The sequence below is a fragment of the Arachis stenosperma genome, chromosome 2 (assembly GCF_014773155.1).
Source record: "Arachis stenosperma cultivar V10309 chromosome 2, arast.V10309.gnm1.PFL2, whole genome shotgun sequence".
Taxonomy (NCBI): Eukaryota; Viridiplantae; Streptophyta; class Magnoliopsida; order Fabales; family Fabaceae; genus Arachis; species Arachis stenosperma.
The window spans coordinates 3,651,763-3,723,851 of NC_080378.1; the positions used below are offsets into that span (position 1 = coordinate 3,651,763).

Consider the following 72,089-nt stretch of genomic DNA (forward strand, 5'->3'; position numbering starts at 1 on the left):
AAGTATTTCTTTTTTTTTTTTCTCTTCACTGCTCCAGATTAAATTAAATGTTCTATATTCTATGTGGATTTGATTGTTATTCTTTTTAATTAGTAGATTTTAAGGAAATCATGGAAACTACATAAGTATGTATTAGTGTTGAAATGGAAGTTGCATTGTCATCGTTGAATATACGTGCAAGATAGAAATGCAACTAAGTACTTAGTATTACATACACACGTTAACAAGAACCAAAGACACGTAGGATTCTTATCCTTAACAATGTTGCATGTTGGTGTTTGTGTCAACAGTTTAGATTGCACAATTTTCCACTCTGCATGGATCATGATGTTATTTTGGAATTTGGATTCGAATTTAAACTCCATCATATATATAAGAATGAGAACTTTTTAGAGGTGTATACATTATAACTAATATTATTGTAGAATAATTACTCTTCTGATGTGATCATGTGAATTGATTATCACGGGAAAATTTATATATGTATAATAAAGAAAATAGTTATTTAGAAAAGAAAAAAATACTAAATAATAAATATATGTTTCGAGTTGTAGTTATTTGGGCCTTCTCTTGGGTCTTTTTGGGCCATACAATAAGGGAATGGTTTCCAAAAATAAAAAAACTACGTAGGAAAAAAGATAACATTTTATTTTGTTTTTCTTTTTTAAAATACTAGGCTTTGAAAAATAATTTAACTAGAAAATCAAATTAAGGGTAATGTTTTTTTTTTAAACTTATATAATAAATCACTTAAAGCACTGATATTAATTAAATCCATAAATTAGTACGAATTAATAACAAATTTAATATTTTCACATTGACGAATAACTTGGTATATATGAGAACAAAAATAAAAAAAAAACAAATTAATTATAGATGAAGTTAGCAGTATTAGATATAAAATTAATTATTTATCTTTATCTAACAATTTAAAATTTTACAAAATATTGATAATAATGGATAAAATTGCACGAAAACTTATTCTAAGTATTATTTTTTTAATAATCAATTGTTTATGAGTTAATTATTATTTTAAAAATATTATTTATAAACTAAAATTAATTACTATATATTTGTATATAATATATATATTTTAATTTATTTTTAATATATATATTATATTTTAATATATATCTTATATTAATAAATATTTTAATAATTAATTTGAGTGTGCATTATCTAATAGAATTGTTATTACTTATATGTCTCCAAATAGTATTAAAGAGAAGCCCTATAATAATAAGAAGCAGCTTATTAAGTTATGGAAAAGTATGAAAAGTCAATGGAATATTTATATGTATACAATGAAGATTTATGGAGTATTAGAAATATAATTATTAGTGTTATTTTTTTTTTAGTGTAAATTCTAAAATAGTATTCGAATGGTTATTCTAGATAGTATAAGAAATATTCATTTTATAATTCAATAATTTATTGTACACATTGTACAAATAGTCCATTGTCTCTCTACCGAGACCCGTAAGTTATTTATGAATGAATAATTAATCATTCACTAACTTATGCCATCATTACGTTATTTTCTGTTTCTCTCTTTTTCGTTTTCTATTTTTGTTATACCTTATGCAAAATGTGTAGCATTGCTGACTTTGATTAGTACCTAACGATTTTGTTATTATCTAATTAATGACTTGGTTATTAGATTATTCAGAATTTATATTATATTGGGCTATTGTAAATTCTATTAAAATATAGCTATTATATATATACATGTGACTTTAATTTATCTATTAATTCAAGTTTTTAGGATAAATATAATTTATTGACACATCAAAAATCAATAAATGATCACAACTGTACTAATAATCAGAATTTTATTATTTAGTAGGATTATCCTATACCGAATAAGGACTTATTTTGATCAATTTTTTTAAAAAAAAATTAAGTTATTTTTTTTAAAGATTTAATAAAAAATAAAAATAATTTTATATTTAAAACTCATACAAAAAAATTTATTTATTAATATTTAGATATAACTATATAAAAATATTATTTATTTATTTATTATGTGAAAAAAAATCTTTTTAAAAAAAATTAAAAAATATGTAAATTATAACTTTTATTTTTTTAGTATTTTTATTTTTATTATTAAAAATTTATTAAACACATTAAAAAATAAAAAAATTTATTAAAAAATCTTTTTTTTATCAACTTAATAGTATATAAATAAATACTAAATTAGAACACGTTTTTTTAATATAAATAAATGAGTCCATTAAATGAGACTTATTATATCAATCATTTGAATAAAGGTTATATAATATATTACCCAATGAAGCATAGCTGAAGTTCAACTCATACGCATGCAATAGCAATTTATGTGGAGATATAATTTATTAAAAGTCAAGGAATAGTAGTATATATATGTAATAGAAGAACAAATTAAAGATGTCCCAAACGGAAAGAAAAGCTCCCAAAATATACATGTCATGCTCCTAACAGATTGGAACAATCGGCTTCACATTTTGTTTGTCACTTAGCATCAAGTTGACTACTTTAACGATGATATTTTTACGTAAAGATGATATATATTATAAATGGTTAAATAATTTAATTAAATATATTTGAACAAATTCATTCTAACTATATTTGCAAACGGCATAAATAATTTATAAATCCATTTATCGATTGAAAACAAGCTCTTAGACAATAATTTATTAAATAATTCCGCTACGTTATCAACGGTATTTCTGTCAACTCTTATTTATAACTGTATTTAATAAAAGTATCTTTGTAGATATGTTTAATAAAAATATATTTTTTATAGCTGTATTTAATAGAAATGTTTTTATAGATATATTTTTTAGAGGTGTCTCTTTATATATGTATTTAAAATATAATAATTAATCATTGTTGACAATAAATTGACAGATAATATGTTAGTATCTTATACTTTTCTTTTATTAAATTCAGTACTACTCTACACTCTTTTGGTTTTTACAACACCAAATCTGACACATCTTTATTTATTAAACATAATACTAGTTCATTCTGTTATCTCTATTTTTTGTGTTATGTGAATGACATTATTATTAGCATGGCAAACCGTTAGTGAAATAGAAAATCAGTAAAAACTAAAAATCTGTTTCTACAGATCCTTGATGAGGTTCTTAAATTTTGCTCTCTTGAATTTCTTGATGTATAGTCTTAATAATTCTTCCGTATCAAATTGTTAAAAAAATTTATGTACTTTTTGTCTACAAAAATCAGAAATAGACATATGATTGGTTATTCTAAAATCCGTCTATACCAACAATTTTAGAATCAGAATCAGTAAGATAAGATAATTTTTTCGTAAATCTCTCCAAATTCAAATCACTAAAGTCCTAAATATCGGGTCACCAACAAAAGATCCTATCAAAATTAAACTAGTAACAAAAATACGAATAACGGCCTAAAAGTAGTTTAATATATATAGGTGACTCATACAGTCACAGGTACACAATTCATTCCGTTTTACTTTGAATACTCACATACTCTTACTTACTTGAGTGTTAGAATTTTTTTGCAGGTATCCAACACTGCCTCTATTATTGAAAGACGACGTTCCACACTCCTATTCTAGGGAAAACTAACTCGAGCGACAGCAAAACGAGCTATACATTGGAATATCCACATTTACACATAAATAACACATATTTTAATTAAATAAGAATTTTATTTTTTTATGATAAAAGAGTAGAGATTTATTTATTTTTTTCTAAATATATAAAAAATACAATTCATTTAAAAGTACAGAATGATATTGTTCTAGAAAACCCTAGATTCATATGAATGTGAATTATCACATAACTGTATACGTGTTAAGAGTCGGTTTGATTGACATAAGAGAATAGTTGAATTTGGATATACATGTAACCCAATGGAAACACAGAAAAATGTGTCCATGTGGGATGTGGGTCCCACCTATGTCCCCCTTCACTTTGTAGGAAGAATAATGAAGTAGTGAACCTTGTTGCAATCCACAATTCACATGCTACCTAATAAACATAGAAAGCCAAAGAAAGATTGATCATATATATTGTAACACACTACACTATAATTGGAATTCCTTGATCACCCCGGAAATTTCAATAGCACATGGCTCATGCAATCACTTAGTTTTTAATTACTACAAAAATGGAAATCTGTGTTTGTAGCCGAAGAACAAACAGTGTGTGTATACTCTAATAATAGTTATAGGTTTAGATATACTTGAAGTTCTTAAAAAGGAAGGCTTTATTATTAATTAGGTTTGATGATTTGATTTTGATGTATTAATAACTCCTCTTTTCTATTCTTTCTTTTTTTATTATTGTTTGGTTAGTCATTTAAAAATCTAGAGAGAAATATAAAGGATTTGGTTACGAAATTATTTATCTTAGAAATTTAAGTTGATAGAAAGAAATATATGAAAAATTTCTTTTTGTTTAGTTTGCATAAATTTTATTATTTTTTTATCTATTTTATGTTTTTTTTTTGAGAAAACAATAATAAAATTCCAAATATTTAGATTATAAAATTATTTATATCAAAATTTTAATAAATTAATAGAAAGAGACATATAAATAATTATATCTCTAATAGATATATATAATAATAATTAGAACAAAGATAATGAAATAAAAAGTGGTTTAATAAAAAATTTAAATTAAATTTTATATTTGAATGTCAATAATATAAGAAACATGTATATATATATATATATATATGATCATTTTATTATTATTATTATTATTATTATTATTATTATTATTATTATTATTATTATTATTATTATATATATATATATGATGAGATTTGATAGCTATTTGAAATAGTTCCTAATTAATATGTTACTACATATGCAATTACAATTCATATTAATTAAATTCTCATTTCTTTAATTTTACTTATAAAAGGTCTACAAAGTTTTTTTTAGTCTTTAGTATCTAATGCATCTAAATGTAATCAATTTGAATTAATCTAGTGATTAGTTTAAATTTTTAGATAATTCAATACAATATCTACCAAACATCAGGCCAGAGGAGACCAAAGATTCCCAATGAATAATGTCAATGATTTTCAATGAGTGATTATCTTATTCGTTTACTAAAATAAATATTAAAAATTTAAAATCCCATTTGTATATATAAAAATTTATTAATTAATAATAAATTTTTAAATAAAATTTATATGATAAATTATTTTTTAATTTGTCAGATGTAGTGATATTGCAAAAAAATATATGCATATTTAGACATTACTATATATGTGTGTGAAATTAATCATCGAGAATAATTATCTTCTCAATGTTTGAGCTTGAGTCAATCATTGTTGATAAAAAATTAAAAATAGATTAATGATACATTAACATACAGATCAAATTATGAGTCCCATAACCATAAGCTAGGAAAAAATAAAGTAGGGTTTTATTAGTGTAGAGATCGAGAATATACTATTGGATGGAATAATGAGTAGATATGCACATCGATCATCACGACATCATATACTATATTAATATCATATATATATACAACTAACTTGAGTTGGTCGAATGGTCAACTTACTCATCAGCTTAAATACGAATTAAAGAGTTCGAATTTTGTCTTGTATAGTAATATATTGACCGACAACAGACTTTTAAATAGAGTTTAGATTTGCGACGAATTAGTTTTTCACCTCTCAAATTAAAGAATACCGTAACAAAAAAATATCATATATATACATTTCACAAGCTAAGGATCAAAAGAATGACCTGGAATTTTCTATATAGATTGGTTAGTCATTATCATTATTATATATATAAGAATATACGAAGCTACTTGGCAAGCCATGAACCTAATATCATTGTTGTGTTCCTTGTCATGTTCCATGGAATTGAAGTATTCATGCCACGCACACACATGCACATGCATGATGTCACATAAAATTGGCAAATTTTTATCAATTCAAACAATCGTCAAACTCTATAACTAACCCAATAAGCATTGCATATAAATTTGGGTATCTTCTTTCATGATAAACTTTTACCAGATTCTGACATTTTCCTTTTTGGTTTAACAAATGTCCTCATCAAAATTAAAGGAAATAACCGCATGGGTTAATGGTCTTTCATAATATCAAACTCGAAAGATAACGAAATTTCATATCTGAGCATAAGTTGAAGTATCCAAACTGTTCAAGTGTAGATATCTATTATAATCAAGATATATATGAGTTGGCACAAATAATAAAAATAATTTATAATACATTTTATAAGGGCGCAAATTTAACTTGTTTTTCTTCTTCAATAAATAATTAGAATAAATAAAAAACTAGTTTTTAATTAAATAACATAGTCTAATTTTTTATTTTAAAACCATATATTATTTATTTTAATTTTTTAAAAAATTTAAATTTTATGATTTCAAATTAAAATTTAAAATTTAAAATTAATTTAAAAAGTTGAATAATAATATTAACTCTAATTAAACTCATATAAAAGTGCTAGTTGAAACTTTAGGGTTTAAAATTTAGAGTACATAAATAGTGCATTATAATATATTTATACTACAGTATATATTTACCGTGACTATGATATTTTAAAAAATATTGTTAAAATTAAATTAAAATTATATTTTTAAATTTATTATTTAATGGCACTTTTTAAAAAGAGTTACAAAAAAAATATTATCAAAATATAAAAAAATATAATTTATAATTTAACATTATTTTATATAACTATAGTAATTACCATAAGCATAGACATATTAAAATCATATATATGTATTTATTGTAAACATAAAATAATTAATAAGCGAGATCTGAATTTATAATATATAAAATCATGTCATACACTTCATCAATCAATAATTGTACATATAATTCATCAGTCACCCTACTACAAACCACAGTTAATTGTTTGTATACATAGGACAACCCAAATACTCCTCTCAACTAACAATATCTTATAGTTATTATACCCTCTAGAGCATTTTAAAGCTCAAAAATTAAATTTAAAAAAAACAAAAAAACAAAATCATATATATGATGATGATACCTAATTCTTAACCAAAAACACAAACCTTAACTTCAAACCAACAACATTATTTTTTTTTCCCTTGATTAAATAATAATAATAATTAGATAGACATGATGCTACTACTCTTCAATATTGGTTAAGTTGAAATTGATGAACCACATGCATGATGATGATGATGATGATGATTATGTTGCTTGAACAAGTGGTGATGAAGCTGGAATTGGTGAATGTGGAGACAAAATGTGAGGTGACATAACAGTTTCATGATGATCCAACAATCTTGATGAAGAGAAACTTAACCTAAGATTCTGTTGCCAACGTTTTTTCACTTCAACAACGTTGTTGTTTTTCTTTGCCCTATTATTATTCTTTGTTGTTTTCTCTTTCCCAATCACAAATGCTCTTATTCTTTTGAGTGCAACTTCAACCGTTTCATCATCCATGTTTGCAAAACAAACCCTAAACCAACCTGGTTCCAAGCAATTGAAAGATGATCCCGGAGAAACATTGAGCTTCACTTCATTGATGATCACGCGCCATAGCGCCATCTCGGCTTCAAAGCTTTGTTCTTTCAACAATGAACTTAGATTCATCCAATAGAATAATCCGGCATTGCTCGGAAACCTCTTGATGTTAACTTCTTCTAGTCCCTTTGAGAAGTACTCGTGCCGTTTCGCCAGTCTTCTAGAACTTTCCTTAAGAAAATTATCCACAAATTCGTCGTCTGAAAGCATTGCGGCCAGCATATGTTGAGTCTGGGAAGAGACTAATCCGAAACTCGACATTTTGCGGCCGCAATTTACGACATTGTCGTTGTACGAATAAACTATCCCAACCCTAAATCCGGGGAATCCCATGTCCTTGGATAGGCTATAAACAATGTGAATAAGTTCTTTTTTGCATGATGAGTCATCCATTTCTTCAATGATTTCGGCAACACTTACAAACCGTGGGGAATCAAAAACCGTGGCTGAATAGATTTCATCACACACCAAATGTATGTTGTTATCATTGGTGAAATTCACTAGGCTCTTCAATGTGTCACGGTCTAAAGATGTTCCCAAAGGGTTTGAAGGGTTTGTTATGATCAAACCCTTCACATTGATGTTATCATCTTTGGCCTTTTTGTATGATGATTCAAGAGCTTCTCTTGTAATCTTGAAATTGTTGGAGCTATCACAATGAACCGGAATCAACCGTAATCCGGTTCGCCAACACAAATCGCGCGGATATCTGTAATTAAATATCAAAATATTTTAATATCAGTAATGTTAGGGAGACAATAAAAAAATATTTTGTTAAATATATTAAAAAAATTAAACTTATCATTCTTTTATTTATTATTTAATCATGAACATTGCGTGATGGAACATTGGTGATAGGATATATATAGTATAAATTAATTTTTGCTACTTCTTATTCGTGTCATATATCATGATATCATGCCTAATTACTCAACTAATTTAGTCAAATCTGTAAACAAATTAGTCAACGTTTATGCGAAAATGGGCCCCACTGAAAGATTTGTAAGAGGAAGGAGAGGTAATTGAACTTTCTGCATATAGTTATAAAAATTAATAATTAAATTAAATTAAATTAAAATAGAATAATAATAATTTGGAAAACATTACCAAAAAAGTTGAACATACATGATTGTGTTTATTAATTACTATCACTATTAAATATGATAATAACTTCGCTATCAATGTGTGAAGAAACTTGTTATTAATAAAATAATTAAATAATATGATTTTTTTTTCCAAAATATACAGCTGTGTGTGTAAAATTATTTGGTTATGTGATGACGTTCCTGTTGAAAATATAAGGTGACCGTACAATGACGTTTTCATACGGTTTCAGTTTCTCAAAGTATGAAAGAAATAAAGACAGAATAATATATAACATGGTTACTATCCAATTAGTTTTGAGTAATGAAGTGTCTAATTAACTTGGATTAACACATGTTGACTAATAAAACATGCTCGTTGACTAATAACACTAGTAGTACCATAATGTTTATATAATATATTATATAAAATTATTAGAAAAATTTTTAAATATATTGATGGACCGATGTTCAGTAAATTTTAATTGTTAATTTTAATTATAAAAAAATATATAATATATATAATTAAAATCAACGATTAAAAATACTAAAATACTAACATATCAATATATTTAAAAAAAATTATATTATTATTATTATTATTACTACTATTAATTTGGTGGTAGGTAGGTCTAATATATTTCAGAATGAGATTGATTGACCTAACTTATTTAGTCATGTTTGAAGTTAATATTCTTAAATCCTAAATTTTAGGGTTGACACATCATAACCTAGTTATGAAAAAAGTAAGTTCATGTAGTAATTAATAACAACATTAGAACTCTTAATAAATTAAGCAACCGAAAAAGATTAATTAAGAAGAAGAATGGAAGTTTAAATAATGAACCAATTATTTTAGTGATTTCTAGTTTGACATGCATGATTTTGATTGATACGAACGGAAGCTTTATTATTATCCAATTTGGTGTTTGCGAGTTGCAATGACAAAAAGATATAATAAATAAATAAATAAATAAAGAAACACGTCGCATAGATTTTCATCACTGAAATTTCAAACGTGGCACCATAGAATAACATCATAATAATAATAATCATCATCTAAAATTCTAAATTAATAATCTTCTACAGTGTTCTAATGGAATCAAAACCATATACTACTCTTAGGAACTTTATTTTGGTAACGTATTCAAGATTACTTTTCGTACCGGTCTATATGCTGGATTTATTTTCGTAAACAAATTAAAACCATTTCTTTCTTTTAATTTTTAGCATGATTCTTAACCATAGAATTAGTTAACACGTTTAGTAGAAATAAAAATCTTGCTTTTATAAATTAAAGTGTTGAGAATATTATTATAGTAAGTTTATATATTGTTACAAAATGTTTTAAAAAATATAATCTTGGTTTTATAAATTGAGTTTAATTTTAAAACAATGATAGTTTAAAATATTTTTTAGATAATTTTTTACATAATTAATATATATGTAACAGTATATTACAATTAAACTCTTATAAATTATGTAAAAAATATTAAAATTAACAGATAAAATTATTCGACTCTAAAATTAAACCGTAAATTTTTACAAATTTATCGATTTAATTTCGGAGTCGAATTTTACTATTTAAATTTACCTAAACTATCCAGAATCAAAACCCAGTATATGGTTATTAAACTTTATATATAGGTGCTTTTTTCCTTTCCACTTTAAACATTTGATGTAGTAGTGACATAGTAACATTCATTGAATGATAAATGAAATGAAACATATAAAAAAATGTATGAAAAAGAAAGAGGGTACATACGCTGCATAATAAGGGGTAGGAACAAGAAAAGCATCTCCAGGATCAGCTAAGCAGAACATGATTAATTCATTTGCACCTGTTGCCCCTCCACTCATCAATATACGGTTTGGATCAAACTTGACCCTACCACCTCTCACTTTTGACATAAACTTTGCCACAGCCTGAACACATTAATATCATTTTCATAATTAATTAGTAAATCCATTTCATTATTATATATTATCAACATTATAATAATTAATAAAAATTTAATTACTCTCTCGATCGGTATCTATAATTTTACTAAATTTTTAATTAAATTTTTATGTATTTTTTTTGATTGAATCTTTATATCATATCAGATTTTGTAATTAAATCATTAATGTGACAAAAATATTAAAATTAATGGAATATTTCGTTAAACAAAACGAATATGCCTAACACTTGATTGAATATTCTATATAGTTTAACAGAATATTCCATTAATTCTAACGTTTTTATCACAGTAAAGACTTAGTACAAAATTTGATATAGTATAAGAATCTAATAAAAAATTCAGTAAAATTATAAAGACTGATGACAGAATAATAAAATTGTTATTTGTGAATTAATTATCAATTATTATCCTTTTTTTTTCCTTACACTTGTGAACTGTGGTAATCCATGATAGTCTTGAAAGTTGGCAATATCTCTGAATTGATGAAGTCCTTCAGGAGTGCAAATGGAAGCCTTGGGATTCTTCTTTAACCACTCTTCAATGAGATCAAAGCATAGCTAAACAAAAAAAAAAATGGAACATATAAAATAAATAATGTTTTAATTTTACAATATATATATGACCATAAAACGAAAAAAAAATAATTATCAAATATATAGCTGTAATAATTTCACATTATCCTGTGAAACAATGATTAATATAAATACATGCAATATAATTAAGCTAATTATATATAAAAATTATGTACCTGATTTTCAGCAAGACCCATTTGAATAACACCTTGAGGGTTTTTTGTAGGGTGATATGGATCTCTATCATAAGCTTTCCATCCATCAAAGTAAGGAGAGTTCTCTCCATGTTTCTCATTGGTTGCAATCTTTGATAGAAGCTCATAGCTCTTAGAACTCAAACCCACCATGTTGAGTGTTAAGTTATTGGAATTAAAATGAAAAATCTAAGGTTTATAATATAATAATATAAGGTATAATTAAGGTGATCACACACTAGTATTTTATGAGTAGCTAGATAGTATGTAGTAGCAAAAGGCTTTTATGTGTGTGTGGAAATTTGTTATTAGAGCTTAGAAAACATGCAAGAGTGTAAGGAAAATGGAAGAGAATGTGTGATATTTATAGGAAGAGAATAATGGATATGTGGGTTTATATTGAAAAAAAAATAGTTAGAAGCTTGAAGGAGGAAAAGTCTATATCGAACTTCCAAACTTATGAAGACTCAGAAGAAATAAAAAAGAAAGAATATTAATAAGCATGATGATGTGTACTTGTGTTGGTCAAATGCAAATTGCTTGCGTGTATTCGCATGAGTCTCATCACGTGTGGAAAGAGCGCTTATTAATTATCGAAAAAAATAAATTAAATTAATTATTAATATATTTATATATAAATATATATTATTTATTTTATTTTTAAGGTATATTTATATTTTAATTTATAAAGTAAGGATATTTTTTTTATCATTTCGAACACAACATTCATCGATAATCGTCTGATATGTATGTTTTTTATGTTTAACTATGTCTTAATAAAAAATAAAATATTTTTCTTTGGATATACTTGAACACACCTAAATAGTAAATACTATCACGAGTCAGCATGTCTAACTTTATTCTTAACATATATTCTTAAAATGAGTTTAAAAATATTATATATTATTAATTATTAAAATAAAAAATATTTTAAATACTTTATATAATTAAAAAAGACACTAAAAAATACTTTATATTTTATATATATACTGTGTATTTTGTAAAAATTTTAAATTTGCGTGTCCCGTAGCAGGTCGTATCCGATATCTGTGCCGGTGTTCGTACATAAAAAATTTTAATTTATATTTTATACTAGTGTCTAATTTTAGTGATTAATTTGAATGTACATCTAACATAATTAATTAATTATATATATCAATGAATATTAATAAATTAAAAAATTAAAATTAAAAAATATATAGGATCAATTTCCATTGATGAAATAATAATTCTTCTCTTGTCCAATATTTTTATTTTTATTTCTTATTATTTATCAACAATTAACTTATTTTTTGTGTTAGTAATGTTACTATAATAAAAGTAGCAATATATGTAGTATGCGTGTGTTAGGTATTTTAATTTGTGTATTCAACAAAACATGCATGAAAAATATATAGGAGGCATTATTGTTCTGCCAAAATTTCTTTAAAAAAATACATGTGCTTTTAAGAGATTAGGGAAAATGCTACCATAAAAGGACACTAAAAAAGAAAAGATAGATAAAGAAATTCATATATGATGATTGACTATTCATTATTCATTATTCAAGTAGTTGATGTAAGAGTTAACTATTATACCTAATTGGATAATTTATAGCTTTAGAAAACTTATATTGTTTTAAATCATCATTTATAACCTATTTTGTTAAATAAATACTATTAATCAGTCCTTTAAGCATTTTAAAAGTTTTAATAAATAATGCATTCGTGAAGGATTTTGCTGTTGATGATGGTAATGCCAAAAGAAATAATAGGCAAAATTATGAATAGTTTAATTTGCAGATGGTGAACTATATCTTTTGTAATTATGAACAATACTATTTAGTAGTTTTTGTTATATAATTTTCATAAGAGTAAGTATAAGAAATTAATTTTTAACATTAGTAAATTTTTTATTATAATTTTTTAATTTTTATTTTTTGAAAATTTTAGAATTTACTGTTAAAATTTAGACTTTAGATTTTAGATTTTAGAGTATATAATTTAAAACTAAAAATTAAAAATAAAAAATTACTATTATTAGTTGAAAAATTTAGTTCTCCAATTAAACTTGTGTATGTAGAAGTTGATCTAATGTACCACTTTAATTAATATCTTGCTCATTTTACTTTGAGTTAATTAGATACTGAAAAAAAAAATGATGATAGAATTATAATTTCATAATAACTAGCTGAATCTCTAAATTAATGAAGTATAAAATAATATAATATTTAAATATATCTCATATTTTATATTCATTTAATTTAATGAATAATGTTTGTTAGAATATAATTAGGATCAATTAGGATATCTGAATATTTATTATAGAAGATTTTGTCTTTATTATTATGATTCTCTTAGTACCTATAAATACATTTTTATATTATATCATTTTAGACAATTTGAGGAGATAACTTGAATAAACAACTTAAATACACTCAATAATACACAAATCTTTTTTCCAGTTTAGTCTCTTGTTTCTAACAATGTTGATTAGGTTAATATTTGTTAGCTAGGTTTTCTACAGTTTCTCTCAATCCTAATAAAATTCGAACTCTAGACATTTATTTAAGCGGAATAGTGAGTTAATTACTCAACCAACCTAAATTGATTTTTGATTAAGATAATATGATTAGGTATATTCTATGTGCGTGTTTATATTCTGTGTGCGTGTATAATAATTGAATGAAACTTAGTAATAGGTTTCCGTTATGAAGATTGAAGACAGGTACTGAATTAGAATTTAGAAGAGAAGAAAGAATTCTTGGCCGGTAGTTTGACTATACTATGAAACGAGTGCCTTCTCATTCTTTCATACGGTCATACCTAACCATATTTATTACTCTGTGAAACATGCATGTCACATATTTGTAAGCCAAAATTTGAACGACAAAATATACACTTTGTCCATAGCGTTTGAACCAATTTCTATTTTCTTTTAAATATTTAGTTACATTTAGTTTTATTTTTAATATTTTTTATTTATATAAAAAATTAATTACTTTTGTGTACGTTAATTTCATATAAAATATTAGAGATAAAATTAATAAAAATATTTAAAAATAGTATTGACACAAATTAAAATTATTAAGAAAGAAATTGAATAAATTACAAATGTTAAAAATGGAATAAAATAAAATAAAAATTAAGAATATTATTTTTAAAAAATTACAAACATTAAAAAAATGGTATAATTTACCCTAATTTTAATTTATAAAATTTTAGCATATACTAAGATTCAATTTTAAATTAATTAACTAAAGTTGGTTGAGTGAAAGATGAAAAAAAAAAGAAGACAATACATTCCACTTTAAATTTTTTAAATTTTAAAATTATGAATTTCTTTCCTCTTATAAAATTTTTGTTTCTTTGTATTTTTTTTGGTATGAGGCTATTCTTCATATATGATCACATTGATTATTCAATGCGATAATCTATTTTTCAGCATTAAATTCTTAAATAGAATTTATAATCACAATAAATTAATTTTTAACTTTCGAATAAAAATACAATAAAAAAAACTAAATACATTTACAATTTTAGAATAATATATTTAATTTTGGTACCTACTCAAATAAAAATATTAAAAATATTTTTTTATAAAAATTTTTGTGTTAAAAGTGTATTTTATTTATTTAGTCACATTTTAAAAAAATAACACATTTGTAACATATCAAAATTAAATTATACAATTTATAATTTAATAATAAAAAAATATTTTTACATAAAAATAATTATAAAATTTTTATTATAGTATTTCCCTTTAATTTTTATCCTTGAGAAGCAAGAGTAGTGGGGTTGGGTAAGAAGGTAGAAACCGTTGTGGGGCGGCAACAAAAACTTGTCAACGTGGCAGGGTTTGGCTCCGACTTTTTGATTTACACATTTTTCTCAATGTTACAACTTACAATAATTATATACAATATAGTGTTATAGGATGCTTCGAAGAACCTTGTTCAAAAAAAAGTTAATAGCCTATGTTGCCATGTATAGTAAAATGACCATGAATCATGCATGAATAATATGGTTCCAATTTTCCTGGGGAATCGTATCTGTTTTCCCATTTTTATGGATTATATTATATGCGTGTATCACATTGAAATTGACATACAATGTTATAAATTTAATTTTAATGTACCGTTAGTATAAAGTAGTTTTTTTATATATGTATTTAATTATGTAATAATTAATAAAAATAACTACTTTTTTTTATATTAATGGCATAAATCATCATAAAAAAACGAATATAATTATACGATTATGTAAATACTTTACGTTATTAGTGTATCAAAATTAAATTCATAATGTTATAAGTCATATATGCATGTGTAGATGGTAATTAAGTCTTAGTAAAATTCAACTACCAAAAATGGAAAATAGAAGAATTCAACCCAAATGAGAATGGGACCTTGAATCAAACTTTTGGGCCTTCTTAATTAGTAATAATAGGAGTATTTTTCACGCAGTTAATGAGTTCAGTTTGAAATTATAAACCACCATGAGAAGCATGAGTTTCTTGCCAAACTTAAACCCTTCATAATTTAATTATTTTCTTATTATTTTATTAGTTTGTATACCCAATTTTTGTTTGCTATATATATATATATATATATATATATATATATATATATCCAAGTAATTACGATCCGTTTTACTTTGCTTTACTATCTATTTTGAAAAGTGAGAATTATATTTTACCAGTTTTAATATATGTTAATTATTTTTCATATATTAACTAGTCCATTTTCATGCATTAATTGTCATTTTCATGCATTAACTAGTCCATTAAATTTTTTAATTTTCCTTTTATTTATTTTTTTAGTTCTTTGTATTTGCTTTCTCAAATTTTATTTATAATTCAGTTTCGTCTTTTAAATTTCAATTCATCAAAATTAATTTAATTTCTGTGAGTAAATTTGGTTTCTTACTCTTAGTAGATCAAAATATAGTTTTTAAATTTGGCTTTATAACCTAATTTGGTCCTCCAAATTTGACGATGTAAACGATGATCAAATATACTATAGTAGATTTGTGTTAAAACGTCAAATTTTAAAGAGACCAAATAAACTAGATTAATTGAAGATTAAAGAATTAAGTGATAACTTAGTTCCTAAAAAATTGTGTATTAAATAAACTCGCCTCTAAAAAATGAAAAACATTAAAAAAATCTTTGACGTTTATTTTTATTGGATTCGTCAGCTTCTTATATCAAATTTAAATCCTAAACTTTAAATTTTAATTTGCTAAATTCTAAATCATAAATCTTAAATTCTATATTTTAAATTGGTTTTACTTTGTTTGATTATATTTCAAATATTTTTATTTTACTTTTAGATGTTTTAATTTTTTTTAGCTTTAAATATTTTCAATTCTAAGTGATGAATATTGATTACAATGTTAGTTAAGAGATGTTAGCTCCACATACTTTCTTTAATAATAATAATAATAATAATAATAATAATAATAATAATAAATATTGTTTTGGTCTTTCATGTTGAGGGTCGAAATCGAATTCGTCTTTGATGTATATTTTGATTTAAAATCATCCTTAATGTTATATTTGATTTTATAATCGTCCTTTTAAATATTTTTTTTCTAAATGACAAAAATATCCCTTTTTTTACCATTTTATTCTTCTTGTTCTTCTTTCTCCAGGAGAACAAATTATGTTTTTGTTCTTCTTCTTCCAGAAGAAGAAATTCTTCCATTAACAAACTCAAAATTTTAAATCTTAATACAGTTAACAAAATTCAATTACAAGAATTAAAAATACCCCTTTTTTTCACCATTTTATTCTTCTTGTTCTTCTTCCTCTAAGAGAACAAATTATGTTCTTGTTCTTCTTCTTCTAGAAGATAGAAGAAATTATTCCATTAACAAACTCAAAACTTCAAATCTTAATACAGTTAACAAAATTCAATTACAAGAATAAAAAATCTATCATTTTAATTACCAAGAACAATCAAATACAAGAAAAAAGAACAAAAATTAGAGAGAAACACAAAATTCAAAAACAAAAATACAACAGTAATCCAGAAATAAGAATAAAAACAAAACCAACAATAAAAATTAGGAAATTAGGGATTATGATGATGAACAACATCAAATTCTCCAAATCTAACAACAACAACATATTCAATTTCTTTTTAAAACAGAAAGAATGAAACTTTATCTTATAAAAAGCATGGAGGTCGCCGTTGTTGCTCTTGAAGATCCCCATCGGGGTGGAGGTCGTCATTGCCGCTGCTGTTCTTGGAGATCACTGCACCGTCGAGGTGAAGGTCGTTGTTGGCCGCTGCTGTGCTTGGAGGTCGCCGCGCCGTCGGAGTGGAGCGCCGTGCCGTAGGAGTGGAGGTCGCCGTCGAGGTAAAGTGTGTGTGGCGGTTGTGTGTGATGGAGAAGAAAAAGAAGAAGGAGGTGGTGTGTGATGGTTGTGTGCGAACAAGAAAAAGAAGAGTGATTGTTGTATGTGAAGAAGAAGAAGGAGAAGGAGTTGCGCTGTGTGTTTTGTGTTGTAACGGTGGAGTGAAGAAGATAGGGTTTGAAGTAGAGAGGTGATAAAATACAAGGGTAAAATGGTCAAAAAAGACGATTTTAATACCAAATATAACATTAAGGACGATTTTAAATTAAAATATACACCAGGGACGGATTCGATTCCAACCCTTAACGTGAGGGACCAAAACAATACTTATCCCTAATAATAATAATAATAATAATAATAATAATCTCACTACCCTAAATCCAATCTTTTTTTTTTCTTTTAACTTCATCTTAATTTTTTCTTAAACTTATTATTGTTATGATATCAAAGGTGGCAAAATTGTGTACTAACACTTAGTACATAGAAAATAAGATTTATATTTTGAATAAATGTTGATCTCTGATCTTAACATTTTCTTATTACAATATCCTTAAAAATTGTTGATATTTTTTATTTTGATGGATATATTCTATAAGGTGGCTAAGAATTAGGGTTGCTCAAATTAAAACACATTCACATTGATTTGCCACTAGCTATGGAGTGAAGGCATTGTCTAATTCATACTAGTGACTGCGCTGCCATACATGTTTTACTTTAACATTATTCTACGTACCAACCCTAACCAAAAAAAACTCTAAAGAGTTTTAATTTTAATTTTCCTCTCTCTTGAATTGACCAACTTTTGTTCCTTTTTTCTAAAGAAAAATTGATTGATTCCCTTCAAATTTCAAATGTGTTTCTTCATAGCAAACAAATAAATAAAGGGTAATATATATATATATATATATATATATATATATATATATATATATATATTTGTCTTTGAAATTTGATATAAATTTCAATGATAACTCTAAGTTTTATTTTATTTTAATTTTGTCTTAAAAGTTTTTTATTTATATCAAATATATTTTTTACGGCTAATTTTTTAAAAAATATAGAACTAATTTAGTAATAATTTCAAAAAAACAATTTTTAACATAATAAAATTAGACGTAATTGTTATGTATTATTACTGGATTGATGCTAAATTTTTTAAAAAATTAACTGTCACTTCTATTATGAGCATATTTGATGCAAATCCAAAATTTTAAGATAAAATTAAAACAAAATAAAATTTAAGGATATTTTTAAAATTTTTAACAAATTTTAAGGATAAAAAATATATTTTACTCATAAATAAATAAATAATAACACTCACGTTCATGATTCATTAATCATCTTTAGTACCCTAAACCATTTATGAAGAAAAATGTGATATTTTTTAATACTTCAATTGAATATATCCATGTGCATGTAGGAAACTATAGAATTTATATATTTAAATTTTATTAACAAGGTTTTTCTGATCTCTATTATCATATGATTAAGGGGAAAATGTTTTGTAAAATTAAAATAACATGTACTATTTAGTAGTGGACATTTTTTTCCAAAAAAAAAAAGAAAATGCGGAAAAATAATTTTTAGGTCCTTGATCGAATACACGAGTCAATAATGAATAATGATGCTCTTAGGTTTGGGATTTTCTGCATTTAAGTCATATCCTTCTATTTTTGCTCGTGTAAGTGTAGGTTTTTCTAAATAAAAGTCAACAAGTTTGAAAAAAAGCGTTCTATAAGAACAATTAAGGCAAAGAGTTTATATTATTCGAAGGACAATAATAATTTTTTAACATGCTTAATTGTTGTTTAACATGTTTAATTGTTGTTCCCTTTAATCTAAACACATACTCAATTACTTTGAAATAAACTAATAAGCGACGATAATTATGGTAATAGGTACTCTATCTGCAGACAAAAGTCCAACGTTATGTTTTAATCTTCACGACCACATTAGTTTTTTTTTTTTTTTTCTTTTGTGATTCACGACCATATTAGTGTTAACTTGTTATACATCATCCATGTTCTTATGTAATAGCTTCGATAATAAAGATTAAACTCTAAATATTTTTAGGGTAAACTATTTTTTTTATTTCTAACATTTGTAATTTTTTAAAAATATTTTTATTGTTTAATTTTATTTAATTTTGTTTTTAGTATTTTTTATATTAAAATTATTTTCGGATATTAACTCCATCTAAAATGTAAGTGACAAAATTAAAATGTTTAGTAATAGTTTTGACATTAATAAAAAATATTAAGAATAAAATTGAATGAATCGAAAACGTTAGATACAAACTTGATAAATTAAACATTAAAAAAAAGTTTTTAATTACAAATATTAAAAACAAAAAATATATTTTACCCATATTTTTATTTATAAAGATTTTAATATTATATCATGACTTAATCCAAAAATCTAAACTGATAAAAAAATATGTGAATGATTATACAACTTACATTACTAAAATAGTTATCTAAACACATAAAAAAAATTATGCAGGAGACAATAAAGAATCTAGATAATGTGAACAATAGGCTGTAAATTTAGTCCAAATACTTATAAAAATTAAAAAATACCCCACAAATTATCTATCAAAAACTTCACTTAGTTATTTCAAAAAAATAACAATTTCAAACCCTAATTTATCAAAACATTTCACTCTAATACTCTCTTCTTTCCTAATCGGCTGCCACCCTACCTTCATTAATAATCATTTCATTTTATCGTCGCTGCTTGACTTGCCATACGCTGCCATCGGCGACGCTCACCCATAGTGAAAATAACCATCCACTTATAGATAAAAATAATCATCCGCATACCTAATAAATTCAATATCCAATATATTTTAATTATATATAACTAAATCCAATCCATCAAAATAATCATCGACATAACAATTAGAATAACTATCCGCATACCTATTAAAATGACCATCCTAAACTAGCCATTAAATTAATATTAAATGGTTGAGAGGTATTGAATGCACATAATCTCTTCATGTGAACCAAGTGACCCGCATTCTTTATGCCTTCAAATGTTGTCTTATTTTCCGGTAGTAACTCCACAAGAGGATTGCGTAACACCGCAACAACGTAGTCAGGAGAGTGGCGTAAAAATAGCGGCAGTACCATTGGGCTGAGCACCGGAGAGTAAGGTGCGTCGGGCTGACCGGCGGAGGTGGAGGTGGTGTCAGCAGGAGGTTACGGCGGCGTCAGTATGGCCAGCGAAGAGTGCAGCGGCGCGAGGTGAGAACCAGAGAAGATGATGGCGAGTTTTGGACTTGTATTAGAAGTTATGGTGAGATTAGGAATAATGGTACGTAGTGTGAATTAGTTTAAATGCTAATTTTAATTTTTTAAATTTTAAAACTTAAAATAAAATAATTAATTAATGATCTAACTTTTAATTTTAATTTTATCTTTTTTTAATCCATTATTCACATTGTTCGCAATTAGTATTATTTTCCATACTTTATCCATAAAAAAATACCGACATGATGAATTTATTTGAACAAAAAATTATAAAGAAAATGTGCCCTAACATTTAGATTGAAAAATAAAACATTTATTTTACATTGTAATTGAATATAGTAATTTTGCAATTAATTATTCCTTATATATATTATTCAATAACTGGAAAATCTTTTTTTTTTAAATTATAAAATGAAGAAACTCAAAAATAGGCGGCATAATATTCGCATAATTAACTTGCATTCATATGTATCATTGGATATGTAATATTGGAACAAACCCTAATCATGCAATAATCTGAAAGAAAAACTCACGCGTTCATGAATAATAATGTGTTTAATTAAATGAAAGTTTTTTTTATGATATCAAAGATTAATTTATCGTAGATTAAAATTTTATTTAAAAACTTATTGTTTAATAAATTACTATATGTATAAGACAAAATTTTAACTCTCAATATTTACTTAAACGAATTAGTGAAGTAGCTACTAGACCAACCCAATTTAATTTTATATGAATCACTTTATTGGAGACTCTTGAAATGCATGATACGAAGGAAATGCCAGCCTTGGAAGCCACCTTACACTTTTGTGTAAAAAGAATGATGACAACACTTAAGTCAGCATTTTGCAATGATAGAGTAAGGCAAATGGGAATAATAATAAAGTGCAATTTGATTGGGACATATAACAAATGAAGATAAGTATTGAGTGAGTTTTGTCCTAAAGTCATATATGCAAAGATCTGTTTTCTCAAGAATTATGAAATCGAGTATCCAAATTTTATTAAGAGACAATATTATTGTATAAGATTTCACAAATTAAAGGGTGCTACATATAGTAGGCCCCATGAACAAGATAAGTGTTGGCCATGAAAATTAAAAAAAAATTATTAAAACAAAAGCTTAACACAAATAATGTCTATTAATTATAAATATTTTTAGGGTAAAGTATACTTTTTGTTTTTAAAATTTGATAAAAATTTTAAAATATTCTTAAATTTTATTTTGTTTCAATTTTATCCCAAAAATTTTCGATTTGCATCAAATATACTCTCAACGGCTAAATTTTCAAAAAAATTTAAGACTAATCTAACAATAATGTATGAAAATTATGCTTGATTTGCTTGTATTGAGGGTTATTCTTATGAAATTATTGTTGAATTGGTCTTAAATTTTTTGAAAAATTAGCCGTCAGAAATATATTTGATACAAATAAAAAAATTTTAGGACAAAATTGAACAAAATAAAATTTAGGAATATTTTTAAAATTGTTATCAAATTTCAAAAAAAAAAATATACTTTATCCATATTTTTATTATAAAAATTCTAATAAAATAAATTTAATTCAACTCTAAAAACTAATTGACAAAGAAAAAGTGATTATAATAATATGGATAAACAAAGTTAAATATTTTGTTTTAAAATTTATTTTATTAAGCCCTATTTTTGTCTTTATTTTTTATTTGCAACACGAATCTATTAGGTCGAAAATTCAATGACTAATCCTTTAAATATTGTAAAAGCATAAAGTCTCATCCATCTGTATCATCAGTTAATGTTAGTCTATTTTATCTTTGTAATTAAACAAATTTGTATAATTATTATTTCTATATTTACACTTATTTCTAAAGCACTATACAAATATGGACTAATAGTACATTACTATTTTAAGGTTCCTATTTTCAAAACCCTAAAATCTAAATCATGACCCTTTATTTAATTTATAAAAATTGGATATGAAAGATGCATGTAAGTACAAGTTGCATCATCACTTAAATTCGCTAAGCGCCATCACAAATTATTATACTTCTTTCAAATCAATTGGGGTCCATAGTTAATGATTTATAACTTTATAGAGAATATATGGGTCTATATGTTGCTTTACCAATATACATGTTCAGATGAATCCATATATTTCATCTGTTCACCTTTTTGAAGTCTTAGAGGTTGAAATTATTATAAAATAATTGACCATATCATCCTTAAAAAGAATAATAAAATACTAATTAAATAAAAGGGGGGAAAGGGGGTATGCACACAACATGTCAAATATTTTATGAACAAAAATGTCTATGTAATGTGCCAATTAATTAGTATATACATAAGTTAATTAAAACCAAGCAAAATTAGCTTCTAAGTTCTTATGTTAATAAGATATTGAGTTAAAAGCAAAGCCGAAATTTGCTCTTAAGTTTACTAAATATATGAAGTAAAAAAATGAAGCCAAAACTTATTGCACTTATTAAAAGCAATAAGTGGAATATATATAATATGAATCACTTTTTTGACCAATATACTATATAGTATTAATATATAAAACCAATTAAACCATATCATTCAAACTTCAAAGTGTGGGAACAAAAGAGGCCAATTAAAATGGTACCCAAACTCAAGTTGATTTAATTTCATAGCAAATAGACTTGGTGCTACTTTAATTTCTTAGTTTGATTGTCAATGGGGGATGTCCTTAGCTTATTAGGTGGATTTTTACTCATCTATTGCTATTGCTAAGGCTTGATGAATCTATAAAATTTATAGGGTGTGATCTGTAATTTCCATAAATAACCATACACTTTAACAGAATGTACAAGACCAAAAAAAGAAAACCTTGAAATCAGATACCTTAATACTAAATTATGATGACAAATCTTTTTAGTTTCCACATGCAGCTTTGAAAAAAGATGGGCTGTGAAGAGATTCATTCACAATATAGGGCTACATCTTGGTCTTGAATCTAACTTTACCTTTTGGATATTTTGGGTGCAGTTGCTAACAAGTTTTTAAGACTAGAAAATTTGCAAATGCCTATTAAATTTTAGTTTAATTATTCTGTTGGTCCTATAGTTTTGCGAAATTTTCAAGTAAATCTCTATATTTTTTTTCTTTTTAATTGAGTTCTTACACCAATTTTTTTTAATTGGGTCCCTACACTTTTTTTTCTTTTATTTAGGTTCCTATACCAATTCTTCTTTTTTAGTTGGGTCCCTATAAAATTAAGCCAATTATTACTAAAAAAGACTTAATTGAAAAAAAAATTTAGTGTAAGGACTCAATTAAAAAGAAAAAAAGTATAAGAACCTAATTGAAAACTTTATGAAACTATAGGAATAACAGAGTAATTAAATCTTAAATTTTTTTAGAGGATAATCTAAAATTATGAGTTTATATATATATATATATATATATATATATATATATATATATATATTATTCGTACACTAAAATTAGCCACTAATATATTTATATATAAATATATATGTAGTTTAATTTATTTTCAATATATATTTATATTATAACATATATTTTATACTGATAACTGATTTTAATAGTTGATTTTAATTTACACATAACGTAATCATATATATATATATATATATATATATATTGTATTCTCGTTGATTGTTTATTAGTGCAATTACCTAGTAAAAAACTAAACATATTTGTTGATAATAAATTTGTAAGACCAAAAGATTTGCAAATAGCTACTACATTAATTTCATGATCATAGCCATGATGCCATACAATCATAGAATAGACCAAATAATATTTAATGGTCAAACAATTTCGTTTTTAGTGGAAAGATACATATAATTTAATGAAAAATAAATAAAAGGTTATAACCAAGTTGTTGATTAGGCATATATAGTTATATACCCTAACTATATGGCACCTTGGTAAACGCCTTATGCAGTGTACACAACACATGCATTTCTTATCACTCTTGAGTAGTCCTCTAACCGTGTGTGTGAAAACACAACCCACTTTGCTATGACCTTTTTATTGTTTGAGTATTAAAATGGGTTTGAGTCTTTGAGATATAATGGTCAAAGAGACCAGGGTCAACGCTAACGGGGGTCGTGAAAGAGTTTCGGGTCAGCCCAATGAGGATTAGACTTTGCTTAGACGCCGTCTGGCTGCCTTCCATCATCACACGTGGGCAGCGAATGTAGCATCAAGCTTTTAAGATTTCCATTTACTTATGTATCCATCCATAATGAATCTTTTCAATTGAACTTGTAAAGTATAATTTTACACCAAATAAGACTTGAGAAGAACAATATATATATATGAGAGACTGTTGGCCAACAATTTTAGTATTTTTTATTGAATAGTATTATATATCTAAATCTTTTTGTTAACTAAATTTAATTTAGTCTAATATAACAAAAATTAACAATTGACAAATATTATTTCAAATTTTATTGTTTAGTTTAGTCGGATTTAACTCATAAAAAATTTGGATATATAACATTATTTTTTTATTATTATTTAATCATTATAAATATTAAATTATTTTTAATAAATAAATTTTACTAATTTATATATATATATATTTTAAAAAATATAAATACAAACTATATTAATGTGTATAAACTCTAATAAACATAAATATAAATTATATATTTTTTATGTGTAAAATTCCTGTAAATATTAATAAAAAATTATAATATCTACTGGTCATATAATGTTATATATATATATAAAAAAAATCATGTTTTGAGATCATATTTTAGAACATTAATTGAGGGAAAAAAAATCTATTTGCCATATCATATGTTACACTCTGTTTTATCACTTTTAGTTTTTATGTTTTTTTATTTTTACATCTACATTTCTTTCAATAAAGCACCTTAACTTTGATTTTTAGTCTTAAGTTGTATTAGTTTTCATAAACACTACTACTTGAGAAATTCGGAGTACAAACATCACTTTTTTTCATAATTTTCTTCGAATGCAATGAAATTATAATAGTTTTGGAAAATTTTATTTATACCTTGTTAGACATTTTTAAACATTGAGCTTCATTATAATATATTTTCTTTTCTCTTTTATCATTTTCTTAGCTTCTTTAAGTAAAAATGTTGAGAATTTCAACTAAAAGCAAAATGTTATAAAAAAAAACAAACATTTGAAAATTTTGTTAGATATCAAATTTTGGAATTCATATATCAGGGTACTATTATTTTTGTTGCTTTAAAATCCTTTTGGTGAGTTGAATACATTAAAAAGTTTTGCTTAAAAAGGAAATCATATACAATCTAAAAATAGAACATAATTTCTCTTATTCCAGACTACAAAACTATCAAATCCAGTATCTTACTATCTTATGAGAAGTGTCAAAGGGTCCATACTCCCTCTGAAGGAAAAAAGGAGACAATAAAAAGCAAATAAATAAAAATTGTGTAGAACCCCACAAAGAGGATCTATAAAGCAATATTGTTTTAAAAAAAAAAAAGTTGCAATCATCTTCAATAAGAACAAACATATTTTTGTAGAAACAATTAACAAATACATTCATCTATGACAAAGGATTGCTAACAAATACATTCACAAAAAGATTTAATCAAATTAATCTAATACACATCTAAATCTTTTTCCTAACAAACACATTCATCTATAACAAATAGCATCCAATTGGTAGCAGATGTTGAACCCTTAAAAGTTTTAAAATTTTGTAAAGATTGCAAGGCAAAAGCACACATGAAACAATATATTATTGGAGCTTTTTCCTTTTACAATATTGCTAATCACTAGTTCTTTTTGGACACCAGTAATCACTATTCACTAGCAATTGGAAAAGATTTTGTCCAAAATCAACATCCTTTTCCATGGTATATATTTTTTGTAACAACTGATGCAATCCTTTTCCTTTTATAACATGGACATAAAAAACATACAAGGCCCACAAACCTGGAAAAAAATTTTGATTAGTGATTAACCCTGCCAAAGAAGTGATCTATCTGCAGACATCCCTGGGGTCGCAAACTACTTCTCTTAGGTCCAACCTTTAACCTTTTTGATTCCTTGTCATTTTCCTTGTCATCCTGCAAAAAACAATCAGGTTACTTTAGCAATTGTCAGCATGCCATTTATTTACTGTTGTATATATTCAAACAAGGTACTTGAAAGTAGAATTACTGGATATTGTTATTATAACCAATTCATTAAGAAACCAGCAATCATGAGGCACTAAAAGAGAACAGAAAAGTATGTTTGGATATATATAAATCTTCAATTCCAACACAATAACAAAAGATTAAATATTGGTTATTAAAACTTAGAAAAAGAATCAAGAAAGTGGACATGTGGACATGATTGACAACAAGAAGTAAATAACTAACCATGAAGGTTTGGCCTGCTGTCCTTAGAACTTTAGTTCTGCCACCTCTACCATCAGCCCCAACAGCTATCAATCCTCCATCTACTGATTGCGATTCGCCATTTTTTCTACGCTTGCACCATTTACCCAAGTACCTATGTGATCCATCAGGACCAAGCAATCCGCCAGAAAAACAAATGTCCCCTGCAGTTTAAGAGAGAAGGAAATTCCAACTCTCAAGTCGTATTCGAATATTTTGCACAATCTATGTATGAAGATAATATCAATATAAAGAAAAACACACTAAAATCACAACTAGCAGCATACCTGGATTTGCAATTATTGGTGGTGACTCCTTTATAATATTAACCTTGGGTTGAACTTGTTTATCGAGTAATGTTATATCATCATCCAAATCAATGACATCATTTTTCGTCATTTCAACATCAATGTCAATTCTTGAAGAATCAGCCAAGTTACATGTTCCTTGAGCTGCTGTTTCTTCCTTCTTTTCGGATGCTGCATCTGACTTGGCTACAGTAGGCTTGCTAAGAGCAGCACCATCCCTGTATCGATCATTGCAGTCACGTCTTGACCCTCCAGACAAAGGTTCAGTAAATTCTGAAGCATCAGCATCAAGAGATATAAAATCCCTCTCTTTTCGAAGAGCAGGGGTAGATTTATTTTCATTACTAACATTTACAGCTTTACTTTCGGTAGGAATGCAGTTGACTATCCTTGAAAATTGTAGAGATTTACTGTTGCTCACACTCAAGTCCATTTCAGATTTGGGTGAAGTTTGTTTAGTTTGCTCATTTAATGGAGTATTGCTGGTCGTGGGTACATCATTCTTAGAACTGAGGTTGTTTTCAAGATTATTTGAACACTTATTCATCTTTGAAGCTTTCAAAGACTTCAGATAATGGTTCTCTCTTACTTCTGCAGCTGTCTCTAGTTCTTGTACCCTAGCCTGATAAGTAACTCAGAAAATTAATAATTAATTGACCTGCAAACAAAGCTATTAATAAGATGATCAACTAGCACCCAAATCATGTGCTTACCTTCAATTTAAGAATCTTCTCCTTAGCCTTCTCAAGCTTTTTACTGTACCGAGCCTCACCCTTTTCTAGATGATTGCACTTGGCCACTAATTCATTGCGTTTAGCTATTAGATCTTTGTAATCCCTAACAAAATAGATGCAATGAGAACTTACAGTCATTCTATGCAAATAGAACTAGGCAAAACGTTAAGAACCTAACACTAACTTCATGGCTTCACGCCTACAAGCTAAGCACCAACAAATGTTGTATTTGCAAAGAACAAAACCTGTATTTAATACTTTTCAAAACCATACTGTCCATACAGATATTGTTAGAAAGTTTCACTACTTTACATCCATTTTCAATCTTGCTTTTTGTGAAAATCAAAATACCAATATTTGAAGAACAAACCTGTTACGCCGAACCATAGATCTGCTCAATGTGTCTATCGTATCTTTATGATTAAACCCGTTACCCAAAGTTGCATACTTCAAAACTTCCTCTTCATTAAGGTCAAGATCAGAGACTCTGCAATGCAATGTAGGCCACCATATTCTCAATCAGTGAGTATGCAGATATATAATACAGTATACACAACGGGAACGTAGTTCCACTTACAATTTAAATGCCGCAATTTCTTTAGCCAAAGTGATATTTCTTTTTTGTAATGAATAGCACTCAAAAGTTGACTTCTCAAGCTCCTAAGTCGACATGAAATTCATAGGATTTCAATGAGGCTATAGAAAGTGGATAGTTAGTTTACTAAGATAAAATCAAGAGTGCATATAGTGGTTTACCTCTGACTTCATACGAAGCTCGGTTTGCATGGATGCTTTTTGACTCAAGGCCTCATTTTTTAATGCTATTTCAATCTTTGCTTTCTCCTTGCAAGCACCAAGCTGAAAGTAAAGTCATGTATAATGATCACTAATCTCTCATTTGTGCAGCTATGAATTCAACTAATATTTAACAATCTTCTTGCTGCTCAGTTCAAGTTCAAACTCATAAACTGACAAATGTTCAATGGATTTCCCATCCCAAACATAGCAGCAACCAAACAAGCAATTAACCAATCACCAGTGCAAAGTTTCAGTACAATTCTGAACAACAATCAAAAAGAAATCTCAAGATCAAGCATCTTCACCACACAAATTAAAAAACCCAAAACATTCAAATGGCATGAAATTAGCACTTCAACTGTTACTCACATTAGTTTAGTCTCGCATAGTATAAAATAAACATCTATCCAATAACATAATTGATGCTTAAATACTCATCAATAATACAAAAGTGGCTAAAATAGCATGCAACTACTTTAGAAGAACTAGCTTAATGTCCCAAAAAGATGGGAAGAAAATTGAAAATTTGAATTAGGGCTCAAATAAAATAAAATACCTCCTTGGTGAGCTGCTCAATTTCTTTCCCTTTCTTCTCCAACTCTGAACTAAGCCCCGAAAGCCTGACCTCCAACCTGTTCACTTCCTTTCTCAAAACTCCGGAATCTTCTTCGGAATCAAATGGCTTCCGATGCATAACAGATTCGACCACATCTCCCACCGATTGGAAGTAAAGCCTGCAAGCATCGCCGACCCTGCAACTCTGCTTGCAAACGGGGCAAGTGTGCTTCTTCGCTTTCGAACAGTACTCGAACCATTGCTGCAAGCTGCAGAATTTCCAAACACCAACACGCACAAGAAATTATCGAGTTAAAAAGAACGCAACTTTAGTTAGGTTTTTCTTCAATTGAATAGCGAAAACTGAAAAGGGGGTTTGTAGCGGGAATTTTCACATTTTCTTTTTCTTTTGTTTTTAATTTTGTTTACCAAAGCTCGTGGAAGACGTGGCCGCAAACGGAGATAGATTGAAGATCTTCGGAAACTGGTTTGAGATCTTCGTAGCAAATAGAGCAAATTGTGCCGGCGAATTCACCTTCTTCGTCCACCATCACGTTGCGGTGCGTGGTGGTGGTTAGCTTCAACTGTTCTTCACTCTCTCTGAGTTGTTGTGAACATGTTAGGTTATTATTTTCTCGCCAGGGGCAGATTTTTTTTCCCGAGAAAATAATTAGGGGGGAATGAGGAGTGTGGGAGAGAAAAGAATGGCGCAGAATTAGATTTTCTGAGGCGGGAAGGAGAAAATTACAAAAAAAAACAAGTGGAAAATGGGATCGTGCGTGTCACGTGATGCTTGAATTACCCTTAGAAATTAATAGTTTTTTGTGGAGTTAAACCCAAAGTAGTCCTCGAGATTTACATGCACCGATTTAGTTCCTGACTTTTTAATTGCACTAAGTACGCCTTCTAAATTGCAAAAAATGCATCAATGTGGTCCTTCTCGAATTTTCCGTTCATATTGCTTGCCGGCGAGAGTGACGTGGCGAATAATTGCCACGATAGAGGATGGGAAACGTCGTCGAATTGGCGATCATTCCTCTCCCTCTCCTTCTCGTGCTTCTCCTTCTTCAACTTCTCTCAATTCCTCCAAAGTCTTCCTCCCATTCTCCTTCTTGTTCTCATTCTTCACTTCCCCATCATTATCATCCCCACCGCCTTTCTCCTCGGCGCCATTACAAATCTCAAGATACCAAGGCATCTTTACACTCTTCCCTGCTACCCCATACCTTAACCTATGCTTCTCATCCTCGGGACCCACCACCACCCCCGAAGACTTCCCTTCTTCTTTCTTTATCCTCTTCTCCTTCTTCCACCCTTCCCTTTCCTCTAACAACTCCTTCATCTTCTCGGCTTCTCAGTACACGATTGAAAATCTTAATCCCTTCGAACAAGTTAATATGTCTGTTGTCGCCCGAATTTTTCAATTTCAGTTTTTCTTCTTCTTCCTCCCCTTTTCTTCCTTTGCCTTGGCCTTAACGAGAGGAGCCAAACCCTTGGCAGTGCGGAGGCGCTTGAGGCGGAGCACGGCGTCGCGCTTTTTGACTTTGTCGCGCTTCATCTGCTCATTTCTGGCGGCCTGCTCCTCGTCGCGGCAGACCTTTTCTCTGTTCTCGTTGTTATAGACGTTCCATCGCTTCTGCGGGAGAATGTTGAGGCCGCCATGGCCTCCTATTTTCGGTGGCTTAACGATTTAACTTGTTGAGATTGGATATTATTAGCTGTGAAATTTGTAATAACGATGAATTATGAGCTTGATGATAGGCCTTTTTTTATTTTCCCAACAAGAGATATAATATTGATAACAAATTTGCAATAATTTGTTGCGGATTTAGTTTGGAACACGTTGTGTGTCCGCGGGTGTAATTGAGAATTCTGAAAATCCTATGCCAAATCAATATGATCTTTCTTCTTTGTCTTCAATTTGTGTCGCCTCTCCATGTGGCTTCCTGCAACCAAGGAGATGGAAGGTGAAAAAAATTCAATGTCGGAAAAACAAGAACAAAAAAATTAAGAAATTAATTAGGCAAATTAACAAACGAATACAACGTAACAAAAACACAGCAAAGAAATGACTTACCTACTAGAATTTCGGCGAGAAGCAAAGCAACACATAAAGACTGCAAGAAACACCGTAATAGGCAAGAACTACGAGTATCACGGCGATGAGGGTAAGAAGTTGCTCGGCCAACACGGACAGAAGGGGACGGCAACTTTAGAGTTGGGGATGATGTCTTGGGTCTCCAGCGTGCCATCATTCGTCACGTCACTCCCGCCGGCAAGAAATATGAATGGAAAATTCAATAGGGACCACGTTGATGCATTTTTTGAAATCTGGAGGACGTAATTAGTGCAATTGGGAAGTGAGGAAGTCAAGGACTAAATCGGTATATTTTGTGAATCTCAGGGACTATTTTGGGATTTAACTCGTTTTTTGTGTCTAATTGATAGGTTTAATAATAATGGTAGGAATACACTACAAATTATAATTTTAACTAGGGCTCCACATAGATCGGATAATATCTGCACATTCGCGGTAGTTATTCGCATCCGATCTAAATTTTGCGGATATTATCCGATCCGCACTATAGTAAGATCGGATCACGGATTTGCCATTGATATCCGCGGATTCGATCTGCAAATTCACATCTTCACACATCTCATATAAATAGCATAGTTTAAAAAGGTAAATCCTAATATGATATGAATTTTATTGTGTTATTTTTTGAATTTGATGATATCTTGTTTTTAATTTTTTATGTTGTACTTCAACTTAGAATAATTAAACTTAAATCTTGTGTTATTATTTTGTTTTTATTATTCAATAGAACTTTTATTGATAATATTTTAGGAGTAAATAAGTTTAAATAGGTAAAAAAATAAAATTTTTAGATTTTTTTTGTAAAAACAGCCAAACAAAACCTTAAAACAGTTTTTTTTCGATTATGCGAATATACTCGATATCCCATCCGACCTGAAAAAATGTGGATATCGTATCCGATTCGATCCGATAAATACAGTGCGAATCGAATAAAATTTTAGGCTATATCCAGTCCGTGTGTATAGCCTAATTTTAACCAAACAAGATTTAACAAAAATATCCTGTTTATATTACAAATTAGTTATTATATATGGTATATGTTTTTATATATTAATTTAGATATTTTTAACTAAATAGTTAGCCACTAGAATAATTAATTTTTTATAATATAATAATTAAACTTAAAATAAACGAATAATTAAATTTATTTATGTATAATTATTTTTCATAAAATACCAAATACATATTTTCGTTTATATATATATATATATATATATATATATATATATATATATATATATATATATATATATAATTGCATATTTAAAGACTAATAATTCTAATTATGACAAATATATAAATTAATTCAATAATACATATTAGATATTATATTAGTTCAACAAAACTATTTAAAATTAATAATTTATTGGATAGTTTTGTCAAACTAATAATTCAATTGATATGTATCAAATTAACTTATATGGTTACAATTGCTAATAACAAATCTTTTTAAAATAAAAAATAATATTTACTCGAATGAGTGGTGTTATTTGAGAAGTTAGAGTTTTAGGTGTCTATATATTTAAAAAATCAGAAATTTTGTAGAGTCAGTATTTGTTATTGTTTAATCAACAAAAGTATTAAATTATTATTAATAAAAAAATATTAATTTATGTGTATAAAATTTTAAAAAATATCATTTTAAATTGTATTGGTTTATGTTTGTAAAATTATAATAAATATAAATATAAATTATATATTTTTTTTATACAAAATTTTTATAAATACAAATTATTATTAATGAAATATTAATAAAAAATTATTAAATTTAGAGAACGAAATTATAACTAAGATGATAACTAAATATCATTGAATTAATTGTCAAATTGTTTGCCTAATGAATTTTGTATGACTCAAACAAAACCTTCACATCATATGATGAATAGCAATGAAAGCAAGAAATTACGAGAAAAAAAAAAAGAAAAAGAAAGTGAGTTTATATTGATGACAAGCCTAGTCGGTGGTTCATAATCAAAACTCATTCTCCTGAACTCGGATTTTATTTCATTTAAATTCATTGCATTCGAACACTATACTCCACCGAAATTAAATCTTTTTTTTCTCTTTTCTTTCACATCACATCACTCCCTGAAACAAGAAGAAAGAAAAGAAAAGTTCTAAAATTAAGACAAAAAGAAGAACAAAAAATTAGTTTATATTCTCAAATAAGAAAAGAAAGAAAAATGAATACAATATAAAAAAAGATCTTACTAAAAAAGAGAATCATAAAAGAAAATTTTTTATTTGTGCTTCATTAAGGAAAGTTAAAAAAATTCTTTGTATCACAAGTACAGTTATATAAAAATGAAAAAAAAAAGAAGTTAATGGTGCTCTACTTTGTTCCTTATTGTGTATGTGGACGGTATTATTGTCTTTGAAACTTCAAAGGGGGCTATTGCCAAATTGTTGCAGCACCTTCACTCTAAATTCTCACTTCGGAATATGGGAGAGTTAGGGTATTTTTTGGGCATTAAAATTGTCCGAACATCTTGGAAAGGCTTATTACTATCCCAGATCAAGTACATTTATGATTCGCTTAAGAAAACTCAAATGAGAGATTTTATTGGGTCTAAAATTGACTTTTGTATCAATAAGTTTGTCAATTTATGCAAACTTCTTTTAACAAGCATTGGAAGGTAGTAAAGCACATCCTCCAATATTTACAAGGAATGCGTTTTCTGGGTCTTCATCTGCGCAAACATATTGAATTGATTCTTATAGCGTACACTGACGACTCTAATTTAGTTTCAGATATTGAGAATCAAAAATTTACTACTGGTTATTGTGTTATGTTTGGGCCAAATCCTATGTTTTGGTGCTTGAAGAAACAAATTACCGTCTCTCGTTTTAGCACAGAAGTTGAGTATCGAGACATTGCAAGTATAATAGCTGAGCTATTATAGATTCGAAATTTTTTTGGTGAAATTCATATTTTGGTGCCTACACCAAAAGTTTATTGTGACAATGCAAGTGTTGTGATAATGTTCGCAAATTTTATACTACATTCTCGATCAAAGTATTTTGAGATTGATCTCCATTTAATGCGAGATCATGTAACCAAAGGATGAGTTCGAATTCATCATATATCTAAGAATGCTCAAATTGCCGATGTCATAACCAAAGCAATTAGCTCCTCTAAACTTGCAATTTTTCAATCCAAACTCAAAATTGAGTAACTTCAATTACTGAATTTGAAGGAAAATAAAAGGATAATAGAACAAAACACACGTTATAGAATAACAGAAGTTAATTAGAGTGGTTAGTAGCTGCTATAAGTTAGTTAGTTTTTACCAATTACTTGAATAGCAAATCACTAGTCTCACCATATATATATACTCTGTTGTAAAAAGTTAGCATATTAATCACAATCTTCATTTTCTCATTCACTCATCTAAACTACAGCTCTCAATCTCTCTCTCTCACACTCTCACTCACACAACTCTCTGAGATACCGATATCATTCTCATGTATAAAATATTTTTAACAAAATATAAGAACGACTATATAAAAATACATAGTAGTTAGCTTATCATCGCTACAATAATAACTTTGTGAAAGTGAAATACTATTTACGAAGCAAATACATTCTAATATTTATATTGCATGTTGCTTGATTGTTTATCACTATCTCATCACTTCAGTCTCTTTCAATGCCTTACACACACACACCTCATTAAAAGTCTGAGTGTAGAGCTAGCTAGCTTTCATGACATGAATTAATATATATCAACATCTTGTGACCACCATGTAATATACAAACATTTTTTTGAAGCATTTCCGCCAACCACATACTATAAGATCTAATAATGTATTTTGCTTGCCCCATGCGGCCATGCCCACTACATATGTTAGCGCCCCCACTCATGTTTGTCCACATAAATGTGAGAAAGCGATTTTTTTTTGTTATTTTTTTTGTTATGGAAGTAAAAGTGGTAATATATTTTAACATTGTAATTTTTAGTGTTTTTCAAAACTGTGGAAGTACACAAATCTCTGGGTCCGATTTCTGTATTTAAAATTTTTAAATTTTTTTTAACACAAATCCCTGGGACCGATTTGTATACCTCTCAGAAATCTCTGGGTCCAATTTATGTACCTCTCAAAAATTGGACTGTCTGATTTTTGTACCTCTAGAAATCGGACGGTCCAATTTGTGTACCTCTAACAAATCGGATGGTCCGATTTTTGTTTCTCTAGTTAAACGATCCTAAATTTAAGTATAACAACCCAACAATCCACATTTAAGAAAAACACCACTACCACTTTAATATTAAAAATAAAAAATTCATTTTTTTCAAGTACTAATTCATATTCTATTTAAGAATTTATCGTTAATAAATAAATTGTTGTATACACAAAATAATTTTAAATTTATTCTGATATTTGTTTAAACAAATTATATAAATATGAGAAGATTAACTTATATATAATTGTATATAACTATGTTATATGTACATTAAAATCAATTAAAAAATTAGTGATATTATTAATATAAAATTTATATTAAAATATAAAATATATATTTAAAATTAAATAATATATATTTATATATAAATATATAATAATTTATTTTAATAATTAATTTTAGTTTATAAATAATATTTTTGAATTGCATATATTCCCCATATATAGCTATTAGGCAGTGGAATAAGTGGCATCTTCCTCTCTTTACAGATGTTTCTTAATCTCTTCAACCTTATTATAATATTGCTCAACATTTTTTTTGTTTATTATATTTTATCTAATTTATTTAGTCAAAATTATCGGTATTTTATCGTCGGCGGGTAATTATTTACGTTGGGTAGGACCAATTTGGTAGTATTATATGTATAAAAAAAAAAAGAACAAAGTTGCATATTTAGGAATTTGACCTAATTTCTTTTATTTTAGGATTTTGTTTTCTTTGGTTGCATATTTAGGAATTTTATTTTCATTGGTTAGAGAAGCTCAAACTTGAAGTGAAATTTTCATAAGGGAACAGAGAATATAATGTCATTTAGTTAAAATATATACATTCGTATAATAAATTGATTCATCACTAAAAATAGATTTTTTTTGGTGTTTCTTTGTGTATATAACTCGAATATATATAAATAGATATTTAATTTATAAAGAATAAATATTTAACGAACTAATTAATTAAATATTTGTTACCTACAAAGAATATCTTTTGAAATTTCATCCAAAAAAAATTATCTTTTGAGTTTGATATCAAGACATAAGGAATGTTTGCTAATGAGTATGATAATATATACTTTAATTATGATAAAGTAATTTTCATTGCTTTAGTTGAAAAATGCTGACCGTAATTCTCAATTGTTTGTCATTATTTGTTGAAATTGTTGAAAAATTCGCAATCAGTTAATTTTTAAAGGTTCTACTTCAATGCTATCTGCCATTCGTTCTAACAAGTTCTATCAAGTTGCTTCATGAAATCTAAAAAACTTAGTTTAAATCGCCATCTCCATAAAGCAAATTCTTAGTTCCATTTAATTTGATTATATTTTTTTTAAGATTTTTCTTTGTTTTTTAACCATACACCGTTGGATCAATACACTACCTTCAGTGTATTGTTTTAGAAAATTTTTACTTTTTATTATACTGTTATGTTTTTAGACATTTTTATATTTTATTTTTTAATAATTAATAAAATATAACCTATTATTTTTAGAAAAAATAATTTTCATTATATTGTTATATGGAGAGAAAAAGTAGACCATGATGAGAATTTTGGTAAGATTTTACTGTCAAATGAGAAGGCATCACTCTTGATTTCATATTCAAATCCATGGTTATTATTGCTATAACTTAATTAACTAGCAATAACTATATTTGTTGTTGTGCTTAATTAGCAATACAAAGATGGGGAATAATGGAGAGGAATAGGGGATAATTATTATAAAGGCATTTGAATGTAATTTTTTGTTTTTAAAAAAAGTTAAGCTTTAGTTTTTAAATTATTTAGAAAAATTAATTAAGTAATAAACATCTGTTAGGTAATTGCTCTTGACATTTTTGGAAATTTAAACTAAAGAATAAATATTTTTATGTTATATATTATTATATAACAAGTAGTTAATTATATGCATGTCATTTAAGTGATTTAACACGTGAAATAAAATATTTTTTTATGATATATTTTAATTCGACAAATTAAAAATTAATTTATTATATATTTAAATTTTATTTTAAAATTCGTTAAACTAATAAATTATTATACACACAAAATTTAAATTTTTAAAACTTACTTAAACACATACATGATTAAACTGACAATTTTATCCATTCAAGTTGATTTAAAATAAATTAACTTACATTAATATATATTACAAATAGCAAGCAATAATGAACATTGATATTAAACCAACATTTAACATGCATGCCAATAACTCCAAACACAATTTTGTTGCTATATGTTAATATATGGCCGACGAGTTTTTTCCTTTTTTCTTTTATATTCAATAACTTTTTTTGAGAATATGTTTAAATAGATTTTAAATTTTTTTTGTATTATTGGATATTTTCGTTTTCAAACAAATTTATTACTTTAAGATTTATAAATTTTAAAAAAATAAAATATATAAATGATTGCATCACACTTTTAAAATTTTATTTATCTAAATAAAAACAATAAATTTAACTAAAATAGTGATTTATACATCTTATTTTTATAAAACTACAAAATCTCAATATAATAATTATTTTTAAAAAACAAAAATGTCCTATTCAAAATTTTAAAAAATTTATTTAGATATAAAACTTGTTTGGGTGAATTTTTAAGAAAAGATCTTTTTTCAAGTTATTTTTTTTTAAAAGATCTTATAGAGAAGTAAAAGTAATTTTATGTTTAGATATCTTATGTAAAAAAGTCTTTTTATTTATCAATTATGTTTGGACATAACAATATAAAAGTACTTTTTTGTTTATTTATTACATAAAAATATATTTTTTTGAAGGAAAAAATATCTTTTAAAAAAAGATGTAAATTACAATTTTTTAAAAAAGATTTTTTTTTTATTTTATTAGTACTTTTATTTTTACTACTAAAAATTTGCTAAATACGTTAAAAAATAAAAAAAAATAATGACACCCAAATATGTACGTATACTTAATTTTTTTTCCTTTCGGTGATTATAAATCTTTAGCGGTTACAAATATCATAAATGTGATAGAAAAAGATGTTATATGGTGTAGTGTACATTGTGACACTACTTGACAAGTATGCAATTTATGTAAGATGGGTCATATTTGAACATTTATTGTTCTACATACATGTCACAAGATACTAATTTCCTTTTTTTTTTCCAAAAAATAAAATAAAATAAATAATTAAGCAAGACAGCTTTCTTTTCATACGTAACAAACACTTCAAATGTTTTCTTCTATAATTTGTTGTGTCATCTCTCATTTTTTCTTTTTCTTTTTTTGCAAAAAGTATTTGGATAAAGTTCATATGATTTTGCAAATGCAGGCACACATGCACTTAATTGCTGGATCCTAAAGTTCTTAAGCGATCAAGTCCAACTTAATGCAAAATTGCAAAGTTAACGAACAAAAGTGTTATATATGGTTGCGTTTGTTTATGAGAATAGGATAGGACAAGATATTGAGAATAGAAAAGACAAAATATTGATGGATAGAGATATAAATTTTGTGTTTTTATATTTTATTTGGTGATAAACTAGAACAAATTATAAAAATTTAATTTATTTTCTTTTTTTTATTCAAAAAATTTGAGATAAAAAATATAATAATAAAAAATATAATTATAAAAAATTAACAAAAATAATGAAAAAAATAAAAAATAAGTTGTATCTTTTGTTAGTGTTTCTATGTTCTTTTTTATCAGGATAAACACAAAATATATTAATTTAGTGTTTTTAGACATACTATTTTTATCCATATCTCTTCTGTCAAACATAATTTTATGTCTCTATATTCATATCTCAGTGTCCTGTTATTATAAACAAAACGCAGTCTATATGTATGTGGGTTAATTTATTTATATATATCCAAATCAAATGAGAGAAGGAATATTGTTAGTCAATTCTATCTATATTCTTATTGTTTTATGAAAGAGTGAGAGTTTTAATTTCTAAATAAATAAATAAATAAATAGTTTGCACTACTACTCTTATTGATTTCTATATTAAAGAAAAGTTTGAGAACCAATAATATAATATTAAGTCAAATAGATAATGTATGTGAGTTGCGAAAGACGAAGAGAAAATCAAGGAAGATTTAAAATGTTAACGTATTTCTTTGTTCATGATTTTAAAGTGATAAACATAAAGCGTTGAGGCTTATCATTTTATCCTTTTTAAAATAATTTATTAGGCTTATCATTTTATCCTTTTTAAAATAATTTATTATATATATATATATATATATAACAAAACCAATTATTCTATGGTGTCTATTTATTTTAGTATTTAAATTGTCTAATTTATTTTTAAAGTAAAAAATTAAATGTTTAAAATTTATTAAATATTATTAATTTATATTTTTTGATAAATTAGACACCATATTATTAAAGACATCATACCATATAATTATAATAATTTATTAAGGATAAAACAAAATAATATAATTATATCAAAATCTGATAAACTTTTTATTAAGAAACTTGAAAAGAGTGGCTTCAGAAAATTTAGAAGGCTGAAAGAAAACTTCCAAACTCTTATTATCTAAGCAAATCTTTTAAAATCTTTTTCTCCCATCCAAAATCCTTTTTAAACCAAACTTCATAACTAAACACTCTAAAAGTCATACAATTTATGGAAAATATTTGATAAAAAAAAATTAATCAAAAACAATTACAACTTATCTTACTTAATATTTATTAGTTATATAACAATTAATAAATATTAATTAAATAAAATAAAGTTTAGCTATTTTTTTTGTCTTTTTTAATATTACCGTAATTTATTTATTTATAGATCACTTTGATCATTTGAGGTGTATTCATACAATAATAATTGCACCAATAATATAATCATCACCAAAAAAATTATATAAATGGATTCAATTAACTAATCAAATAATCAACATTATTTAAGACCCCATTTATTATGAAAGAATAATAATGAAGATATGATGTATATATTATAAGAATATAGATGCCGTTTGAAAAGTAAGAACAAAAAAGGATGGATGGATGATGAAGAAGGAAATAATGGATGATAGATGGATTCAGTGAACTTGATGTCATGATCTTAATATTCTCTTGTTATGTCTATCGCTATTAAAATATTTTATGATTTATGATTTATTATAATTATTATATTACTATTAATTAATATAAGTCTCATATATATAATTATAGAGAGAGGTGCTTACGTGTATCCTTGTGATTCTTTAGAGCAAATTCTAGAGGACCATCACTACCCTTTGACAAATTCACAATGTCAACCCCCTCATCAAAAAAGAACCAAACATGAGAGAGAGAGAGAGAGAGAGAGAGAGAGAGAGAGAGAGAGAGATGAGCCCACATAGATGCCAAATTGATCATAAAAGTAAAGACCCTTTTATTTTATTTTGAAAGTGATATATATAATATTGTAAAAGAATTTTACATATATATTTGGATAAATAATTAAATTGGTATTTTTTTTTATCAAAAATAGGAGACTCGAATTCGCAACCTCTTAATTGAGTATGGAAAGATTATGCCATTTGAGTTAATACTCATTGGCAGATGTGATCTTGTTTTGGTTCTTAAAATTTAAAGTGTTTTATTTAAATACAAAAAAAATTCATTTAGCTTCAATATAGTCTCACTGTGAAGTTAAAGTTAAATAATTAACAAAATGTACTAAATGCTAGTGGTATAAGAATAAGATCGATAATTTGGAGAACAAATATAAGTTTCGATCCATATGCATAAAATCATCCGTGGATGTATCAATATATTTATTTATAATTGTTCTTACAATTTAAATGAAATATTTTCGCATTGAACTAAGGAGAATGATAAATAAATGTATTGATGCATCTACAGTTAATTTTGTACCTTTGGAGCTTGTACTTGTTCTCCAGATTATCGACATTGTTCTTGTACTGCTGTTAATACTAAATTGAAGCTAAATGAAACTTTTTTGATTTAAATAGGACACTTTAAACCTTAAAGACGAAAACAAGATTACATCAAAATGTAGGAGATCAATTTAGTACTTTACCCTATATATTTAATAGTATATTATTACATTATAAAAAAATTATTTTTTTTAAATATATTATGTAAGTAATTATCTAAATTTGATTAGATAATTATATAATTTTTTTAAACTATTAATAAATTACAATAAAAAATATATAATTTAAGTTTTTCATTACTTTGTTATGTATTTATTAAAAAATTATAAACTTACTCTTAATGTTAACCTTATTAATCTAGGGGGATTGGTTAGCAAAATACCATTTATATATAGTTCAACTGATGATGATCTAATAACTTTTTCCCCCTCTTGTAGTAGCTTTTTTAACACCAATCACTCCATACTTTATACTCGAATTGAAATTATATTGATTAAGACTTAAGAGGAAACATATCTTTCACTTTAATTAACTATATTCTAGTTATTATAATTTACTATATAAGCTTAATAATTGTACAAACAAGGAAGTTAATATAGATGATAGAAACATTATGATTCTGACATCCCCAATTTGATTCTCTAAATAGGAAAACAAACATAAATACACTGAAAAAGTTTTCCCCCTCTTATTTCTTGTTTCAAATAATAGAGAGAGAATACTTTTGATGATTTAAAGAAACTAGGTTTAAATTTGGATGATTTCATAATGTTTAGACTATTAAATATTTTTAGTAATAAAATATATATTTTATTTTTTAATAATTAGTAAATAGTAATTATTTATTTATTTATTAATTGATTTTTGTATATTATTTAATTTTAAAATTTATCTTATATTTTATATAAATTATTATTTTATTATTCATCATATGTATCTTATTTTTTATAATTTTATTATTAACAATTTAATATTCTATTAATATTTATTTTGAATTTTTTAAATTTTATTTTAAATTTAAAATTTTAATCTTTTTTTAATATTAAGATTAATAATTTCATAATTTGTTATTAATCTCTTTTTTTAATTCTCCAATTTTATAATATAATTGTTTATTAACAATCTTGATCATCATTTATCAATTGCTATGTATATGTTTTTGATAATAGGAGAATTGCAATTTACAGAAAAACCATCTATTTTCTATTCAAGTAATTGATTGATTAGTGAATGGAAATAATTTTCCTTTCACAATAATCGATTGTTTTATGAGCAAAAGTTTAGAATTTTTTTAGTCAATCGATTTTATTACCTATCCAATTAATTGGTTAAAGAAAACAATTAGTTAAATATTTTTAGAAACTATTATATTTTGAAACAAATAATAACCAATTGATTCAAAAATATTTCTAATCGATTGTATTCACAATAAATACGCTTTTTCGATTGTTTGCGCCACCGAGTAAATCAAACATATAATTTATTATATAAATCTTTCTCAAATAATTCACGTTGTTTTTCCTTCTTCTTCTAGTAATAGTTCAATCCAAAAGAATAATAAAGCTTGAATTTTAATTTTATAATATAACACTTGAGATTGAAAAATTAAATTAGTTGAAGTTGTTTTTACATTGAACTCATTATCGTATTCATAGAACATATCAAATTAGAATTAAAGTTACCGTAGATGAATATTCTATTTCTTTATATTTTTAAATTATTAATAATATAATTATAAAGATAAAAGAAAATAATATATAGATGATGAATAATAAATAATAATTTATAAAATAGAAAATAAATTTTAAACTTAAATAATATATAAAAGGCTAATTAATTAATAAATAAAATAAAAAATAATTATTTAACAATTATTTACAAATTTTAAAAATATATTTTGTTATTAGGAATATTTAATAGTCCAAAACTTCAGGAATCTTCTAAGTCTTTGTCAAGAAGCTATACGCCTAGCTGTATATATGATGACATAAAACATAAAACATCTACTAGTGTTTTTTAAAAATATAAGTTTTTTTGTTTTGAATTTGATAAATTAATAAAAAATTATATATTTATATTTATAGCTTTTAAAATATTGGATGATTTTGAAAATATTTAAAATAAAAATTTTTAAATAGAGTTTATACTTCTCAAAACTAAAAAATCTAATATAATGTTATATATTAAATAATTTTAAAATTTTACTCTGATATTTATATCTATTATAATATTTTTAAAAACTGTTTTTAATTTAACATATATATTATTACAATTTAAAAAAAAAAAAAGTTATCAAATAAAGTCTTAGTATTGTAGGTTTAAAAAGCATAAAATAGAATACACATTAGGATACACATAAAAATATTAGGTGTACAATAAAATTATTCATCAAAATTAGTTATATTAGGTGTATATACATTAAAATCATCTACTAAAATTAGTTATCAAAATAAAATACACATTAAAATATAAAATACATATTAAAAATAAATTATATTACGCACATAATGAACTAATTTTGATATTTAATTTTAATTTATAAATAGTATTTTTATTTATTAATTAACAAGGTTTGACTAGTTTAAATAATTTAGTATATTTTTTAGATACAATGAACCATTTATTAGGTTTAAATTAAATGAATGATTTTTTTTTTGGTAAATGATTAATTAGAGATTACTTTCCAAATTGATTTTGGATATGATTGGATTTTGAACATCAATTTTATTTAAATAAAAATAAAACTATTATATATTTTATAGAATAAATATTAAATAGTTAAATTTGTCTGCGAAAGATTATTTATTTTTTAAATTGGTTTCCAAAAATTTTTTTAATTAAATTTGCATTCGCTCTTCAAAAATTTTAAGTTATTCACGTTGGTTTTTCGTCACTTTCTTTATTGATAGCGTCAAAATTTGTTGATAATACATGTTAAGTAATACTACAACACATATCTAAGAGTATTAATTGATTGTTAATATAATAAATTTATTAAATTAAATCAAATTAATTCCAAATTGAGGGCTTCTAAAGTCCCTCTTCAATTAGGTTTTAATTTAATCTAATGTCATAAACTTATTATATTAACTATCAATAAAGACTATCAAGTATGTGTTTGTGGTGTCACGTGTCATATCAATAAATTCTAACGCCATCAACAATGGAAGCGCAGAAAGACTAAGATGACTTACTTAAAATCTTTAATTTAAAAGATGAATTTGATTAAAAAAATTTCGATAATCAATTTAAAAAACGAATTATCTTTTAAAAATTAATTTGACCATTTACTCATATTTTATAGTAACTTATAATAAATAATTAAATATAAGCACTAGATATTTTGATTTTTCATCCAAATGTTTTATTATCATACTATGTGTACACACAAAATTAATTATTAAATTAGTTATCTACATAAAATATATATATTAAAATAAAAAATATACATTAAAAAATATAAAAAATATATATTTATATATAAATATATAATGTCTAATTTTTTATATATACACAACATTTTTCAATGTTATTATGCAGAAAATTTTATTAAGAAATCCAATATGAAACCTTATAAAATCAGATTAGTCAAATTTCTATTAACAGATTTTATGAAAAAAATATGTTTAATTTGTGTTATTATTTTTTATTTTATTTTTAAGATATTCTTTCAAAATTTTGAAAAAATTGAAAGAGAAGAAAAATAATAAATTTTATTATTTATTTTATATTTCATATTTTTCACAAAAGCATCAAAAATAAAAATATTGAAAAGTAAAAAAATACTAAAATACTAACAAAATTTATTATTTTTGACATACAGTAAATTAATGATATTTAAAAATATAAACAAAAAATATATTATTAAATTATTAAACTAAAAAAAAGACTAATAATTAAAAATATTAATAAAAAATAATAAATTATATTGACTATAAATTTTTTTCCCTAAAAATACAAACTAATATATTTCTCTAACTTGAGTGTGTGAAAATTGAAAAACTGTCCACTTTCTCTCTCTATATATACTTGTCTTTTTCTCTCCTCCTTTTCAATAGCATCTTATCACTCTCTCTCTCTCTCTCTCTCTCTCTCTCTCTCTCTCTCAAACCTTACAAAAAGTCAGCGCCTTCTTTTGTCCCTTTTCTCACACCAACACATCTTTTGCAGACTCTGTCTCTTACCCTTCTCTTCAACATGGACGACGATTGGGATCTCCACGCCGTTGTTAGAGGCTGCGCCACCATTTCCTCCACCTCTTCCACCACCACTACCACCACCTCCACCACCACCACTTCCTACCAACCTCCACCTTCTTCTTCATGTGGGTTCTTTAACGAACAACAAAGCAATGTTTTTTCGGTTTCCAACAACAACCCTTTTGAATTAAGAAGCTCCATTCAGGAACTTCAGCATAATCATAATCTTTGCAAGCCTTTCTTCTTCAAATCACAGCCTTTTCAGTCTTTTCAATCCTCTTCTTCTTCATCATCACCACCCAATTCAGCTCTGACACAACATAAACAGCACCAACAGAATTGTAATAACGGTAAGAACCCTCACCATGCAGGTTCAGCTACCACCCCACGATCTAAAAGAAGGTAAATTGAGTTCCCTTTCCTTCAACAAATGAAATGGAATCAGATTCCACTAGAAAATTCTTGAATTTAGACTTAAAAAACTTATCTTTTAGCATGTTTGGTAATTGCTTTCTTTTTGTTATCTGAATTTTTCCCCCTAAAAATACTTTAGAACATGCCTTTGATATGTTTGATGAAATGCGCAGGAAGAATCAGCTTAAGAACGTTTGTCAAGTTTCAGCTGAGAATCTCTCCTCAGACGTATGGGCATGGAGGAAATATGGACAGAAACCCATCAAAGGTTCACCATATCCAAGGTTAGCTTTCAATTTTGAATGCTTTATTGATCAAATAAAATCAGCACAAACCAAAAAAAAGACAAAGCTTTGAGCTAAAGGGTTAACAAAGATTTGTTTTGTTTTTTTCATGTGTGATTAACAGAGGATATTATAGATGTAGCAGCTCAAAAGGATGTTTGGCTAGAAAACAAGTTGAAAGGGACAGATCAGATCCAACAAAGTTCATAGTTACATTCACTGGTGTACACAACCACCCTGCTCCAACTCATAGAAACTCACTTGCTGGCTCTTCACGCCAAAAGCTACAAACACCTGAAATAGCCACTACAGGGGACACTGAAATGGTCCTCACAATGAAGCCGGTTTCGATTTCGGCTTCTCCTTCCACTTCAGGAGTGGAAGAAGAGGCTGAAACTGAGGCCACACCGGCACAGAAGTCGGAGAGCGAAGAGGACAACATGGAGGATTATTTGATGAATGATGATGATGGTGGGCTTGAGGAAACTGAGTTTGGTTCACCAGATATGGAGATAACTGATGATTTCTTTGAAGGGTTGGATGAACTGACAACAGCCGCTGATGGAGATTCATGCTTTTCAACAAGTGTTCCTAATCCTTCCCTTCCTCCTTTTGTGGCCAATAGTGCTGCCACTGCTGCTGGTGGTAGCTGACTAATTGGTTTCATCATTTCATTAGATTACTAAGATCAGATATGTTTCAGTCTCAAAGAATCTTCACAGGATATATAGTTTATGAAAGAAGCTTTTAGAAAAAAACAAAAGAAGCTCCAATCCACATCTTTTATGAGATATATTACAAGATTTCTATATAGAGGATAGAAAAACTTGTTTATTTTTACTTTTTTAAAGTAGAGGAAATGATGCATTTGGGAGGAATATTAACTAACATTGCCTTGTTAATGGGAAGGAAAGTGCTTCCCATATAGTATGTATATAGAAATAAGGTAGATTTTTGGTATTTTTATGTTTTATTAATCTTAATTATGAAAAATCAATTGTTTCAACAGCTTTTTGGTTATATCACTTATTATGTCCATGCTTTTATTTCTTTTAGTAGTTCATCCTATCAAACTTGAATTATCGAACTTAAATTGGTCGAATAATTAGTTTTTTAGTTCATTTTTAAATAAATATAAAAAATTTAAATTTTTTTGTATATATAATAATTTATTAATTAATAATAAATCTTTTAAATAGAATTTAAATTCATAACAGATTAATTTTTAACGTATCGAACTAAAAAATTTTGAAAAAAAAAGTTTGGTTGTGTGATAAATTACATTTTGCATAGCACTTGGCGTTGACTTTGGTTGGCAATGATTAAGATTGTGTGACTATGATATGATATAAGGGTTCATAATTGGGGGTAGTTATTCCAATAGTCATATGCTCAACCACAAATATATATAGCTTAGATTCCCTTTTGACATGAAGGGTTTTGTAGAGGAATTAGGTTCTAGTCAAGCACATCCAATTGTGATTTTATCAAATGATGAATAGACTTTGGCATATCATAATAATTTCTGTAAATAATTAGTCATCATTATGAATTATGGATTAAAAAAGTTTTAATTCTCATTATGTGATAATTAATTTTATATAATAATTTATATGCATCATATACGCAAGATTTTAACATGTGGTAGATGCAATCATAGCCACAAGTTCTTGCCATGTGAACATTAGCAGTGTGATTTTCTTTCTGGCCCTTATATTTTAAATTTAAGCTTATTTTATTATTAATGGAATTTGTTACAACCTTAATTTAGACCTAATATATAATTTAACTTACAATCAAATAACATAAACTAATATTATACTGCAGTTGTAATTGACGATTGCAAACCGCAATTTAAGACCTTCTTAGTAAATAAAATAATACTACATATAATAGTTAGGTTGAGTTGATTTAATAGTTAGTTCACTAATTTATTAAAATAAATATTAGCGATTCAAATTTTGTATTATGTATATAATAATTTATTAGTCAATAATAAATTTCTAAATAAAATTCTAATCAACAATAAATTAGTCATTGTTTTATCAGATTAGCAGATACCGTTAAAAAAATCCTACTACATATAGTGAAATACAAAGGAATAATCCACAAATAGGGAAAATGTTGACTGAAACTTTGTTTCATTCATGATGCAAGAAGCAAAGTACTTCAAGTCAACTCCATGACATGGCCAAGAAGAGCCACGTTAGAGTGTAACATGTCAAACACACCGAATAGTTGTCACTTTGTGCCGTTTGCTTGGTTCCAAAATAAAGAAACAAATGCACCAACCTCTAGTGGAATTGACCAATTTTGGTACTATATTTGTCTGAGAGCAAAAGGGTACTTTGCTAATCTAAGTGCTCAAGCTCATGTATTAACATAAAGCACATGATTTTGCGGATAAATTACACTTGAGCAATATTACACTTAACTTTGTTTTATTCCTAAAAATAATATAATAACCTTCCTACAACTGAACTTGTATAATATTTGATATAACACTAACCTCTTATTAATATAACGTCTTAGCATAAAAAAATAAGTGAAAAATATTTTATTTTGTGAAGTGTTCAAAAAATACCACATTCAAAATATATAATGTAAGCTCCTCAGCATGATAATATTAATAATCGATTCAATAGTTTAAACCTGGGATATTAAAGTCATATGAAAATAACTCAATTGGTATTCTAAAGTTTTCTCATCTCTAAATAAAATAATAAGAATAACAAATTTAAAGAGATTGATATATCCTCTTATTAATAACGCCTAACTTAGGGTTGAAATTTACCTTAATTTATTTGACAGTGTTATAAATTTGCTGCTAATATAGAATAATACAATTGATATGCACAACTTGACTTAAAAAGGGAACATAGAGAATTTCTAAGCTCCATTTTCAGTTGACAGAATAGTTTCATTTCATCCTGGAATCAAACCAAGAATTTTGGAAAGCCTTTAGGGAGAGAAATGTTAAGAAGTTGCTTGTTCACCAAACACAATAGAAGGTTTAAACATGTAGCAACTGCGGCCATGTAGAAGCTGATGTAGATATTGCACAAAAGATCTTTAGGCAAGATGAAAAATAGAAGTCTTTAAGAACACAAAATGATCTGCCCTTCTTGGTTCTTGTACAACTATTCTTATTAGTACATAACTAGCAAAATTTCAATGTATCAATGGCAGCTTATAAATCAAAGCCAAAAGAATGGATAAATCAATTGATGGTAACTCTAAGAACTTTTTCTTTTCCTGTCTGGCGATTCGGGCGGCTCCCTCAGGGGATGATAGGTTGAGACTGTAAATAGTTCTGCCAATGATGTTGTAAGGGAAGCTTTACCATCAGATGATTTGCAAGGAGCCCTCTGAGAAGAGGTTGAGGCAGCAGATATTTTTGCCGATGATGATCTTCTAGAGGAGGTTTTCCTATCCGCCAATTTGGAAGGCGCCCTTGGGGGAAGATCGGTTGAGACTGTAAATAGTTTTGCCATTGATGTTGTAGGGGAAGCTTTACTATCAGATGATTTGCAGGGAGCCCTCTGAGAAGAGGTTGAGGCAGCAGATATTTTTGCCGATGATGATCTTCTAGAGGAGGTTTTCCTATCCGCCAATTTGGAAGGCGCCCTTAGGGGACGATCAGTTGAGACTGTAAATAGTTTTGCCATTGATGTTGTAGATAGTTTTTCCATTGATTCTGTGGAGGATTCTTTCCCATCAGATGATTTGCACGGCGCCTTCGGAGAGGAGGTTGAGGCAGCAAATAGTTTTGCCAATGATGATCTTGAATCAGAGGAAACTGAATATCCCATACCAAATTGTTCAAGTTTTCCAATTTCACCCACAGCAGAAAGCCATTCTGTAAGAATCTCCATGGTTACATAGTCAGGTTTGCAAGCATTATCAATCATTCTGTCCATAAGTGCTAAAGCTACATTCAACACTCTCTTATCTCTAATCCCTTTGAGAATAGCATTATATGTTGTTGTATTAGGCTTAACCCCTCTTTCCTCCATGTCATCCATCAATGAAACAGCCTTTTCTACATCATCTTTCTTGCATAGAGCATCAATTAAAATGTTGTATATAACAGTATTAGGGGGAACCTTGGATGCAGTAGAACACATTTCCTGGAAAATCGTCATGGCATAATCAACATTGTCACTTAAACAATTTGCATGTATCAGTGCCCCAAAAGTAACCACGGAAGGCACAAGACCCTCTTTCCTCATCTTTTTCATCAACTTATTGGCAGTTTCAAAATCTCCACTTTTGCCTAGGGAGGAAAGCAGAGTGTTGTAAGTGACCGTATCGGGCTTAACTCCAACTTTTTCCATTTCTTCAAGCATTTCATAAACCCTTTCCAGTTTATTCTTCTTACAAAATCCACTGATCAGGACATTATAGCAAGTTACATCAAGGCCGAACCCAGCTTGCTTCAACTTCGACACGACAATACTGGCATCATCCATCCTTCCAGCTATGCTCAAACCAGATATCAAACTGTAGTAAACAATTGCGTCTGGGGAGCATCCAGAACTCAACATCTCATCGAAAAACTGCATGGCTTTATCGATGTTGTTAACTCCACAAAAGGCGGATATTAGTGGCGTATATGTTGCAGCATTGCCTTTGAGGCCCTTCCCTTTCATTGCATTGAAAAACTCGACTGCACTATGGACCCTCCCACTTCTGCACATACCATTAACCAATACATTGAGGGTAACCACATTTGGCTGAACGCCTTCCTCATTCATCTGATCAAACAGCTCATGCGCTTTATCAATGTTGCCGGCCTTGCCAAACCCGTCAATCAAGCAATTATATGTAATGGTGTTGGGCTTATGTTTGCTTCCTGTTTTCATCTCCTCCAAGAGACTCGATGCTTCTTCCTCCCTTTCAACTTTACACAATCCATCAATCAAAGTATTAAACAATACCACATCAGGTTCTACACCAAACAAATAACTTTCACCTTTGCCTCTCAACTTGTTAAACATTTCCAAAGCTTCATCAACCCTCCGAGCCGCACACAGATGTCTGAAAACAATCCCAAACGTCACGACACTAGGCCGTATATTCATCTCTTGCATCTTAACCAACAACTTATTCATTCCTTCAATGTCCCTTCCTTTTCCCAGCCCAGTCAACATAGCATTGCAAGGTGCAGCATCAACTTCACCACCAAATTCCATCACACAGTGAAGAATCTCCCGCGCAGCGTTATTATTCTTCCTTTTACACAGGTTGGTAATCAGTTGCGTCAGCTTGAAGGTATCAGGAAAAACACCATGCTCCCCAAGCTTCTTCACCAACCCCAAAGTTTCCTCATCAGAGAAGCTTCTCCCCCGTGGGTCTCTCCACTTTACCAACTCCTCAAAAACAATATCCCCAGTGGAACCATTCAGCAGAATCTTGGAATCCCGTTCAAGCATTTCGTCGAGCACTTGGAGAGCATCATCAATTCTGCCCGATTTCATCAACAACCTCAACAACCCGTTGCAAATTCCGGAATTTTTTGCAGAATTGTCGAGCCTCTTAAACAAAAAAAGCGAATCGTCCACCATTTTGGCACCCTCCAAGCACCGTAGAAGAATCAAAGTTGATTGGGAACTCAAATCAATCTTCCAATTTTGGGACTTTAAGTAACCATGAAGCTTCAAGACCTCAATTTTCGAAGTAGCGTCACGATTCGCGAGCTCAAGAGCGCTCTGGAACACCGAAGAGAGCAAGTGACAGTGTTGTTGTTCCGGTTCTGCATTGGTTCTTATGAATTCGAGAAAGTCGAGAGCTTTGGTAGTTGAACCCAATTGGCGCGTGATTTGGAGGATCTGGCGGGAAGAAAGAGGCTCTGAATCGTTGAAGAGAAGAGGAAGAAGAAGGTTCTTGCTTTCGTGTGAGTCCCATTCGTCTTTTGGGTGTTGAAGGAGCTCTTGGAGTTGGGTAACGATCGATGATGATACCACGTCTTTTGAATTGGAAACGTCGACGGCAGTGCTGTGGCGGCGAGGAGAGGAGAAAGGAAAGGGTGGGAGGTTGCTGCGGCGACGACGGCGGAGGAGTTTGAAAGATCGTAATAACATCATGTGGCAAGTGTTGTAAGCTTCGGAAAGAAGTGAAAAGCTCAGTGTAGTTGAAACAAGTGGAATTGGAGTTTTATTTTATTTTATTTTATTTAATATAAGAGTTTATTTTTAAATATTAAATTTCTCAATTACTTTCTTATAGTTTATGATTCATTATAGTAGTTTGATTACAAAATTTCAAAAACAAAAAACATTTGTTTAATATATAAACATTTGATTAAAATGATTCAATAATTATAAGGATTTCATTGAAAATACTTTTAGATATGATAAATTCTTGAATTTTAAAGTCCTAAATAAAAATTGAGAAAGCCTTTATACTATATACAATTTATATTACACTATCATTGCTATTGTGTAAAATTTTTTTTTTTAAAATATAAGAAGAGGTTAAAAACTACTTTTCACCAACATTAAGGGATTCTATTCTTAGCCTCCAATTTTCTTTATAGATTGAAGTTCCAAATTGCAAACAATGAAGATAGCTAAATTTTTGCAGGCTTTGAAGAATTGTGATGTCTTTTTTTGAGGAATCACTCAGTCAATGTTTTTTTAGCACATTATTATTATTTTTTTGGCATAAAAACATTTATTAAATTATTGTTAGTAATTATAATTAATTTTAGTTCAATCTTATGCTTGTTAATTATAAATAAACATGGGTAGGGAGTGAACCTTACAGGAACAAAAGAGAATAGACAAACATCAATCAATATTTGGCAAGTTAATGTGCTCCAAAACAAGTTAAGATTGGAAAGACATTTATTTGGTCACTATTATGGACCACTTCTGAATAGTGAAAAATTTCAAAATCAGTTTCCAACATTTTGCTCTTACATTGTAAAAACATAATTTCCTTTTGGTAATCTGCCTAAGGTTTCATTGATGTTCCATATACAATGCTGGAGAACAAAATACTGATACATAAAAGAAAATGGTGTGAATTGGCCTAAGAAGGTTGCATCATCACTCTATATATCAGTCAACTACTGAACTTCAATTCTATCATGGCAGTTTCAAATCCGTTTCAAATCGGTGTGGTGTGCCAACAAAGAAGACCAACAACATCAAATGAAAAAACATGAAGACTTATTTGGTTGCATTAAGCTTTTGAACTGCTTCAGATGCTGCAGATGCTGCTTTGTCAAAACCTAGCTTTTGCAACTCATTAGAAAAACCTTCAGCATCTGCTTCACTAATTTTGTATGGACTATGGTGAGCATCAGGGAATGAACCGTTCGTCACGTCTTCTTTATACTCTAGTAAGGCTTTGTTGATAATGTCTCCAACACGAGCATATTGCTTGCAAAATTTTGGAGTAACCTGCAAAAAGATAGATCATATCAATTTCAGCAATGAATCCTATATCGATTGAAAGAAATACATTATGTTAGCATTTGCTTGAAATACCTTTGCATGATGGGGGTGCTGAAGCATACCAAGAAGATCATGATAAACTAGCACCTGCATTAACATAAAACTGAATTGAATTCCTCATTTTATGTTTAATCATCTCAAAATGATTGAGGAATGATCAGAATACGAGTTCTCTCCATAGTTACAAGTACTCCAATGACTCAAGATTATAGCATTTTTTCTCCAACTCAATTATGTCAAGATACATATATACCAAAGTGAATAAAAATCATTGAATAACTGATCATGATACAAAAGGCTTACATACAGCAACTTGATGAAGAAGAAATGCTTTCAAATAAAGCCAGGGCACGTGTTATACTATTATTAACAAATACAAATTTTGGCTATTATCATAAGCTAATAATCTTGTACAAAGTTTCATTATGGAAGCTATCAAACTCTGGTGTTTACGAGTTGAGTTTTGTGATCCAAGTTTACCTATGTTCTACGAGTTTAGGTGAATTTGATAACCTTGTCCATTTTGAGAATACTAGACAGAAAATTACACAAACTTACCTGTCCACTACAAAAGGGTCCGGCCCCAATTCCAATAGTGGGAATTTGAAGTGCTGCTGTTGCTGCGGCGGCCACAGGTGCAGGCACACATTCTAGAACAACAGAAAAACACCCTGCTTCTTGCAAAGCCAATGCTGTCTCGACAACCTAAACGGGCTAATTAATACCTTTTAGGATGATAATAATAAAATTGTTCAAATATTCAAAATAGATGCATAATTCAAAGAGAGAGAGATAACCTTGACAGCACTTAAAATGTTCCTTCCCTGAGGTCTAAAACCCCCTAAAACACTAATGGCCTGTGGAGTAAGCCCTACATGCCCCATCACTGCTATTCCCGCTTCAACAATAGCCTTCGCCGCAACAATCCTCGAAGGGGAACCTCCTTCCAATTTTATGGCATCCATTCCACCTTCCTTCAAAATCCGAACCGCCGTATCAACCGCCTGCTCATAATCAAACATAAAAATAATTCAGAACCATTGCACACTAGGTAAATTCAACTTAGATTCCCCACATCTTTATTCAAGCAACAAAGCAAATTCTATATATCTACCAACATATTAAACATAGTTATATTTTGTCTACAACTTTTCCATCAATCAAACAAGTGCAAATGCATGTTCAATCCCAAACTAGGAAAAAGAAGAAAGCTACTATGGTTGAAAATATCCATATTTCAAAAAAAAAAAAAAAGTCAAAAAGCACATTCCAATATTTTGCAGACTTTCCCAAAACCAAAATCCAATTCTCATCAAAATACACACACAACTCTCCTACTTTATACATACACAACTCGAATCAAATCAATCATGCTAGTTTACACTAAATATCGGCCATCAAATACAGAATTCATGTTATAACAATTGAACACTTGAAGTAAATTAAACTTAGATTCCCCACATCTTTATTCAAGCAACAAAATGAAAAGGCTACACCTTTAGCAATTTCCATATATTCTACCGACATATTAAACATAGTTATATTTTGTCTACAACTTTCCCATCAATCAAACAAGTGCAAATGCATGTTCAATCCCAAAAGAGGAAAAAGAAGAAAGCTACTATGGTTGAAAATATCCATATTTCAAAAACAAAATAAAAAGAAGTGGAAAAGCACATTCCATTATTTTGCAGACTTTCCCAAAGCCAAAATCTAATTCTCATCAAAATACACACACAACTCTCATACTTTATACATATAAAACTCGAATCAAATCAATCATGCTAGTTTACACTAAAAATCAGCCATCAAATACAGAATTCGTGTTAAAATACAAAATACACGTATTTATTGGTGACTGATTTGGATGAAAAGTAGGAAAATTCACCCATTTAGTTAAAAATAAAAACCTGATCGGAACTTGATTCATAGGAGCCAAAAGGCAAGTCCCCAACAAGCATAGGGTTTTTGGCGCCACGGGCAACGGCACGGCAATGAACAAGCATCTCATCAACGGTGATAGGGAGAGTGGTGTCGTGTCCATGAACCACCATGGAAGCTGAGTCACCAACGAGGCATATATCAATGCCAGCCATGTCTAAGTGCACCGCTGAAGGGTAATCGTATGCGGTTACCATTGTTATCGGTTTCGAGTTTCTATGCTTTTGACGTAGCTGCATGAGTGTTGTTCTCTGGTTTGCGGTTTGTGGCGTTGGACCTGAGTACACCGTGTTCTCTGGAACATTGCTCATGAAACGAATGTGTCTCAGAATAGAAGATGAAAATGAAGAAGATGGTGAATGTTTTGTGAGAAACCTAATGCAAGACATTGGGGGAAAGAGAGAAAAAGACAAAAAGAAAGAATTTTTGGATTGAATTTTGCCAAATCTGAGAGTTTTCTATGTTATGATAGTGATGTGTGAGATTCTGTTGAATTTTGAATAAGAAGAAGAAGAAGAAAGAACCAAATTGAGTTGAGCTGCCACTGCTGAATGTTGTTTTGATTTTGGGAAACTATTAGAATGTAGAAGAGGACAATTTTTGCAGAATATTGCAGAATATTGATGATTATATTTTTTTAGGATTTTGACCTAAGATTAATTAGTTTTTTTTTAAAATATTAATTATAAAATAAAATTGTTTATGTATTTTATTATTGTTAAAAAAATATAAAAATAATATAAATTAGATAATAAAATATTTATAAAAAATTGTATATTTTAATGATATATAAAAGTATTGCCATTAAATTTTACTTAATAAATTGATAAAAAAATTTAATGTATTTATTATTTATTATTATAAAAAATTAAATTAATATTTTTTTTAAAAATTAATTAATTAAAAATTAAATTTTTAAAAATTTAATTATCACTTTACTTTAAAATAAATATTTGTAATTTTATATAACATATATTTTATGTTTAAATCTTAGTAAAAAATATCATGCCATTGAATTTTACATTGGTGGTTTTCGAGCTAGATAATAAATCTTTTTGGACTCACCTAAGTATATTCTTTTTTTAAAAAAAATTCTTTGTATTGACGGAAATAAAAAAAATAAAAAAGTTATTTTGGTTTTTAGTCAATACTAAATTATTTTATAAGATAAAATGATTTATAATAAAATTAATTATTTTATTTTATTTGTACTAAAAAATGAATAGTTAAATTTATACTTATGAAACTTAGTTTTGGAAAAAAAAAATTAAATCATGCAAATTTTTATAATCAAACTGATTAAAAGATGATTCATAGCTTTCAAATAATAAATTTAAAATATTACTAACAGGTATAATTTATTTTTTATGTTTTAATTATTTTTATTAAAATTTTATAATTATATTTTTTATTATTATATTTTTAAATAAAAAAATAAAAAATAAATTTTTATAATTTATTATTAAATAAAATACAAAAATATTATTTTTTATATTTTATTTTTAATGTCTTATTTTATTCTATTTTCATCATTTCTGTTCTTTGGAATATGGCTCATGCAACGAATTATAAACCTTGTTTTTTTTAAAATAAAAAGTTTAACAAAAAAAGTACTACACAGATAAAATAAACTAATTTCTACTCATTTTTAACAAAAGTTATCAACAACCCAAAATATCAAATATCACTCCACTCTTTATATTCTTAATGGATCTATTAAGTTATTAATTATTCCGGTAACACCTGATTTTTTTTCAACCAAATGTTTCAAACGATAATAATAAAATTAAACTTACTAATATTCTATTATTTTGACTGCACGATTAACTCCTTAAATCACGTAAACTTATAATCATTCAATTTTATATTCACCAGTTCAAGTGCCTTTTTTTTTTATGTATTGGAAATACCAAAAAAGGGCTAGTGGTAGATGTACAAATCATAAATTTATTGTATCAAGACATTATCTTGATACAAGTAATTGAATTTAGCTATTATTATTATTATTATTATTATTATTATTATTATTTTAATTTTTTTTTGTGAGATTGTGAAATGAAACTGCATATTTATGAATCAAGAGAGTAAGTAACTATGTATATGGATTATGGAGGTGTTGCATGCTTTTTTTATGTGCCACCAACACTAAGGAAATTAGCATGTCAAAACGCATTTTAATAAAACTCGAAATGTATAGTTTTATGTTAAATTTTTTATGAGAAAAAAAATTATAATTGACAATAATTTAACATAGATTAGAATTTATAAATTTTGAATATTTATTAGTCGTCCTTGTATTATAGGCATTCATACTAATTTTTATAAAATTAATTAAACATCCATATTTCATATAAAATATAATCCAAATCTACAAAATTATCAAATTTAATTTGTACAAAGTAATAATTTCTACACATAATATACTTAAATTAATTATCTCTCTATAAAACAATATACTATTGATATAATCTGATTGAGACATTCTCAGTGAAGTTAAAATCTAAATAGTATTAGTAGTACCAAGTCTATTATATGTTTTCTTTAGTTGAATAATAATATACTTTCATAAAAAAATCAAATAATAATAAAAACGCCTCAGAGAACATAGATCAACATGTCTCTAACAAAATCCTATTTTTAGCATAAGTCAAAGTCATCATGTTATACACACCATAAATAATAACAAAAATGTTTAGTAAGAAAAAAATTAATAAAAAATATATAGTTAAAATTTATCTTATTTAATAATAATTAATAAAAATTAAATAAAATAAAATTTTTTAATTTTTTTATCTTCTTAATATTACCAAAATAATAAAACTTAGAATATTTTCACCAATCCATACAATTTATTAATGTATATTTCCTCCTGAAATCTCAACTTCTAAATTCTAATTAACTCTTCCATAGTTGTACTTTTTTTCAACAGCAGAAAAGTAGCCCCATTTTTAGGGCAATTACTTCATCTAAATGGTGTTTAACAACTAGACCAATAATTTTTAGCGGTTTTCCTACAATCATGGAAACCATGGTCAACTACACATACTCCAAAACATTTATATCTAAGAAAAACCTAAGAAAGAAGAAGAAAATAAAGAAAAAAAAAAAAACATTCATCACCTCTGAGTGAGACTGCCATAAACCAAATAAACTTCACACATTTGAGAATAAAAATGCTCTTCAAGGCTTCCTCTTATGTCACATTTACCTCTCTTATTTGATGCATCAACATTCAAATTTAGATAAATATATACTTAGCTTCTTTCTCATCTCAAAGATAGCATTGTGAACTTATATCAAACTCCTTTGATCATAATCTTCCTTTTTTTGGGGGTAATATATCTCTTCTACAAGCCCTTTTAATTACATTGAATTCTAGTTATGCATAAATGGATAGTTTTTATTTTTTTTTTCTATAAGTGTTGTTAGTTATTTGTTGAATTATAGTGGTATAAATATCAATTTTCCTTTTCTTTTAAGTCTTAGTCATTCTTTCGTTTTTTTTTTTTGAAGTGTAAAGGATTGTATGAAAGATAATAAATTGATATTGATAATAACCAAGTTAGGTTAGTCAAGTAGTCAGCTCACTTGTTCGATTAAATATGTATTGAAGATTTAAATTTGGCATTATGCAAGGAGTAGCTCATTGATATTAATTAGTTATTATTCAATAATTAATATTACTTTGATATTTAAAAGCAGAAAAATTTTAAATATTTGACAAATTCGATAAAATTCAAATATTATTTATCTATTTATTTTTCTTAAAAAGTTCTCGATTATTTATTATTTATTATTTATTTTTCTATTTATTTTAATATATATTTTATATTTTAATATATATTTTATATAAATAAATAATTTCTAATGTAACAATAATGTTTTTTTTTTAGGAAATTCCACATGTTACTATAAAAAGGGTATTCAATCTCCATCCATTTTGCCTTCAAAATTGAAACTGCTATAAGCTAAGAACAGAAGTAGTGTACAAAAAATTGAACTTTGATTCTTTCTTACACTCTCTTGTTCATGAAAATGATGACGTGCCATAGTTTCATTTACCCCAATCATAATTATTATTATCATCATCAGAATTTCTACTTTGTGGCATTGGGAAGAGGAACTTCAATGGCTGCTGCAAGTGCTTCACCCACCCCTGTTCTCAGATCCGAGCTTAAATCCGTGGAACCCGTGGAACAAGATCTTCAAACTGCTCTTAATTTTGTATCCTCTCCTCGCCATAGGGACCTTGTTTTCGTTGTCAATCCTCAAGGTTTGTTGGTTCTTCACTTCCTCACTTACTGTTTTGTTTCTGAGAAAATTCCCAAGAGGGAAAAAATGTGATTTTTACTTATTTTTAGCTCAAATAACTGATGAGATGTTGTAATTGGAGCTTGTCCATTAGTTACTTTGTTGAAAGTTCAAATTTTTGAAATTTTGGAACCACGAAACTTGGGTTGCATATGCGACAGGAAACTATATATATATATAGGCCATATATGTAATGTATAATTCTCCTTTGTTTTTGAGCTCAAATGAATGATGGGGTGTTGGATTGGAACTTTACCACGATTTATTTGAGGGAAAAGTTCAGTTTTTTTTTATTTATTTGTTACAAAACTTGCACTTTGATTTGCATGCAGGTGCTAATGGTCGCACTGGTAAAGATTGGAAGAAGTTGCTTCCATTTCTAAGGTCTCGCCTTGGTAATGATTACAATGTGAGTACACTATCAACTTTGTCAGCAGTCTATTTTTTGTTTTTAATTTTGAATCCGCAAATTCTGTTGCTTGTGTTTGATTGCAATTTCACAATACTAGAGATTAACAGTTTTTGATTCTTCATTTTGTTTTTGTCCTTCATAGATTTGTGAGTCATTTACTACGGGTCCTCGTCATGCCATTGACATAACAAGAGAGGTTGGTTATTGAGGAGCTGAAATCAATTGTGAATTTTATTTTTATTTATGTTGGTTCTTCTGAGTTATTAAGCTGTTATTCTTCATTCTTGCCATTTAGGCTATAAAGGAAGGAGCAGAAGCAGTCATTGCTGTTGGAGGTGATGGAACTATTTATGAGGTGCACACTGCATTTTTCGCCCATTATTTTTCTGTTTAAATTTATATAATTGATTACACTATCGGACTATGAACACGGACGACATACAGATAGACATGGACACATGATATACTAATATATATGTTCAAGATTTATATGATATTCAAGCGTTCAAAAGTGCCAAAATACTAATAATCACTAATCACTAATATCTAAACTCACCCAATTATTTTTGAAACATTTTTAGTATATGTCATTTGTATCAATACTTGTAGCTACTAATTTCTTTTGAAAAATTTATATTAATATCCGATCTGTGTTTGAATTGGGTTTGAATTAGTAAAAGCAGAAGTAATTGGCCATGGCAGTGTCAGAGAAGTGTCTTTTAACTGTCAAACATTGACATTTGTTGGATTCATAGACATCTTGCTTAGTTGGTGTGTTCATACTTCATAGGATTTGGTTGATGATATATTTAGACAGATTTCTTGCCATCTATATTACTACATACTTTAGTTTAACACTTGATGTCATTGAAAAACTTCTATCCGTGAGATGAGAATGTGTTCGATCAAGCTTGCCTTGAGCTTGTATTTGTAAAAGCTTTTGGTGATTTGGTAGCAATTAGTTTATTTTAGGCACACTGATTTCCATGATTTCAACATTCTTGATTGATTGTTCAACTAAGATATTTTGTTAAGAGACAATATTCCTCACGCATCACAGTATGTTATAAGCAGGTTGTTAATGGTTTCTTTTGCGATGGAAAACCTGTTGCTAGTAACAATAAAGAGAACTTAAAGGCAACTGCTCTTGGGGTGAGTTAATTTCCATAAGGACATGTAGTATTCTCATTTTAACTCAATCATGCGGTGTTTGATTCGGTTATCTCTAAGAAGATTGTATATGGGGCATGTTAAGAATATAACCATGTTCTGTCCTTTTGTAGGTGATACCCTTGGGAACTGGTTCTGATTTTGCAAGAACATTTGGATGGTTAGTTCCTGTTTATCATGAATTCATGATTCTCCTTTTGTTTCTAATGTACTTCATTTGCTCAAGAACAAGGAAGTGAATAGAAACATCTACTCTGCCTTTTTTTCTTCTCAGGAGCAATGATCCTTATGCTGCTGTTGAACGTGTTGCTAAAGGTTCAACCTCTTTTCTTGCGGTTTCTTTACCTTCATATAGAGCTTGTCTATGATTGCTGCACAATATTTGTTGCCATATCTATTTTTTAGTTTTCCACTGGTGACATGTTTGAGTCTTTCTTAGGGATGAGATCAAGGGTAGATGTTGGTGTTATCACTGGACCCACCGGCGATCAGAATTACTTCATAAACGTTGCTGACATTCATTTGTAAGGTTAAATTGGGACTTTCAGGTTGAGCATTCTGTCACAGACATCATATCTAAAACGATTCGTGACAAAATTTATGCAGGAGTGCAAAGGCAGGATTTTACGCTTCTAAGTACAAGAAATTCGGCAACTTGTGTTATGTCATTGGTGCATTGCAAGCCTTCATGAGTCATTATAATCAGGATTTCAGGATCAAGGTCAGTACAACTTGATTTTTCATCCCTCAGCTTTTGTATACAAAGATAAACATACAAACGTGTTTGGAATTGGAGACAAATATATGATAGTGTGTCCCAAAATACAAATTTTTTGTCTTTTTGTCTCTGTATACATGTCCTAGCACAGCTATCAAACGTAGCTTGTGCATATGAGGCCCAAGATGTGCAAGGTTTATGATTCAATAAAGTGCAGGTCAATGAAGGTGAGTGGGAGTTTTGTCCCCAAGTGACGGCCCTTTGTGTTGGAAATGCAAAATTCTTTGGTGGCGGTATGAAAATTACTCCCAATGCAGATCCTCGCAGTGGAAATTTATCGGTAGGCACCCTTATTATGCTGGTTAAAATCCTTTCTTTAACTCCTGTTAATATATTTTTCTCATGTAAATTCTGCAGGTTGTGATTCTTCAGCACTTCAAGTGGTACGATTTTATCCTAAACTTACATAAGATTTACAGTGGGACACACCTGAAGGTGAAGAATGTTTCTTCAAGAAGGTAACTATATAAGCTCTTTGGTGAAGATTGTCTTGGTTTATGACTCATGAATGTGTATATCATTATTATTTTAGTACTTATGCCTTGAATCAAAAGCATCCCAATTATAGAGATGCGAGGAAGACAGAATTTTTATCCTTCCGTATGCTGGAATTTTTCGACTTAGTTGATCTTACAGTCATCAGAAGTTTGACTTTGAATATCTTATTATTGTGGATGTTGGTGAATGTTGCTAAGAAGATGATTGTTATGAGCGTTTGTGTAAAACAGAACTTCGTAAATAACTCTACCGGCCTTTGTTTTGATTTGGATTTCTTAATATAAGCTAAGCCTTCTCCCACTAGGTGGGGTTTGGTTTGGCTACACGGACCAAACAGCACCGTGTATCCACCTTCGCATAAAATATATAACCATTTCGATTCAATAGAAGCTAGTTCTTTTGTTAGCTCTTTTAATTTCTTTTAGGCTTGCTTACAGTTGAGCTTGTACTAATTCGGTGTTTTCTTTGTGTTTGGTAGTGTAAATTCTATTGAGGTGGAGGACATTTCAGGCAGAGGTGGAGTTTATATTCAATCTGACGGCGAGCATTTAGGGTTCCTTCCAAAGAAGATTTGTGTTCTTCCGTCTGCAATTGAGATGATATGCTGATTCAGCTCAATAATAACATAACAGGTTCAATGACAATACTTAAAAGCGGCAGAATATTAGTTTATCATAAGTTTTCCTTTTTGTTTGACTTGATTGCTGGCTTCAGCACCGGCGAATTGCACAGCTTTTGCAGCTCAGAGGCATCATTTTTTTCTGTGTAATTTTTGAGAAGGGAAAGATATATTAGTTTGGAACTTGAAAGTTTCTTCATGGATTGGTGAAAGCAATATTGTGTTGTTTCCTTTGTAATTTTAGTTGGTTCTAATTTCTAATAGAGAAAAAAAAAGGGGAGAGAGAGAGAGGGTGCTGGAGAGTGGCGTCTTATTTGGGGTTGCAAAAGCATAGCCTGGGACACAGTTGTTATTTTTTGAGTCAGCAATGTGTTGACAGTATAGTTTATCTATATTTACTGTAAAATGTTTCAAAGTTCAATGCATAATTTATGAAATGGCATAACAGATTACAAGTTCAATACTTTTGATATCTTTTGTCAAGAGGAGCTGTATATTTTTAAATTTGGATCAAAAGTTAGTTAGTTGTTACCTGTGTGTTTTTTTTTTTTTCATGGTATCTCCTAAGTGTGATATACATGTTATCCATGTCTATCAGTGATGATATTATATCATAAGTTTATCCAAAAATAAAAAATAAAAAATAAAAAGTGAGTCATAGTTGGATAAAATATGAATAAAATTTTGTAATATAATTTATTTATATCTTTAGTTTTTTACGAAATACTTTTTTTACAATTAAAGGTGTCCAGAACATAATATCAAATAATAAAAAATTTCTAATTGTTATCCTAGTTAAAATCCAGAAAAAAAAAAACTGTTTGATAAAAAATAAGAAACATATCAACTTCGAAGCTACTATATTTATTATTGTTTGTTTTATGTGTGACAATTGTGCATATGAATATTGACTTCTCATTAAAAAAAAGGGAAAAAAAGTTTTTGCTTTTAGCATTATTATTGTGTGGCTGTTATTTATTGATACCTTAAAGATATTTAAACTAGGAGCTTCTTCTTTCATATTTTGCACTCTAACTCCTAATGGCATTAGCAACCATAGCTTCCTTTCCTTCAATCAAATTCAACACTACTCACCAAAACAATTCTTTGATCTTTCTACCAAAACAACACCACAGCCATAGAATCTGTAAATTAAGAAGAATTCAATGCAATGGAACAGGACATAATCAACAAGAAGAGTCTCAAAAACCACAGAACAATAACAATAATAATAACAATGCATTGTTAAAGGTAGCATGGTATGGTTCTGAGCTTCTTGGCATTGCTGCTTCTGCTTTGAAGCCATCTTCTAATGAGAAAGCTCCTCAGAGGCTTCTTGAATCCATTGATCGTGATGCTGTTGTGGATACTATCAAACAAGATTTTCAAAGGTCCTACTTTGTCACAGGTGAAACTGAAATCATACCCACCATTATTTCCTTCTTTTCTTATGTTAATCCCAATTTTTTCTATATATATTATGTGTGTATGGTTTGAAATTAGTACAATTTTGACTGTCAAAATGTGATTTTTTATAATTCTACATTAGTCATATGGTAATGCCTTCATATACAATGTGACACTGTTGAAATAACAAGGCCTTAGGGTTTTAAATTCCGGTTGTAGTTGTGGTTGTTGTGATTATGGTTGTCGTCATTGTCTCGATGAATTTGAGTCTTTTGCATAGACTTTTTCAACAAAGTTCGAATTCTAAACTTTTAGTTTATAGAAGCTCTGATAACATGTCATGTTAAGCTGATAGGAGAAGATATATGAACGGTTATTGTATCTCTAATAGGCGCATTGCGTGATGCAATCAGCAATTTTTAAGATCATATAGGCTAAAATTAAAGTCGAGCTAATATCAGTTGGTCTTCTTCCAGCTAGTAATTTGATTATGTTTATATGTTTCTCTAACCTTCTTCCAAACCTCTCAGGTGATCTCACATTAAATGCTTATGAAGACGACTGCGAATTTGCGGATCCAGCAGGATCCTTTAAAGGGCTTCAGCGTTTCAAAAGGAACTGCACTAACTTTGGATCCCTTTTGGAGAAGTCAAATATGAAGCTCATGAAATGGGAAGATTTTGAGGTGAATACAAACTTCAAACTTTTTAACATATTTCATAGTGCCTCATCACATGCTACACATTTGGATTTAGAAACTTGAATACTGAAAAAAAAACTTCATCTTTGTTATATGGTTATTATGACAGGATAAAGGAATAGGCCACTGGAGATTTAGTTGTGTCTTGTCATTTCCTTGGAGGCCAATACTTTCTGGTACGACAAACGATTTATCTTCCTAATAGATTCGCTTAAACATCGCCTTACAGAAAGAATTGGTTATTTCGGATGATGATTAAGAAGATTTTTTAAGAGACTATGCGATTTTTTAAGAATTGGTTGAGCCATTGAAGATCATATATAATTAAGGAAAATTTTTCCTAGTAGGTCTCTTATTTCTTGAATCTAAATGAATACAATTGTGCATTGCTTTATCTGTTTTTCAGAGTAAACTTATTTCATATTTTAGTCATCATTCATGGCTAGTTTCTTGGTTTTAACTTTTGATAAACATGAGTAATATAAAATTTCTAATAAAATAATTAACAATTAATTCTTTGTCAAGAAAGATCTGTCTGTGAATATGTAGCCAAACGACTCTGTCTGGTGGGATAAGGCTTTGTTGTTATATTCATGCAGCACGAATATTTATTATAATAAATTCAATTTGATCATGTTGATAATATGTTGCAGCAACTGGATACACAGAATATTATTTTGATCCACAATCAGGAAAAGTATGTAGGTGAGAAAAATTTTATACTTTAATAATGTATATCCATGATTCTACATCTCTAGAAGGTTTAATTATTCTGTTGGTCCCTATAGTTTTACGAAATTTGTAATTAGGTTCCTATGCTTTTTTTCCTTTCAACTGGATTCCTACATTGCTTTTAATTTTATAATTAAGTCATTCCTAGTGTAAAAAAATTAGAGTTAACTGAATATTTCTTTGCAAATTGAAGGGATTCATAATTAAAAACCTAATTAGATTTTTGACCGTATGTATTTTGAAAAAAATATTTTGTTAATTTTAATGTTTTTGATATGAAAAGGGCTTGATTACAAAATTAAAAGCAATGTAAGGACTCAATTGAAAAGAAAAAAAGTATAGAGACTTAATTAAAAATTTGGTGAAACTATAAGGATCAGCAGAGTAATTAAACCTCTCTAGAATTGATGTATTATCATCATGGAAACTAATAAAATGCTTGAAAAATGAATGAATTCAGGCATGTGGAGCATTGGAATGTTCAGAAAATGGCTTTGTTCAAACAAATTCTTAAGCCTAGCAGGGGATTTGGATTAAAAGACTATATGAATAGATGGTTGAAAGCATTTCAAGTGAAGATTTAGATTACTATGGTTTGGGGGTGAGTGTGTCAACATTTCAAGTCTCAAGTTAGAGCTTTATAAAGCTGGAAAATTTGGATGCATGATGTATGCAACATGATGAAGATGGAAAGAGGATCAATTTGAGTAGCAAAATGATATCTCCACTCATTTGGTATAGGATATCGTGTCGATTCATGGTTCATTAGCTATTGTAATCTAGTTAATGAGCCAGGTCGACACGATGTCACTTGTTATTGATCATGATTACTATATTGACCCGAAGAACTAATTCTTAGAATTGTATATGCTAGGAACTCACTAGATGGTGGAAATCTCATGTAAATATATGGTTTCCAGAGAATTATGTGTTCATGAAAGTAGCTTTTGTTAGAAGAAAAGTATTTGCTGCTGAAATTTGTCTTATGCTTCATTTTCTCTGTACAATATTGCTAAGTCATTTTTAGTTATTTATTTGTATTTGATTTTGATTGGACTAATAATAATAGGATTTACCTAAGGTTTAGAAATACAATGATTTTGGGACATTGTAACTTGTGAGTGTTGTTCCTTATTAGTGCTAGATTAAACCAAATTATATATTGGTAATATTATATGGTTTAATTGATTAAACTAATGTGACACTAATTCAGTTAGCTATCTAAGTTGATCACCAACTTAGTTTTATTAATATTAGTGAAATTATGATTTACCACAAATATTAATTTAATGACTCGTTCGCTGCACGATTAATAATCATGCTATGAATTTGTTCATACCGTGGTCCAAAAACATAGTCAGACCCAAAATGAATAAGCCTCATCTAGAAATGAGATTCAAGCAACACCTGTCCGACCTCACACGACGACATCAGTTCAGTCCTATTTATCTAAATAAGTAAATAACAATATATCTCCTATTAATTTAGAAAGGATATTTCAACAACCTCGTTAACAAAAGAGAGTGGTTATCCACCATCAAAAGTGGAACTACTCCTAAAGGTGATTATTGGCTCTACATCTATATTTATAAATACTCTGCATACTCTCACATCCTTAGCCTTAGGTATTCTTCAAACTCAATCTACTAAAAACCTGCTTAAACCCTTGCTAACTTAAACATTGGAGTCCCTTGCTGTCCGAATTGTCACAATACCTGGCCGACTTCTTAGCCGAGTATACGGGAATCTAAGGAGACATATAGCCGAATACGTGAGCTTTTATTATCCAAGGGTAGTTTTTTACAACTAGAATGTGACCCGCGCATCGCGCGAGACGGTAAATTAATAATAATATATAATAAATACTAAAAATTATTATGTTTCGTAGAATTAAATGAAATACGTATAAATTAAAAATAAATTTAAATGGTATTTTATTTAAAAAAAATGGTAGTATAAAGTATTTGAATGTTGGAATTGATTTTTGTATTTGATTTAATTGATGGAATTGGCCTTCTTATATGTCACTCGTCCTCCTTTTTTTTATTGGTTGTTGTTAGAGTTGTTGCTTTTTTCTTTCTGTCATAGGTTGTTATGAAGGCATGTTCCTTATGAATTGGTGAGTTGTGTGCACTTTTTTTTATGTTGTTTGCTTCCTCTTTGCATGTATGGTCTTCTTCCGAAAATGTGTCTTGAATTTGCATCGTTTTTTTTCTCCTCAACCTCTTGATAGGTATATGATCTTCGTCTAATGATATTGGTGTTGGCGAAGTTGGTTCCTATAATCAATGAATAATATAAATTAGAAATAAATGAATTAATTTTTGAGAGACTTATTAGTTATGAAATATCCATAAGTCAGCTGTGTGAATTCTTCAATTTCTGGATTGATATAAATTTTTGTACTTGAAGTTGTGCTAACCTAATAATCACCTAATATTATAATATAATAGGTTATATAAAATAAGATTGTGTTGTACTGTGTCAATTAATGTATTATATAAAATATAATTCTTTGAATTAAAAAAACAATAAATTAAAATTTTTTGAAAAAGATCATACCTTTATATTCACTAACCAATGTTGATGTGAGTGCAACAATTTTTTGGCCCTTGATTTGTGTTGTAATTTCTTTATTTATCTGATTTGAGAGATTTTTCCACAACATGACTTTCAACACGATGTTCCTAAAATTAATAGTATTTTGTTAATAACTATATATCTAAATGAAAAATGAATTGGTTGTATATTTTTTTACTCTTTGAGTATCAATTCCATTCTTCGTATTTTTGTGGGTTTTCCTTTAACATCTACTTGTTCTTCTTCTCCTATTGCATGCAGTTTTTCAATGACATCTACAATAAAAAGAACAAAAATGTGTTGATTTTTTTTAATAAATTATTTTTAATAAGAATAATTGAAATAATATAAAATAAAATTATCTGTTAAAATTTGTCTTTGACCCACTCTGTCAGATAATGTCTCAAGTGATGCAAATTCAAAATAGTGTTGGAGAATGTTCAAAACTGGATCTTTGATTTCTTTCACAATAGTTGTTATTAAAAAATTTGTTTTCATAGTACCTTTAATTGCTCTATACAAATCATTTGCATCTTCTATTTTTAAATTTTTGATAGTATAGGCTTTTTCTTCTTCTAACAAATATTTGAATTTGTTTATCATATTTTTCTTCACAATTACATGAAGAGGTGTTCCCTCTAGTGTTAGTAAATTATTGTTAACAATTAGTTAAAAAAATGATTGCGTTTATTTTTTTAAATTATTAGAAAAGGAACAATGATTATCAAATTGAGAGAAGTTTAACTTTAACGATATTAAAATACAATTATATATAAAGTATTATAAAATAATATTAAAAGCATAAAAAAACAAAAATAATTAAAGCATTTTTTTAAATTCAATTTAAAAACAGAATAAATTTGTTTATTTTGTACCTTTTCATCTAATATAATCATTTCTAAGAAAAGAGGCTCCTCTTTATTTTTGGGTGTTAATGTTTTCCATTTACGAATCACGCGAACTTTGATAAACCAATTGTCTGTATGTTTGGTTATATTGTCCAATGAATGATGCTCCATTGAGTAAGTTTGAGATGTTGTATAGTTTGGAAAGAAATTTCTTATGGTAAATTTGATGTTATTTTAAAGAATAGTGATTAGAGACTTATATAAGTAGTTCAAATAGTATATAATTTAAATATTTGTAACGTAAAATTTATCATGATTAATAATATTATTATGACATTTATTATATGGATATTTATTACATTTAATGATTGAGTTTATAGAAATTAATAAATTAATTATTGGTGTTATAAAGTTATTATATTGTTTATAACGGTAAAATATAATAAATATAAGAATATAGATTTAATATCTTTATAGGTTACAAACTTAATTTCAAAATTTATAATTTAAAAAGACTTGGTTGAAGAATATTTGTATATTATATGAATTTAATCAAAAACTTCTAGATTTATATGGACTTAATAGAAAATTTTTAGGCTATTTGCAAATGTTTAAGTTTTAGGAAATTTTAGAATACTTCACCTACATGAATGAAATACACCCGATACTTGGTGTGACTATATGATACTCTTTTTGTATTGTAGAGATCCAAAGTTGAGACCTATGTTCGCTGAACTAATGGCAGTAGTAGTGAAGTAATATGCAATAATAATGATATAAATTTTTAATGAGTTAATTTACATAAATTAATAAATTAATTATTAGTATAATAAATTTATTGTATTATTTATAACGGTAAGATATAATAAATATAGGAATATGATTTCAATGTCTTTATATGTTACAAATTTAATTTCAAAAATTTTAATTTAAAAAGACTTGATTAAAAAATATTTGTATATTATATGGACTTAATTGAAAATTTTTAGACTAATATTAATAAAAAATATTAGTCCTTAACGTTTCTCTTTGAACAATTAATATATACTAACGTACCGAAAATGGCAAAAAATTTATTAGCAGTAATTCAAAATTAATATTCTAATTACTTAATTAAATGACTTCATAAAATTTTGCAGTTAGAATAGAAGCCAGTACATCTTTTTTTTGCCCATTTTTTCTTATCCTACTTTTAAAGCAATTTATTAATTAATAATAATATTTTTATCTGTAATCATGAATAATACCAATTATTCCTAATAAAATACATAAATTAGCAAGTTGAATTAGATAATATTATATTATTAAATGTGATCGGTCCTTGGTGGATCAAATTGAATGCCGATGTCTTAATGCTAAAGATGACCAAGCATTCCACCTAATATGATATTGTCACATTTAAATATATATTTTTTAGTGAAGTAATATGCAATAATAATGATATAAATTTATTTACTAACTAACAAATTATTATAAGCTTTAAAATGTAACTTTAACCTATTTAAATTGTTATGTGATTAAGAATATTACATAAATTTTATAGACCAATTTTAAGTGGTTTAAATTATGATTTATAAATGATATGATTAAAAATTTTGTAAAAGAAAAAAAATAAAAAACTGTAGCATAATATATAAATAAATTTAGAAGTATACAAAACTAAGAGGAAAAAATATCCTTAAATTCAACTCATAGTTATATGTGCAATGTCTAAAAAGAATTATTGAGATTTAATTTTCGGACCAGTTAGAGCATTGTAGAGGTTGACCTTATTCCGAAGCATGTTATACCTGTAGATACAACCATTTTCACAAAAAATATGTATGAGAAATTTTAGAAGAAAGAAATATAAACATTACTCCAGACGTAAGAAATTGATTACTTATGAAGAAATATATTATCGCAAGTTTTTTCAA

At 27.6% G+C, this 72,089-nt stretch overlaps 7 protein-coding genes and 1 pseudogene across 8 annotated transcripts; 3 read left to right on the forward strand and 5 right to left on the reverse strand.

The window, feature by feature from the left end:
* Positions 1 to 6,765: 6,765 nt before the first annotated feature.
* LOC130961869 (1-aminocyclopropane-1-carboxylate synthase-like) lies at positions 6,766 to 11,652 on the reverse strand. The gene is made up of 4 exons (XM_057887906.1): positions 11,316 to 11,652; positions 10,993 to 11,124; positions 10,372 to 10,532; positions 6,766 to 8,233 (listed from the first exon to the last, which is right to left on the reverse strand). Exons 1-4 carry the CDS (start codon positions 11,484 to 11,486, stop codon positions 7,186 to 7,188), a joined length of 1,512 nt encoding a protein of 503 aa, XP_057743889.1. The 5' UTR covers positions 11,487 to 11,652; the 3' UTR covers positions 6,766 to 7,185.
* A 15,011-nt stretch (positions 11,653 to 26,663) lies between these two features.
* LOC130962109 (uncharacterized) lies at positions 26,664 to 30,316 on the reverse strand. Its single transcript, XM_057888202.1, has 9 exons — positions 30,114 to 30,316; positions 29,686 to 29,953; positions 29,088 to 29,189; positions 28,909 to 28,991; positions 28,702 to 28,818; positions 28,311 to 28,434; positions 27,577 to 28,219; positions 27,272 to 27,453; positions 26,664 to 26,974 (listed from the first exon to the last, which is right to left on the reverse strand). Exons 1-9 carry the CDS (start codon positions 30,233 to 30,235, stop codon positions 26,858 to 26,860), a joined length of 1,758 nt encoding a protein of 585 aa, XP_057744185.1. The 5' UTR covers positions 30,236 to 30,316; the 3' UTR covers positions 26,664 to 26,857.
* A 274-nt stretch (positions 30,317 to 30,590) lies between these two features.
* On the reverse strand, positions 30,591 to 31,936 carry LOC130962380 (uncharacterized protein C5E4.10c-like; annotated as a pseudogene).
* Positions 31,937 to 45,950: 14,014 nt separating this feature from the next.
* Positions 45,951 to 47,720, forward strand: LOC130961772 (WRKY transcription factor 22-like). Its single transcript, XM_057887776.1, has 3 exons — positions 45,951 to 46,418; positions 46,604 to 46,714; positions 46,839 to 47,720. Exons 1-3 carry the CDS (start codon positions 46,015 to 46,017, stop codon positions 47,365 to 47,367), a joined length of 1,044 nt encoding a protein of 347 aa, XP_057743759.1. The 5' UTR covers positions 45,951 to 46,014; the 3' UTR covers positions 47,368 to 47,720.
* Positions 47,721 to 49,950: 2,230 nt separating this feature from the next.
* On the reverse strand, positions 49,951 to 52,797 carry LOC130962382 (pentatricopeptide repeat-containing protein At3g61520, mitochondrial-like). The gene has a single exon (XM_057888603.1). It carries the CDS (start codon positions 52,795 to 52,797, stop codon positions 49,951 to 49,953), a length of 2,847 nt encoding a protein of 948 aa, XP_057744586.1.
* Positions 52,798 to 53,530: 733 nt separating this feature from the next.
* On the reverse strand, positions 53,531 to 56,638 carry LOC130960182 (3-methyl-2-oxobutanoate hydroxymethyltransferase 1, mitochondrial). The gene is made up of 5 exons (XM_057885507.1): positions 56,088 to 56,638; positions 54,975 to 55,181; positions 54,736 to 54,882; positions 54,211 to 54,264; positions 53,531 to 54,123 (listed from the first exon to the last, which is right to left on the reverse strand). The coding sequence occupies exons 1-5, from the start codon at positions 56,505 to 56,507 to the stop codon at positions 53,890 to 53,892; spliced, it is 1,062 nt and encodes a 353-aa protein (XP_057741490.1). The 5' UTR covers positions 56,508 to 56,638; the 3' UTR covers positions 53,531 to 53,889.
* A 3,436-nt stretch (positions 56,639 to 60,074) lies between these two features.
* LOC130960453 (sphingoid long-chain bases kinase 2, mitochondrial-like) lies at positions 60,075 to 64,353 on the forward strand. Its single transcript, XM_057885849.1, has 12 exons — positions 60,075 to 60,391; positions 60,762 to 60,838; positions 60,984 to 61,037; positions 61,137 to 61,196; positions 61,916 to 61,993; positions 62,125 to 62,171; positions 62,286 to 62,326; positions 62,451 to 62,535; positions 62,618 to 62,732; positions 62,947 to 63,069; positions 63,147 to 63,247; positions 63,766 to 64,353. The coding sequence occupies exons 1-12, from the start codon at positions 60,148 to 60,150 to the stop codon at positions 63,893 to 63,895; spliced, it is 1,155 nt and encodes a 384-aa protein (XP_057741832.1). The 5' UTR covers positions 60,075 to 60,147; the 3' UTR covers positions 63,896 to 64,353.
* Positions 64,354 to 64,904: 551 nt separating this feature from the next.
* LOC130960855 (uncharacterized) lies at positions 64,905 to 67,722 on the forward strand. Of its 2 annotated transcripts, none has more exons than XM_057886348.1 (5): positions 64,905 to 65,314; positions 65,844 to 65,998; positions 66,123 to 66,189; positions 66,667 to 66,710; positions 67,206 to 67,722. In XM_057886348.1, exons 1-5 carry the CDS (start codon positions 64,948 to 64,950, stop codon positions 67,257 to 67,259), a joined length of 687 nt encoding a protein of 228 aa, XP_057742331.1. In that variant the 5' UTR covers positions 64,905 to 64,947; the 3' UTR covers positions 67,260 to 67,722. The 2 variants fall into 2 exon arrangements, with proteins under 2 accessions (XP_057742331.1, XP_057742330.1); XM_057886347.1 differs by having other exon boundaries at positions 64,909 to 65,314; positions 66,667 to 66,718.
* Positions 67,723 to 72,089: the final 4,367 nt, after the last annotated feature.

Coding starts and splice junctions, on each gene's coding strand:
- LOC130961869 (XM_057887906.1), bottom strand. CDS start 11,486: ATGGTGGGTTTGAGTTCTAAGAGCTATGAGCTTCTATCAAAGATTGCA. Junction 10,533..10,992: donor GATTACCACAGTTCACAAGT/GTAAGGAAAAAA, acceptor TAATGTGTTCAG/GCTGTGGCAAAGTTTATGTC. Junction 8,234..10,371: donor CCTACCCCTTATTATGCAGC/GTATGTACCCTC, acceptor ATTTAATTACAG/ATATCCGCGCGATTTGTGTT.
- LOC130962109 (XM_057888202.1), bottom strand. CDS start 30,235: ATGGTGGACGAAGAAGGTGAATTCGCCGGCACAATTTGCTCTATTTGC. Junction 29,954..30,113: donor CACGTCTTCCACGAGCTTTG/GTAAACAAAATT, acceptor GAAATTCTGCAG/CTTGCAGCAATGGTTCGAGT. Junction 28,220..28,310: donor AGAAGATTCTTAAATTGAAG/GTAAGCACATGA, acceptor GTTACTTATCAG/GCTAGGGTACAAGAACTAGA.
- LOC130962382 (XM_057888603.1), bottom strand. CDS start 52,797: ATGTTATTACGATCTTTCAAACTCCTCCGCCGTCGTCGCCGCAGCAAC.
- LOC130960855 (XM_057886347.1), top strand. CDS start 64,948: ATGGCATTAGCAACCATAGCTTCCTTTCCTTCAATCAAATTCAACACT. Junction 65,315..65,843: donor AAGGTCCTACTTTGTCACAG/GTGAAACTGAAA, acceptor CAAACCTCTCAG/GTGATCTCACATTAAATGCT. Junction 66,719..67,205: donor CAATCAGGAAAAGTATGTAG/GTGAGAAAAATT, acceptor GAATGAATTCAG/GCATGTGGAGCATTGGAATG.
- LOC130961772 (XM_057887776.1), top strand. CDS start 46,015: ATGGACGACGATTGGGATCTCCACGCCGTTGTTAGAGGCTGCGCCACC. Junction 46,419..46,603: donor ACCCCACGATCTAAAAGAAG/GTAAATTGAGTT, acceptor TGAAATGCGCAG/GAAGAATCAGCTTAAGAACG. Junction 46,715..46,838: donor AAAGGTTCACCATATCCAAG/GTTAGCTTTCAA, acceptor TGTGATTAACAG/AGGATATTATAGATGTAGCA.
- LOC130960453 (XM_057885849.1), top strand. CDS start 60,148: ATGAAAATGATGACGTGCCATAGTTTCATTTACCCCAATCATAATTAT. Junction 61,197..61,915: donor GTGATGGAACTATTTATGAG/GTGCACACTGCA, acceptor TGTTATAAGCAG/GTTGTTAATGGTTTCTTTTG. Junction 61,994..62,124: donor TAAAGGCAACTGCTCTTGGG/GTGAGTTAATTT, acceptor GTCCTTTTGTAG/GTGATACCCTTGGGAACTGG.
- LOC130960182 (XM_057885507.1), bottom strand. CDS start 56,507: ATGTCTTGCATTAGGTTTCTCACAAAACATTCACCATCTTCTTCATTT. Junction 54,883..54,974: donor ACATTTTAAGTGCTGTCAAG/GTTATCTCTCTC, acceptor TAGCCCGTTTAG/GTTGTCGAGACAGCATTGGC. Junction 54,124..54,210: donor AGCACCCCCATCATGCAAAG/GTATTTCAAGCA, acceptor ATCTTTTTGCAG/GTTACTCCAAAATTTTGCAA.